Here is a 72089-nt window from a genome sequence, read left to right as displayed (position 1 = left end):
TTTCAACTACCTGAAAGGGGGTTCCAAAGAGGATGGATCTAGACTATTCTCAGTGGTACCAGTTGACAGAACAAGGAGTAATGGTCTCAAGTTGAAGTGGAGGAGGTTTAGGTTGGATATTAGGAAAAACTTTTTCACTAGGAGGGTGGTGAAGCACTGGAATGGGTTACCTAGGGAGGTGGTGGAATCTCCTTCCTTAGAGGTTTTTAAGGCCTGGCTTGACAAAGCCCTGGCTGGGATGATTTAGTTGGGGATTGGTCCTGCTTTGAGCAGGGGGTTGGACTAAATGACCTCCTGAGGTCCCTTCCAACCCTGATATTCTATTATTCTGATTCTATGATTCAGGGGACTGTCAGATTCAAAGAATCTTGAAGCTACTTATCTAGCTCAAGGACCCTGAGCTGGAACCCACTGGAGTGGGCAGGCCTAGATTCCTCTACTAACCCTCTGATGGGCTTGGGAGTGAAGAAAGGTTTTTCAGACTCCTGGGGACCAAAAATAGGCTGACAGCCCCACTAGGCTATATGTGCCTAGCGCCTGTGCCATGCTTGGTCAGAGGGGGTGCCATTGTACTGATGCTTCGCCTCACAGGCTATTATCCAAGATTCGTAGGTATGCAACCCCATGAGCTGGGTGTCCCTAAGCCTCTGATTGTGAGATGCTGGGATGGGACAATATGAGGTGGATCACTCAATAATTGCCCTGTTCTGTTCATTCCCTCTGAAGCATCTGGCATTGGCCACTGTCAGAAGACAGGATACTGGGCTAGATGGACCATTGGTCGGACCCTGTATAGCTGTTCTTATGAGGAATAGGGTTGTGCTAGGAGGATTTGGGGGGGGGGGGCAGCTAAAGGAAAGAGTGGAGTTGTTGGGAGACAGCTGGTCAGTAAACAATTTTTTTTTCATGTGAAAAATGTCAACCAAAAAGGTATATTTGTTGACATTTTTCTTCTAAAATTTTCAGGCATTTATTGACAACTCAATGGTTTTTGACAATAACATTTTTGTTTTGTTGAAAAAAACATTTTCTTCCAAAAGAAAAGATTTTGATGGAAAATTTTGGCCAGCAGTAGTTGGGGATCTCTTAGGGCCAGCAGCCATTTAAGGAAAGCAAGCTGGGGATGGTGCAGATGGAGCGGGCAAGCACAACGCTGCCCTGTCTTCTCCATCTGATCTGGTTGACCCAAATGGACACAAAGAAATGTTGATCACAAGTCAACATTTCAAATTGGGGTAACTTTATAATGACTCCACAACAATTAGAGCAATTTTCATCCAATTTTATAGAATAAAAGTTCTCCTTTACCTTTCATGTAAAGGCATCTATTTTCAGATCAAACCAAATCTGTTAGCTGAAGTTAGAAGTTGGGGAAATAAAAACAGGATATAATGGACTTCCAGGGGTTAACTCACTGGTGGGCAACCTGCGGTCCATGGGCTGCATGCGGCCCATCAAGATAAACTGATTGCGAGCCGCGAGACATTTTGCTGAGTTGACCGTCTGCAGGCATGGCCCCTCATAGCTCCCAGTGGCCATGGTCGCCATTTCCAGCCAATGGGAGCTGTAGGAAGCAGCGGCCAGCATGTCCCTGCGGCCACCGGGAATGGTGAACCATGGCCATTGGGAGCTGCAGGGGGCCGTGCCTGAAGATGGTCAATGTCAGCAAAATGTCTCAAGGCCCGCAATCAGATTACCCTGATGGGCTGCACGTGGCTCATGAGTCACAGATTGCCCACCACTGGGTTAACTGAAGTACCCTACAATATACAGTGTATGGACTATATGTGAAAGCCAGTTGGGAATGGCCCCCGTTCACTCAGCTGCACTCTTAGCTATGGAGAGATTGTCATATCAATGTCATACCTGATGTTTCCATACTGCTGTTTCACGTAAAATACAATTATCATAGGAGGTAGCATTTTTATTATCCTGCATAATGCGTTAAGACTGGATTGCTCTGATAAATATCTTGTTCTAACTTTAGAATGTACTTTGCCAAGAAATTCTGTTTGGGCTCTATGGAATTTTTCTAGTATTTTAATCATGTCATCCAGAAATACCTCTCCTATTTTTATGCTATTTTTTTTCTTTTCCTGCTCTTTTTGTGGGCTGTTGCCCTTAAAGGTTCTAGTTAAACAGAGAGGGATGATTGTACTGTAGTACTGTACTATATGTACTGCACTATATGTACTATATCATGACTGTACTGGTAGTACTGTAGTACTAGCAGAGTGAGTGAAAGGGTCAGCTCTGAAATATCCTATTTCCATTAGTCTTAGAGAGAGAAATATATGTTTGGAAAAATGTGTCTGCTTTTTCTAGTGGATATTCCATGTTAGAGGTCTTTTTACTTATACTGTATCAATAGAAAACTCATGCAAATTGGATTCCTCTGTGTTGAATGTCTGCCTGATTTTAATATTTGTTATTGGAGAAATATACTTTTTAAAACTCAGTTTAGAGAAAACCAAATTACTGGTTGTCAACATAAGCCTGAATCTGTGGGTTTTAATATACCTTTGTTTGGTGCCATTAACCCCCAAGGCTTTTCATTTTAAATTCTATTTATTTATTTACTATTAGTTTTAAGTTGTGAACACAAAAAGAACCTATCCCAGGCTCTAGCCCCTTTGACAAATAGATAATTAACAACAAAATCAAACATCGAACAAAACAAAAAAAATGTAGCAAACCAACAGCCTTTCTAATCCAAAGAAACCAGTTAATAAAGCCAATACTTCCCCATCTTAGCTCCTGCAAATGCTTAATTTCCCCAATAAAAATCCATTTTTCCACTATCTCTTACTATTAACCCTCCTTAAATTCCTTCCAAAATTTCTCTATTATCCTTTGAGTCTCATTTTCTTACCTTATAAGTCATTGTCTTCATCGTCTGCAGATTATTACTTCTGTAGGTTCTTATCTCATTATCTCAGATGTTTTGATACATGGAACACTTCTTATTAATTCTCACTTGCACTGATGTAGCTCTCTTCTACTTCGTACATTAAAAGCACCTCCATGGTATTAAAAAACTCATTGATGTAAACATTAGGTTAGTCAGTGGATACTAGTTGTTACCCATTTAAATGCCCAAATCATAGATTTGAAATGGTACAGTGGATATAAGAGCGGTTTGAGGTACTGGACTGAGACTTTGTGATTATTTCTTAGAAGATGAGGGTTTCTGAGAAATATTAGGTTACATTTCTGAGCATTACTGTGTTTACCTGGCCACCTTAGGAACCTACAAAGATCTAAAAGCTTTATACTTCAGAAAAAGTAGAATGTTTAAAGAAAAATTAACTCATCCTGATCCATATATATCATCAGGTGCCCATTTTGCAAACTGATCTACAAAGACTCGCCATCTGTTTTTCTGTAATGTCCAATTGAAGTAAATGGGACCTCATGGATCAGCTTTCAGGACTGGCACCACATACATATTTTAAAATGACTGACCTGATATTTGGAACTGGACAAAGCATGGAGGATGATTCTGCTGGGATTTCAGGCTGTTGTCTGTCTTTGTGCAAAAACACTGTTTTAGCATTAGCAACATCTCCAATCCAGGTGTGTCATTCAGTCTCCATAAATATCTTCCTAGCAGTTCGTAGGTTGACTTTTGTTGCAATACTTAATTACATTTTGATAACATAAACCTTAAATTCTTAAATCCTCACATGAAGATATTTTTCTATAGCGTTTCAGAATTACAGTAAAGATGACACTATAAAGCCTAAAACAAATATGCATGTGAATTTGTCACATTTTATAGTTGAATGTTTTTTTTTTAAAGTGACCACCATGAAATATGCTAACAGCTATGCAAGGTGCTAAAACAAAATATTTAAAAAAAATCAATATGTATTTGCTAAATTGAAAGTAGTCATTTATTTGGCATATTGCTTGCACCACTCCTCTTTTGAGACTTCATTAAAGTTCTTAATGTTAAAAAGATTTTTTTTTTGCTTAAGAAAAAAAAAAGCAGTACTTAAAGGCTATTGCTATTTATATACTTCCATTAAGAAGGAAATGAGTGGAAATGCTTTCAATTGAAATGCTAATAGGAAGAAAAAAATAACTTAATTTTCCATGAAGGAAAAGTCATTTCTGCTTATTTTAAGTATCTGTATGAAACAGTATTCTTCCCATCAAGAGATATTTTTTTAAAATAATAAATCCATATTTTCTTCTCTTACTAATCAATATGGCTTTCTTAGATAGTGTCAACTGTCATGAATACTTGTCATTTCTTTGCATCTCTTCAATAAAAGCATGTATGTATGGTACATAATTTATATTGACTGGAATTGAGGTTACTAATAATAGTGGAAAATTATTTTCTTCTGCACTGAAAAATTGACTGAACTGTCGGCTATAATGCCTAAAGAAATATAGGGATAATGCAATTATGGCCTGAGCTCATTGACGTCATTAGGGGTCTTTCATTGTTTTCAATGGACTTTGGATCAGGTGTTTATTGCACACTGGAATTCATTTTTTAGTAAAAAAAGACACAGTTGTCAGCTAGAAATTAAAAATTACAGACTACTGTATCCAGGCTGATTAAACACATTACATGAACAAAGACAGAGTATAAAGCCAGAAGGGACTACCGGATCATCTAGTCTGACCTCTTTTGTGTCGCAGAAGAGCAGCACCACTCAGCATCCAGTCACTAAACCCAACAACTAAAATTAATCCAAGGTATTACAGCCCTCAGGAGACTAAACGGTGTGTTCCACAGGTAGAGAATAAGAGGGACCAAGATACATGAGTGCCCAAGGTCCCTGTAATGTCAGGGAATTGATTACATGAAATATACCCAGATGATCCAGAGCTAGTGATGGACCAAGGCTCTGAATAGGACTCCAAAGTTTGTTTTTTTTATATGCAATGTTCACCACCACTTACAGATTTTTTCTCCTAGTTTTTCCCTTTCCTACTAAAAATATTTGGAAGCCTGACATTTTTGACAATTCAGACCATTTGCAGCCTTTAGCTGACGGAAAAAATGACTATACAAATGTGGCAACTGAGGGTATTCAGAGTTACAATAGCTCATTTTACTGAGAAACAGAACCGGCTCCAGGCACCAGCTTGTCAAGCAGGTGCTTGGGGCGGCCGATCCGGAGAGGGGCGGCACGTCCAGCTATTCGGCGGCAATTCGGCAGACGGTCCCTCACTCTGCCTCGGAGTGAAGGACCTCCCGCCGAATTGCCGCCGCAGATCGCGATCGCGGCTTTTTTTTTTTTTGGCTACTTGCTGGGGCGGCCAAAACCCTGGAGCCGGCCCTGCTGAGAAAAGTAAGTTGTGATTGCTTTTTACTTCTGTTGCCCCACTTGAGTCAACACATCACAGGGAGAGTGCGGTGGGTTGTGGTCATTATTATGTTTCAACAGAATTCAATTTATATAAAATATAAATTACATATATATATAAATCAATTGAAAGCTGTGGATCGTATAGAGCAGGGATCGGCAACCTTTGGCATGCGATCCATCAGGGAAATCCACTGGTGGGCCAGGATGGTTTGTTTACTGCAGCATTCACAGGTTCGGCCAATCTCAGCTTCCACTGGCCATGGATTGCCATTCCAGGCCAATGGAAAGTGGCGGCCAGCACATCCCTCAGCCTGCATCACTTCCCACAGCTCCCATTGGCCTGGAACGGTGAACCATGGCCAATGGGAGCTGCGATCGGCCAAACCTGCGGACGCTGCAGGTAAACAAACTGTCCTGACCCGCCAGTGGTTTTCCCTGATGGGCCATGTGCCAAAGGTTGCTGATCCCTGGTATAGAGATAACTGAGGGCTGAATTTGATCTACAGAACCTTGATTACTGGGGCTGATAGGTTAGAAGAAAGTAACTTGGCTTGTGATGTAGATCCAGAGTGATTTTGTAGGGCTGGCAGTTGGGGGAAAAACAAAAAGAATCTTCTTGTAAACTGAGAGCATTCGATAAGGAAACCATTGAGGGACAATAAACAGAACCGCACAATACAATTTTGCGGAATCACATTTCAAAATAGAACAGTGTTTTACATCAACCTGTCGCTTTTGCCAGATACAAAGGAAGACAACATATCTGTGATGAATGAAAAATATATTTTTATGGAATTTTGTCAAGATGCTCAATGGCATGTGTGACGTTATTGACATAAACTGTGACCATATAGATCATTGTTGCAACCAAGGTCCTACAGTTGCACCAAATTTTGTACTAAAGAGTTCAAGTAAGGCATCTATGAATAGGTTGTAATTTGCTGGTTATGATTATGCTGTCTGTATGAGTGTATCATTTTTGTATGTGAAGTTATGAATATGGGCTATGCACTTGTATCTCAATGTGTTTGATTCTAAATAGCATTAGTGAAGCATTTGGTCAGCTTCTTGAGAAAGAATTCTTCAGATTAAGTGCCCAATCAAGAAATACTTAACTGACAATGGACCTCGGGAGACTCCAGTAAACATATGAGGAGCCTTCCTGGGAACGTTCAAGGTAGTATGTGAGCAATGGATGCTCTACCTGTAAATAACTGAGTCATGCAGGGACATGTGACTTGCCCATGTGACTCCAAACTCCATCTTGTTGCTGTGATTTTCCACAGTAGGAAGAAAGTGGTCCGTCCACATGGCAGAGGATATAAAAGGCCCTGGAAACCCCTCCATTTTGTCTTCAATCCTGCTTCTGACCTCTGGAGGAACTATCCATGAAACTGAAGCTCTGAACAAAGGAATGAATAACCCATCCAAACTGGGATGTTTGTACTCCAGAGACTTGATTGGTTTAAATCAGCAGTAATCCCATCAAGCCTGAAACAAGCCTGAACTAAAAACTTTGCAATTGTTGCATGTATTTGATTCTATTTTACCAATTTTAACTCTCATCTATAATTCTTTATTTTTATGAATAAACCTTTAGATTTTAGATTTGAAAGGATTGGCAACGGCGTGATTTGTGGGTAAGATCTGACTGGTATATTAACCTGGGTCTGGGGGTTGGTCCTTTGGGATCGGAAGAACCTTTTTTCTTTTACTGGGTTATTGGTTTTCATAACCATTCATCCCCATAAGGAGTGGTGCTGGTGGTGATCCTGGGAAACTGGAGTGTCTGAGGGAATTGTTTACAAGACTTCTAGTTAGCCAGTAGAGTAAAACCAAAGTCCTCTCTGTTTGGCTGTTTTGGTGTGCCTTAGTAGTAAAGGACCCCCCAGCCTTGGGCTGTATCTGCCCTGCTATAAGCAATTTGTCCTGAATTGATACTCTCAGTGCCCAATCAGTAGTGTCCCACCAAAGGCCACTTTGTTACAGCATGACAGCAAGAGTTGATGCCGGAGGTTAGTTGAATATGGGGGCTGGCAAGAGTAAGTGGGGATGGGTAAGGAAGGTGGAAAGACTAGAGTTGGAAGTGAAAACTGTAGAAACAATGTCATTTTGGGAACTAAGGAAGAGTAGGAGAGCTTTTTGTATAAGTTTATTTATTTATTTTCAAATTGATCCAAGGTAACATTCTCTCAAAACAGCAGGGTTGTTCCCTCAAAACACCAAGGGATGGACTAGGAATAATTTCACCACCAAATTGTTGGTTTAAATCTGACAAATTGTTGGCTGGGACAAAAGTCATTAGCAGTAAAATAGGAAATAATTTAGAAATAAAAATAGTATTATGAATTTTCTATGGCTCAGTAGCCTATTTGAAATTATATGAGGGACTCCGTCCAGCAACTATGCACATCACAAATCCATCACAACAGCCGGCATGAACGTGTACCCTCATTTGGCAGCTGCTGCAGAAAGTACAAGGACTAGATATGCAGGCATGGAGAATGAACTGTTTTCTTTCTTAGTAGTGACTCCAGATAAAGGCTGTGAGGAAACTACAATTCCTTCTCTACCTACTGTGTGTACAAACAGAACACTTCATTGTCCAAGGCAGTCAGATTTGTATATTTCATGAAGAATTAAATTTGCCTTTAAAATTCTAGTTAATGACTAGGGAGTGAAATGGGTACACTGTAGTACTTTAGAATTGTGCTGTATATGATATGAACTGCAGGTTTAATACCATGGGAAGTTTTTCTAGGAGTTCATACTAAAAGTTACCTGGCCCAATGAATGTCCACATTTTTAATTAATTTGGCCAGTTTGGATGCTTGAATGAAATCTCTAAACTATTTTGAGGTACATCCTTTGCTACTGGGTGAAAGCTCAGATTATGACAGATTTAGGCCATGTCTGTTGCTGGGATTTTAGCTACCAGAGTACCTGCACTGATGCAAACCACTATTTTAGACATGATTTACACCAGCCCAGCTTATCTGGGTTTTAAATCATGGTAACTGCACCAGTACAAATCATGCTGCACCAGTGAAAAATGAGTCTGTGCTAATGGTGGAAGCCTGTATGTATTGAAGTCAATAGAAGTTTTGTCATTGACTTAAGTGAGCTAGGATTTCACCCTATCACAAGATTTTATATTGGACTGTAAAAGGGTGCTGGCCAGGAGGTCCTGAGACAGCCCTCTGTTAGCCCAACTCCAATGAAGAAGCATTAATTGGACTGTCTGAGTATGCCACGCCTAACTGATAGAGGGGAAGCAGTTAGGCGGGCTTTATTAGCCAGGGGGCTATATAGGGCTGTCAGGAAGGAAGTGAAGGGAGGAGAAAGGAAAGGGAGGAGCCAAAGGCTGTGTATCCTGGCTAGCTGGAGAAGCTAGCTCTCCCCCAAGTTGCTAGGTTGGAGTGGTCTGTAAATAGAAGGTGTTGGGAGCTGACACTGTAAATAAAAGGCACTGGTGATTGCACACAGAAGAGGTTTCTGGCTGATTTGTGGGATCCCAAAGAGGGAAGGAAAACAGGAGGCCCTTATTACACGTGGGGGCTTTTCCGGGATTCGAGAGCCAGCGAACATGGTTGGCGGCCCAGATATGGAGGAGACCGTGCAATGGCTGGTCAAACAGCAGGAGCAGATGCAGCAGGCCCTACAAAGTTTTCAGCAGTGCCACCGGGCTGAGAGACAGACCTTATTGACCTGGAAAGCAGAGCAACAGCAGAGTCCACGAGAGTTCATATGGGAGCAGACCGTTGTGCAACAGCAGCTCCTGCAAAGAGTGGTGAGTCCTGCGGGAGGGGATGGCACCCAGCCACCGGGCTGGGGACTCTGTAAAATGAGCCTGGTGGATGATCCGAATGCCTTTTTCGGGAACCTGGGCCCTCTGACTGGCTCCATACCTGACTGGAGAGGCTCAAACGGCCTATATGGCCTTGACCGACGAGCAAGCCCAAAACTATGAAGCCGTCAGGGCAGCCATTCTAGACCGGGTGGGCCTGTCGATGGAGCAGTACCGCCAAAAGTTCCGGGCGGCCCGATGGAAGGTGGCGGTGTGGCCCTGGGCATATCCCCAGAGACTAATTGACTGGGCCACACACTGGCTGAGGCCAGAGATAATTACAGTGGGTGAAATGATGGACACTTTGGTCCTAGAATAATTGCTGCAGAGCTTCCCAGAGAACATCCACCATCCTGACTGATGGTGCTGCCCAAGTATGTGAATGTTTCTACATTGGTGAGAACATAATTCCCTATTCGTACTGGTGATGGTGAGGCAATATTAAAGGTCATGATATCTGGCTTATTGCAGTTGATTTTCAGTCCAATTTGCTGGCTGAATCCATTGAGTAGAGTTGTTTTTTTCTTGTATATGGTGTTGGGTATGTGATAGGAGAATGACATCATCTGTGAAGTCCAGATCTTCAAAGGATGAGAATAGTGTCCTGTGGGGATGTATCATCCCTACATCAACCTAATGAAAAGTTCCATGAGGAGGTAAGGGTCACGATGGGACACTTGCCAGGTAAACAAATCATGGCCTTATGTAAGGCCCCCTGGTGGTCTAGGATTATATAAGATGATCATGGCCTTATGTAAGACCCCCTGGTGGTCTAGGATTATATAAGACAAACATGGCCTTATGTAAGGCCCCCTGGTGGTCTAGTATTATATAAGATGAGGTAAACAAATCATGGCCTTATGTAAGGAACGGTTGAACCAATCGGTGTGGGGCTATACATGTGATAAACACATGATTCTCCTTCTTGTCCAATCCGTAGATGTGTTGTTATAGCCTAATTGTGTTATGTAATGTTGAGAAAAATTATAAAAGAAAGCTTGTAATAAACAGAATTCAGATTCAGCTTGCAACCACATTGGTCGTGTGCTTTATCCGCTCCGCATGGGACCCCACAGTGTCCATTTAATGCCTCTTGGCATGTCTTCTGTTGTACGCCACATTACCCAGTCAATGGCAGTGCTTGTGTCTGGCTGTTCAAATGCAGCAGACAGCCAGTGCACTTCTCTCCTCCTCCATTCTGATGGCAGCTTTTCCCCCTTCATCCCATACACAACATGCAGCTATAATGATGGTATGTTTTTTCTCGCTGAGATCCCACCCAGTGAGCAAATGGTATCAGGTCCCTTCAAACTGCGAAAAGCACATTCAACGGTTATTCTGCACCTGCTGAGCTGATAGCTAAATCTTTCTTAGGTGGTGTTGAGATGTCCAGTATATGGATCCATTACTTGTAGACTCAACCACCAACCCCCCATTTTTCCTGCCAACCCCCATATGATATACACATAGAGAGCCAAGTGGTTCAGAGAGGGAGAATTCCATTTGCCTTGACCCTTACAGAGCACCTTTATGAGGGCTATGTGCATGGATGAAGTATTTTCCTCTAAGGGGATAGGGGTTTTCCCCCATGTATTTCCTCCCCCTTCCTCTGCCATAATACCCTCCTAGATGATTTACTTTTACAAGCTAAGAGCCATCAGCCAGACCGGTCTTTCCATCTTTTTTTTTTTTACTTTTTCAACTTTGATTCCACATCTGTAAATATTTACAAAGAAGACTGAAGAGGATGTGTCACAATTAAACTGTGCTTCCTTTTTTGAAGCTTAAAAGGAAGGCCATGGCAAGTAACACAGAATATGCCCTAGAAGTAGCATTTCTCCAAGAGCACTAAGCTTTTGTCATTTAGCCTGACTGAGCTAACGTGTAGAAAAATGAACAGCTGTCATTATATTTCCACTTTGTTGATGGAAAGGAGTGATGCAATTTCATGTGTGGTTAATAAATTGTATTTTTAGATTTATTAGCAAACATCATTCTAGTCTAGACCTTAAAATACAAACTGTGTCTTTAAAATGGTAAAAGTGTACAAACATTATCTCATTAAAGAATTATTAGTATTTATTATTCATATTTCAATTCTTGTAATATTTATTATAATATGCTCTGTAAATATAAATAACACTGTGACATCTTATATATCATCTTTACCAAAAGAACCAAATCCTACCAGCTATGCTGTTTGCTATTAATAATACTTAGATCATGTGTAGAGCTTTCCTTCCATATGGTGGATTTCAAATTGCTTTACAAAAGAAGATGGCTGTATTAATTTCTCCATTGTACAGATAAGGAAACTGAGGCACAGAGCACTGACTTGTGTTACCTAAGTTTATACAGCCGGTCAGTAGCAGAGTTGAGAATAGAACTCAGATTGTTTTTGTCTTCCTGAGGTAACTCTTTAGATGGTGTAAATTGTCCATTTATTTTAACAGAGCCATGACAGCTTCGATAGCTAAGGATCTACTCCCCTCCATCCCCTTGGTATCCTAGCCCCTAGGATCATGCTGGCTCTTTCATCTCATATGATTAAACCATATCACAATTTGTGGCTGCACCGAGTTTCAATGTTGGTACTTCTTTTAAGCATCTATGTCATGGATGTTAACAAGAAAGCAGGTTTTTAGAAAATACACCATTGGAATGAGTCTTGGCTATTTACACAGTATGGTCATGACTTATTCAGATGAACAGCTTTATTCCTAGACATAAGTGTAGTCCCTTAACCAAATACATGGTTCGATAGCTATAATTAATTATAATTCATTATCCTGAGAGGAGCATGTAAAGTATGACTTTAAAGATGCTGTGTTGCGCTAGAAAAGGCACAAGTTCCACATGAACTATGTGGTGGTAAGTATAAGGGACTGCTGCTGATCTCTGTTTGCTATACTGTGAGACAATGAAAAGTTTGATAATTACACTGCTCTACAGCCAAAATGCTTCTGAAATCAATGTAGTCAAACTTTACTAATTCTGGGTCACTGAGAACGAAAATGATGCTTAAAATTGTTGATTGGCTCTAGTTTTAAAGATATGCTATTGGGTCAGTATATACGACCCTTGATTTGGGAATGGTGGAGGATAAGGGAGTTATAAAGAGAAGGGATCTCAATTTAAACCAGAAATGACTAAAATACATCTTTGACTGGATCTATGAATAAATTTATGACTGGGTTTGGACAGTACTTGCTTTTTAGGCAAAACAATGAATGATGCAATCTTAAGCTGGTATTGCGTCATACATGATATGAATTGCATCATGTTATTCCTAGAAGTCATGGATGATGCAATCATAATGAAGCTTACATCACTCTGCTGAACAAATTGCCCTATATCAGCTCGAGAAATCATCCAGTGTCGTGCTCTCTTATTTGTCAGTGTTTGATTTTGCAAAGGGACACATTTCTGTTTAGCCAAAGTGAGCAGAGATGCCTCATACTTGTGTGAACAGTGCAGTTAACTTCTGCTATGTTTGTGGTGAAGTGACTTTTGCATCACAAAAGTGCAGTATAACCACTATGGTTAAGAAAGCATATCACCTTTATTTTGGCTGCAAAATTGGAGATCAGGACAAGAGGTGGGCCCCACCCATATGCTGCAACACTTGTGCAACAAATCTTGTCCAGTGGTTGAACAGGAAAAGGAAATCTATGCCTTTTGCAGTGCCAATGATTTGGAGAGAGCCAACAGATCATACCAGCAATTGTTACTTCTGCATGGTGCCTCCAGTTGGGAAAGATGTGTCAAAGAAGAAAAAGTGGACTGTGCATTATCCAAACATTCCATCAGCTATACGCCCAGTACCCCATGGAGAAGGACTCCTGGATCCTGATGCACCAGAATCATTCTCACTTGAGTCAGATGAGGAAGAGGAAAAGGATGAAACTTTTGGTCCTGAACCATCAATGTCACAGGACCCACATTTTCTCCCATCCTCCTCCTCTGAACCACACCTCATAACACAAGGTAAACTGAATGACCTTGTCAGGGATTTGGAACTACCCTAGAGTAGGGCAGAGCTGTTGGGCTCCAGACTACAGCAGTGGAATCTCCTGGCAGGTGATGTTAGGGTTTCCATGTTCCATGACCGTCAAAAAGATCTTGTCCCATTCTTCTTCATGGAAGGTGATCTTGTAGCCTGCAACAACATCGATGGTGTGATGGCAGCCCTCAACATCGTTCACAATCCAGATGAGTGGAGACTGTTCATTGATTCATCGAAGACGAGTCTTAAAGCTGTTTTACTGCATAATGGCAATGTTTTGCCATCAATTCCAGTTGGTCATGCAGTCCATAGGAAGGAAACCTATGACAACATGAAACAACTTTTGAGGTGCATAAACTATGACCAACATCAGTGGCAGCTTTGTGGCAATTTGAAGGTAGTTGCTCTCTTGCTTATTCTGCAAACTGGATACACAAAGTACTGCTGTTTTCTCTATGAATGGGATAGTCGTGCAAGAGATTCCCACTACATCAAGAAAGATTGGCCACTCCGACAGTCATTGGAGCCTGGGAGGAAAAGTGTTCAGCATCTACCACTTGTTGAATCAAGGAAGATTTTGTTACCACCTTTACACATCAAGCTGGGTCTGATGAAGAACTTTGTCAAAGCCATTGACAAAACACAAGCAGCTTTCAAGTACCTCCGTGGAAAATTTCCAAGGTTAAGTGAAGCTAAGATAAAGGAAGGTGTCTTTTTTGATCCTCAGATTCGTGAACTTCTTCAAGATGATGCATTTGACCATGCACTGCGTGGCAAGGAAAATATGGCACGGAAAGCCTTCAGTTAGTGGCAATAAATTTTCTCGGAAACAACAAGGCAGACAACTACAGGTTGTTGGTAGAAAACCTCCTCAAGGCATACAAAAGCCTTGGTTTGCAACATGTCACTAAAGATACATTTTTTGCACTCTCATCTGGATTTTTTTCCACCGAACTGCGGAGCAGTGAGCGACGAGCACAGCGAGTGACTTCACCAGGACATTGCAACAATGGAGAAACGCTATCAGGGCAAATGGAGCCCATCAATGCTTGCAGACTATTGCTGGACAGTGACAAGAGATGCTCCATTTAATGAATACAAGAGACAAGCCAAGAAGCGCCAAGTAGACACTGAATAGGACTAAACTATGTACATAATAGTTTTTTGCCTTTTGTTTCATAAAAAATTTATTGATATAACCCTTTTGCTGATTTTTAAAGTGTTACATAAACAGGACAGGTGAAATATTATCATGTAAAGCAACCATAAACACATGAAAAGACCTAGGTTTACAATTTATGATTAAAACTCTACTATCTACACAATATACATAGACATAAGATATAAAACCTTAAATATCTTACAAACAGTAGCCAATCAGTTGTTTTAATTGTCATATTTGAATTCAGCATATCAAAATACATAATAAATAGCACATTTTATCTCTGAATCAGACGACTTCTCAAAAATTGTAGACCAGTGTTATTTGAAGAGATTTGCATGTTCAATTGACAATATTAATTAGTCAGTTTTATGCTATTGTCCATTTTGTTATTGTTAGCATTAATAAAACAATCCATATACATACAAAAAAATCTCAGCTATAAAACCAGTGATCACCAATGATCTTTCAGGAGTAGGGACATCAATGCTATCATTCTGCCCAAATCTTTATATGGCTTGTGACATTGGCCCATATCCGCATAGGGGTTTAGATGCCAAAATTACAGATTTAGGCACCACTGCAATCCATTCAACCCCCACTCAGCTGCTGCCTAATCCTGTAGGCACTCAAATGCAGCTGAGTCAACACCTACCTTTCCACTGTAATGTTCGCTAACTGCCTAAATTACTGCCTCTGCGCATGCACATTGCTGTTTCAGGCAGGCACCTGGGCACCTGTCTATGACTAAGCCACAGAGTGAGCCTTTAACCAGTTAGAGATAGGTAGGAAAATGTCTATCTTATCTTCAGGGCCCAATCCAGTTGGCATCTCAGAGCGTGCCTAACTCTGCACATCACACCTGGGGCTAGGCAACCTCTCTTATAAGCTTTACCCAGGTTATGGTTATGGTATTCAACTGGGATAAGAGGATACCAGTTCATTTTCTCCCTCTGCCTCATAAGGAGAAGGGGTAAAAACAGAGGTCCTTCACCTCTCAGGTGAGTGCCCTAGCAACTATACCATGGGATATTCCGATGTGGATCTATCACAGTATCTCTTGTTGAAGCTGTTCCACTTTGTATTAAATAACTGAACATTAACTGAGCCAGACAAAGAGTATGAATGACTCTATAGTTTCCTGGTACTCACCTGAGAGGTGCGGAACCCCTCTTAAAATCCCTACTCATCATCAGGCAGAGGAAATAATTGAATGGGGGTCTCCCTCATCTCCCATGAGCACCCTAATCACTGGACTAAAGGTGATGCTATTTACTCCCTATTGGCTGTTTTGCATGGAGTTATGCATCCGCCTAAACTATTCTCACAAGAAACAGTTTAGGTGCCTGACTCCAGGAGAGGAGTTCCCGGCTGTGGCTCACTAGCACAGATAGGTGTGTTCCTGAAGCCCAGACTTAGGCATCTAACTCTGTGAAAGGGACAGGTCTTAGGACACATCACTATCCTCAGCATCTGCTATTGGCATATTTAGATTGCTCTCTGTCTAGTATGCTGGCTTTTGTGGATCCTGTTCTTAGATGTCTGTCTCTCCCCATGTGTTCTGTCAGGAGCCTAGGCACCTAACTCAGAATTTGGGAATCTTAGCAATTTTCTAGCCAGTGTCACAGCTCCTAAGATCCTTTGTGAATCTTAGGCCATTTTGCTTACTTATGTCCTCCCTATAGTTTCACTTCAATAAGTTCTTCATTTCCTGCCTTACATTATTGTATTGTGATGCTCACACTACTGAAAGCCTGCAACATACCCCTCTAGAACAGGCTACATAGCAGCAATGAGTGAAATGATTCCTACATATTCTGTGGAATACTTTGGGCCTCTCTATAAAACAGTGTAAAATAAATGTAAGATTATTGGGCCCATTCTTTCTCCCATGATAGTTTTGCTCTTGACTTCAATGGGAACAAAATCAGCCTGCTTTTCCCAACTCAGAAATGGAGGAAGCTAGGGTTCAGTGGAACTCACCAAAGTTTGCAAGGTAAAATTAAGGCAAAGATAAGGGCAAAAATGTATAGGTTGTTTTTGTATTTTATTTGAGCCCTTTGTTCAAAGTCATTGCTGTTGTACATTTATAAATGTGGTTTTTGCTTGGTTCCAAATTATTGGAACAAGGGAGTTTATTAAGCTGAACTGGGTAATGCAACCAAACTTGTGGCTCTAACTGTGAATCTAATGTTGTGCAGATTCTCAGGGAACTCTTTTGTGAGAAGTGGGATGGGTCTGAGCTATGTCTCTTCTTGCCTTTGCAAAAACAATCCTATAGGATTTTCTGATGGATTAAAAGAATTTCTGGATGACTGTAAAGTAATCCTATAAACCTAAATCACATGCAACATTGTCCTACAGGATTTGTGAGGGACTAAAATGTTATACTGTAAAATCTGTAATGCTTCCTCTAAAAGCTATAAAGTGATACAAAGCTGACCCTGTAGATATTGATATAAATATCTGTCACAAGACTCTTGGAAGACTGTATAAATAATTGGCCTAGTGGTTGTAATTCTCCAGCATCTTATGCTAACTCAAGAGCTATTTACCTTGGTTTAAAGGGCACTGTCAATCTATTTAAACCTCAAATTGAACTTTCAGAAAGAAAGGAAATTCTTCTGGATAATCTCTGGAGGATACTTTTTAATGTTTAACTAACATTTTAAACAGTAAAACCATTGCTTTGGTCTGCAGTCCAAACATAACTCTCTCTATGATATATAAATACAATGAAATACAAAACATCCAGATTAACAGAATTGTACAGTAATGGACTCGGCCATTGATCCTAGAATTACAGCTCTACTGGAGATAGGAAGGGAAGGAGAAGGCGCACCATTTGAGAGGCAATGTCTGGAGACATCATATCTGTGGGAGCTAAAAGATGACATAATGGGGAAAACATGAATTTATTTATTGTCTTATATTGCAATAATTTCTAGGGGCTTTAAGACATGAGTAGGACATGAGACTTCATCAGTAGCCCATTGAAATTAATAGGAATATTTCCACTGAGTTTTATTAGTTTTGAATCAGTCCCATAGTGCCTGCCTTGGAGACTTGAATAAAATAAGACATTGAAAGATGCAGGAAAGAGATTCAGCATACAAGCAAAGGGCCAGACTATAACACAGGGATCGGCAACCTTTGGCATGCGGCCCATCAGGGAAATCCGCTGGCGGGACGTGACATTTTTTTTACCTGCAGTGTCCACAGGTTTGGCTGATCACAGCTCCCACTGGCTGCAGTTCACTGTTCCGGGCCAATAGGGGCTGTGGGAAGCAGGGGCCAGTGCATCCCTTGGCCCATGCCGCTTCCCATAGCCCCCATTGGCCTGGAACAGTGAACTGCGGCCAGTGGGAGCTGCAATCAGCTGAACCTGTGGACACTGCAGGTAAACAAACTGGCCTGGCTCGCCAGCGGATTTCCCTGACGGGCTGCATGGCAAAGGTTGCCGATTCCTGCTCTAACACCTGTACTCACACTGAGCAACACCTTGCTCCACAAGTTGTAATCAGGGGAAGTCTGTCCATTTACTTCAAAAGGTGCTGGGTCAACCCCCAAATGTGGAGAGTATGTTTGTGGATTAACTCAGGAAGAATTTTCCCATTTATGCAGTGGTCCAGACTACATATTTGGAAAAGACATTGTGATGGGTTGGTATATGCCTATATCTGCAGGCTCCAATCTGTTTTATGAATACCATTTTGACTGTAAACTGTGCTAAAGCTTTCACTCTTGAACTGAAGCTTCCTCTCTGTGCTGAGACATTGTTGGAATAAAGCCCTGCAGCTGAACCTACTCAGTCTCCTGACAGCCTAATGAGCACAGCTGGGCTGCATCAGCTAGACCGCCTGACAGAATGCCCCACTTTATCAGCTGAGGAAACTAGCAGGCTTGCTCTTAAATTCAGTAGCAGCAGTAGTTCACTGGCTGTTTAGTGCATTTGCTTGTGGCTGAGAATACTACCTGTGTGTTCTTGGCTGTGCTCCTGGTTTGCTCTCAGTCTTACATCACTCTAGATAACCCAGCTCGGATGCCTGCCTCTGTTTCTACCCACTAGGCATGACTACCCATGTCCCAGTCCCTGCCAGACACACAGGAGTTATTAGGAGAAATCTTAACACCTAGAAGAATAGCAAACTATGGGAAAGTCATCAAGAGTCCTTAGCTTAGATGTCCTGCATTCAGATAGCTCTACTGTAGGAAAAATAGACTGATATTGGAGACTGGAGCAGGAGTTAAGCAACTGATCACATGCCAAAGGTTTTGAAACAGCTTGGGGAAGGTAATCACCTTACAGAGGGGTCCAGAACTCTATTTAAGGGCTGGCCCTTCAAAGCCTGGTCTCTTTCTGACCAGCCATCCATCAGTTAACAACGGGAATACTGAGCAGGGGGAGTGCTGTTCAGGTAGATTTCCTAAAATGGCACTAACCAAAACCTAAGAGTCTCTCAGAGAGGTGACATTCCTGGAGAGAGGGGTTTTGTGTGCAGGTGTTAGTTTTGCTTAGATCTTGTAACTCCTGTGCTTTTTCTGTGAGTAAAGTGTGTATGATTTTAATAGTTCCTTTGAAACATCAGTGTGTTCCTTGTTTTACCTGTGATGTAGTCCCCAAAGATTTAAACTGTAAACCAGAGTACCATGAGGGTGGGGCTTTGGGGAGAGTGTATTGAAGCTACTGGGGAGACATGGGCAGTGGGCTTCAGGAATCAATCATGTGGACCCTGGTGTCCGACATCCCAAGAATGGGTACTAGACATGGGATCTGCACCCTATGAGCATGCCAGAGAAGCTGGACATAGAAACAGTGGATGGATGCTGTTCAGACCCAGTAGACCAGTGTTTCTCAAACTGGGGTCACCGCTTGTGTAGGGAAAGCCCCTGGCAGGCCGGGATGGTTTGTTTACCTGCCCCGTCTGCAGGTCCGGCCGATCGCGGCTCCCACTGGCAATGGTTCACCGCTGCAGGCCAATGGGGGCTGCTGGAAGCTGCGCGGGCCAAGGGACATACTGGCCGCCACTTCCAGCAGCCCACATTGGCCCAGAGCAGCGAACCGCGGCCAGTGCGAGCTGCAATCGGCCGGACCTGGGGATAGGGCAGGTAAACAAACCGGCCCAGCCCGCCAGGGGTTTTCCCTACACAAGCGTCGACCCCAGTTTGAGAAACACTGCAGTAGACTTAGAAGCATCTGGGATCCAAGAAGTTGGGTCCAATACAGAAGCTTAAAGTCCAATCACAAGAGGGAGCTCAGCCAAGGCTGTAACAGGTGTGTCTATATTTCCCCCTGCATAACAATCTAATTGCAAGCCAGTGTGCTAGGGGCTATACCATAGTCACATCTGCTTGTGAAATCTGGGTTTATAGAAGCATAGAAATGCAGAGCTGGAAGGAACCTCAAGAGGTCATCCAGTCCAGCCCCTATGCTGAGGCAGGTCCGCATATACCTAGACCCCATGCCTGAAAGGTTTCTCTAACCTATTCTTAAAAACCTCCAATGACAGGGATTCCACAACCTCCCGTGGTAACCTATTCCAGTACTTAATTATCCTTATTGTTAGAAAGTATTATCTCATATCTAACCTGAATCTCCCCTGCTGCAAACTAAGCTGATTACATCTTGCCCTACCGTTGGCAGACATAAGAACAATTGATGACAGTCTTCTTTGTAACAACCTTTTATATATTTGAAGACTTATCAGATCTCCCCTCAGTCTTCCTTAGATTAACACGTCCAGCTTTTTCAACCTTTACTCATGGGGCACGTTTTCTAAACCTCTTAATATTTTTGTTGCTTACCTCTGGACTGTCTCCAATTTGTTCACATCCTCTTAAAGTGTTATGCCCCAAACAGGACACAGTACTCCAGCTGAGGCCTTGTCAGTGCCAAGTAGACTGGGATAATTACCTTCAATGTCTTACTTACAACACTTTCATTAATAGAATTACATGTGCCTTTCTTGCTGCAGCATCCCACTGTTGAATCATATTCACTTTGTGATCCACTATATCCCCGACATCCTTTACAGCAGTATTGCTGCCTAGTCGGTTATTTCCCATTTTGTAGTTGTATATTTGATTTGTTTTCCTTCCTATGCATAGTACTTCTTACTTGTTTTTATTGAATTCCATCTTACTGGTTTCAGACCAATTCTCCTATTAATCAAGATCATTCTGAATTCTAATTCTGTCATCCAAAGTGCCTAGTACTCCTCTCAGCTTGGTATCAACTGCAGAATTTATAGCATGCTCTCCATTCCAACATCCAAATAATTAATGAAAATATTGACTAGAACTGGACCCAAGATAGACCCCTGTGGGATCCCACTTGACATGTCCTCCTAGTTTGACAGCAAACCATTAATGACTCCTCTTTGAGTATAGCCTTTCAGCCACCTGATAGTCATTTCACCTAAACCATATTTCCTTAGGTTTGTTATGAAAATGTCATGGGAGACAGTGTCAAAAACCTTACTAAATTCCAGATGTGTCACATCTACTGTTTTTCCCCCTTATCCTCTAGGCCAGTGTTTCTCAAACTGGTGTCGCCACTTGTGTAGGGAAAGCCCCTGGCGGGCCAGGCCGGTTTGTTTACCTGCTCCATCTGCAGGTCCGGCTGATTGTGACTCCCACTGGCCGCGGTTCGCCACTACAGGCCAATGGAGGCTGCTGGAAATGGTGGCCAGTAAATCCCTCGGCCTGTGCTGCTTCTAGCAGCTCCCATTGGCCTGGAGCAGCGAACCACAGCCAGTCGGAGTCGTGATCCGCCGGACCTGCGGACGGGGCAGGTAAACAAACCATCCCGGCCCGCCAGGGGCTTTCCCTACACAAGCGGCGATCCCAGTTTGAGAAACACTGCTCTAGGCTGACAGATGGGGGTTAGAGCACACTCTGCTTCCTGGCTTGCCTACAGGCCTCAACCTGGGCTCTCTGTGATGACTGCACCAGCCTTGACTTGGCGTGTCCAGACTGAGCAGTTGTGGGCAGGGTTTACCCATTTGTCAATGGGAATGCTGAATTGCTTGAGACCTTGCTTGAACTTGTCATTGTATTGGAGCTTTGGCCTTCTTCCGTGCTGTGGGTAGTTCTTGAGTTGGCTATAGAGTATATCTTTTGGCAGACGATATTGAGGCATACGCTCTACGTATCCCAGCCAGTGAAGCCTGTGAACGCCCAGTGTAGTCTGCATATACTGTAGGCTAGTTCTCTCATGGATCTCATTGTTAGCGGTCTGTTGGTCCCAAGTAACTCCAAGAATTTTTCTGAGACAGTGAGGGTGAAAATGTGCAACCTCTGCTCCTGCTTGGAATACATGACCCAGCTTTCACAACCGTAAAAGAGGACACTGAGGACACAAGCCTGATAAATGGACACTTTTGTGTTCAGGGTTAGCAGCTTGTTGTTCCAGACATGTAAGGTAAGTTTGGGAAAGGTGGCAGTTCCCTATCCAGGCTAAGTGAATTGGTTAAAGTTGTGCCAAAATAGCAGAAGTGATCTAGGTTGTCCAGAGCTTCATTATTGATGTAGATTTTAGGTGGGATGTTGGTGCTCTGTGACATGGCAACTGTTTTTTTGATACTGATTACCATGCTGAAATTGATACATGTATCAGAGAACTTATTCATCATGATCTGCAATTCATCAGGTGCGTTAGAGACTTGGTTGTTGAAGTAAAGTTAGGAGAGCTTGCTTTTCCTTTTCTATGACTGGGAGTAGCAGATGTTCAGATGCAGTGAACCAGTCAGGTTGTTTTTTCTTTGTTTTGTTTTCTTTGTTGACATCCTTTGCAGTGGACAGTGTCTTCTTAAAAATTTCCCACAATGTGTCACAATCAAGGGAATCAAGTTGATCATTTTCAGAGACACACACAAGTGCACATTGAAACTTTGCACAAGTGTCAGATTCCTTCCTGTTGATGATGTTGAGGTGAAGTTTGCATTTTGCCTTCACATATTGGATCTTTTTAAGATGTAATTGCAGCTTGGCCCTGACAAGGGCATGGTCAGTGTTGCAATCAGCACTATGCATCAATCAAGCATGCAGTACATCATGAATGTTTCTGTGATGGATCAAGATGAGGTCAAGCTGATGCCAGTGTCCTACGTGGGCATGCCTCCATGTGACCTTGCTGCCGCTGCTGCCGCTGCCGCCAGAAAAATAGGTATTCATGACTATCAACTCACACAAGGAGCAAACCTCAAGGACATGCTGGCCATTTTCATTGAGGCTACCTGTGTTGTGTTGGTCAATGATGTGTCCCCAATGGTCTGAGTCCTTATCCACATGGGCATTGAAATCACCAAAAACGGCAAGTTTGTTCCTTATGGGGACATTTTTGATGATTTGTTCCAGTTGAGAATAGAACTCACTTTTTTGCTGTTTGGAGTAATCAAGTGTTGCTCTGTAGATGGACACAAGAGTCAGGGTCCCTGAGTTCATATTAACATTCAGCTGCGTGATCCTCTTAGTGATAAATACTAAGGGGCACCTGCACTGAAGTCAAACTTATTGACAGCAAATCCTAAACCGTATATCCTTGCTTCATTTTCAGGTTTCCCAGCCCAGCAGAAGTGGTAGATTACTTCATCTAGTGATCCAGTTTCCAAAAGTCTCATCTCACTGACGGCTGCAATATTGACACCCAGTTGATGTAATTCTCTATCAATTCTGGCTGTTTTCCAAAATTCATGGTCTTTCAGTTCAAGTCTGGTTAACATAGTGTGAACATGCCAATAAACAATGATTAGTTGAGAGCCAGGAAAGAAGAAAGGGAGCTTTTTTAGCCCATCTTGTCTAGGGCCTTCCCTGAATTGGGGCAAGCAGGCAACCCTTGGACCTCTGAGCCACTGCTGATGCCCGGGTCCTTCCCCACCAACCATCAAGCACAGACCTTTGATATGTAAACCTAGGCAAAACAAAGAAGGAAGGGGTTGCCATAGGCCTCCACCTTCTCTCTTGTCAGGGACTATAGAACCCCAATGGCAAGATGAAGGTCAAGATGATTCAGATAACCCTGCTACAGCTTCTAGCCACAACACCACTCCAAATTAAAAGAAGCACCTCCTTTATCACATCCACCAAGAGGATTCTGGCTCATCCGCTTATCTGGGGACATTTCCTTCACCGAGGGGGTCCAACTACCCCACCCTTGGCCACCATTGGAGCTTCCTGGGATGAAACAGGTTTATTGACCAGCACCTGTCACTTGCCGTTGCATTGCTGGCTGCACCATCTACGCATCTGGTGGCGAATCCTGGAGGGACCAGCAAGTCAGTGGCTCTCAGTTATTGCCCATTAATCAGTCTTAGTTTGTTTTTCTTTAGAAAACCTAAAATGGCAGACTCAGAAAGGTGGTGTAAGCTAGATACCTACCTTTTAAAGACCACACAGAACTTATGTAAGATTGGATGGTAATTGCTGTGAAGGCAGTGGCAGGGGATTCATGTTGTCCCTTAAAATGATGGGGGTAGCTTTAATTAGTCTTTCTTTATTATTTTAAATGTTGAATATTGACAATGTTCTTCGTCTTGTACATAAAGGAAGACATAGTCCATGGCCCTGAGGATTTTCATCTGTGTTCTTAGTACAAAGGGGAGCATCAGCAACAATAGAATTAAACAAGTCATACCAAGTAAAAACATGGTTTACAATAGTTTAAACACCCTGCATTAAATGAAGGGTTACTTTTCAAGACTGTCAAAACATACTGTTTTTGTTTTTAAGTAGTGCCACTCTCCTTCCTCCATTGCATAACTGAGTCACCTGGTTATTTAACAAAGAATAAAGTGAATAGCCATGAAAACACTGGTATCTTCTTGATCCAGTTCTTTAACATTTTCTTGAAATAAAATATAGAAAAGGAATTTTAACTCAGAGCCTCTTCTAATTTTAATCAAGAGCCTTTAAGCAAAGCTTCCTTCCTCTTTATAACTGAGAGTAAAGCATTCTACAGAGCAGAGCAAATCCTAAACCGTATATCCTTGCTTCATTTTCAGGTTTCCCAGCCCAGCAGAAGTGGTAGATTACTTCATCTAGTGATCCAGTTTCCAAAAGCTTAAGTGGAGCTTATGTACTACCCTGAAATGGAATATATTTCACTCATAGAAAGAGAATATTGTATAGACTTTAACTCTAACTTTTCACACATGGAAAATGTAGTTCACATGTGTGTAGTGTCCCATTCTTTCTTTTGTGATTGAATCTCACTATCTTTGTACTAGCTAGTAGCAATTGTTACATTATAACCACAGATTAATTAAATTAAATCAATTAGTAACAGAGTTTAAACACTGTAGTTACAAATACTTAAGTCATAACAGATCACAAATTGACCTTGGGCTCTTATTAGCACATTAATCTCCATTATTCACCTGTTTTTGTAGTATATTTTGATAATATATTTAGGGATAATTATGATACTCATAGTGTCACAACGACACCTAAAGAGAATGAAGGGTGCATTCAAAAGATGCAGTGGTAAAACTCCCTGTGAGAACCTGCAGAGGACCTGAAACAACAGATGTACTGGAAAATAATCTGGGTTTTAACAAGGCCCATACTATTCATCAGAGAGAGGTTTCATAGCAAAATCTTGAATGGATGTGAAGGGAGCAGAAGACAAGTCTACTAGATTTGAAACTTGATATAGCCAAAGAGGAGGAAAAAGCAGTCCTAGAGGAAGATAAGAGGACATGTAAATCTCTGGACTGAGCCTATCAAGCTGTCCAGGCTGCCAGGACCACAGCTGATTTCCAGCCTGGTTGCTAGGCAACCCAGCAAAATCAGCTGGGTTAATAAGCCTCCTGATTGGGCAAGTATGACAGTAGCCTGCTACCTGAGCCTTGCAGTGGCAGCCACACAACAGCTGTTCTATGTGGATTGCACTCACAGCTGCACTTGCCCTGCTCCAGCTTCCAGCCACTTGCTCCAGCCATTGTTCCTACCCTCCTCCAGTCTGCTTCCATTCCTCATTCTAGTCCCATTCCAGCCTTGACTCCTGTCTGCTCCAATCCAGTTTTTGCCTCCATGCCCTGCTCCTGATTCTGACTTCTTCTGTTCTGACCTTTGGCTTGGCTCCTCAACCCTGACTTTAGCTTCACCCTTGGCCTGGTGCCTGACTCCTGTACCTACATCTGCCATTACTCCAAACTGCCACTGCAATCACCAGACAGAATCCTGCTCCACCCATTAGGTTAGCCACCCATGCCCCAGCAGCGTACACAGACCCCTTTTAGCTCTGCATAGAGGTTATGGATGATTTGCTTGTCTAATCTGTGGCTCTGGAGCACCTGTTCTTCTGATATGCCCAGATAGCTCAGTGGCCTATAAATTTTATTTAGAGGGTGCAAGTGTCTCCTATACCTTCCTCTCATCTGCCTCAACTCACAAACAGGCTCATCATTTGTGCCTATACTTCTGATTGCTGTCTTCCCTTCCCTTTTCCCTTCTCCCACCTCCACCGCCTAAATCTCTATTTTTACTCTTGTTGTGCACTCCCCTCCAAACTCAAGTGTGTATATGAGTTTGAATGGGTGTCTATGTATATCTTGTTTCAGCCACCACCTCTTTTGAGTGGCAGAAGATGAAAATGGAATTAGAACCTCAACCTGGGTACTATATGGCAGTGGTTATCAACCAGGGATATGCATAGGTCTTCCAGGGGATACATCAGCTCATGTAGATCAAGTATCAGAGGAGTAGCTGTGTTAGTCTGTATCCACAAAAACACTTCTTCAGATGCATGGAGTGAAAATTACAGATTCAGGCATATATATACACTGGCACATGAAGAGAAGGGAGTTACCTTACAAGTGGAGAACCAGTAAAAAGAATAAATTGACACAATGGTAACACACAAAAGACAGTAGGAGAACACTTCAATTACCCTGGGCATTCTATAATAGATTTAAAAGTAATAAAAAAAAATAAAAAATAAAAAACATTCAAAAACAGACTTAACACCATTAATTTGGGTTTGAATAGGGACTGGAAGTTGCTGGCTCACTACAAAAGTCTGTCTGCCACCCTGGTGAACTACTATTAATTAACAAACAAAGATAAGTGTCTTTTATTTATCTAGAGGTCTTTTTATTCCTTTTTGCCAAAAGTGCTCTACATAATCATTCTAGATTTTTGTAAGTTACCATTAAAGATGTTACACTTTGTCCTTGCCACTGAAAATATTAATGGATAATTGTCATTGTAAACCCTGTAGAAGAGACTGGATCACTGTGTTCAAACCAAGATAGTCTCTGAAAAGTGCTAGTCATATATGATGAAACACTCATTTGCTAGAGCACATCTGGGGATTTAAGTACCCTTGCACCCAGGAACAGACAGTTCTATAGAATATGTCAATCATTGACTTATATTCTTCTTCACAGCATGATTTTTACACTTTATGTGCAGCTGCAAAAAAAGTGAAAAGAGATTCGCAGTTTGTGCTGCTGCACAAAGTTTGTACTGCTACAAAGAAGAAACTCACAGTTTGTGCTGTATGAAAGATGAGAGATAAACTTCCATCTGTGCTGTTATACTTTAAGAAGAAAAATTCTGACACAAATAATGGCATGGTGTGCTGTACTTAAAGTAGATTTTTGTTTGTACTCCTGATTATAAAGCAGTACTTTCAAGGTCAATTAGCACCTATGTTTTCACGACAATATGCAGTATTTATCTTGCTAAGGGTTTAACATCTCATTTACTTCATATAGCATTGAAGCATTTGAAGAACCAGGGCCCACTTCTCTAACTTCAAATTCCATTCATTCTCTAACTGTGCACATCATAAGACACAGCCCCTTACAGAGCATGCAAGTTCTGAAATTCAAGACACAATAACAATTTAGGGGGCAATTCTGCCACCTCTACTCTCAGTGAATAGTACCCTCTTTTATGAATGGACCCATTGATTACTTATGGAGTAAGGGACAGATTTTTAAATGCAAATAGGCACCTTATATCTTTAAAAGTCTGGCTCTAATATGCTACTCAGAATGAGAAAGGGTGTTAAACTGGGCCCCTTAGTAACTGCATGTGAGCTCAATTGCAATGGTAGTGGTCCTGAGTGCCTGCCCCATTTCTTTGGTTAACTTTGCTAATAGCAAGTTGATGGTCTGTGATTGGGAGAACTCGTGTCTATTGCACAATGGTGTCCTGGTCTATGACTAGGGCTCCTAGATGCTATGGTAACAAAAATAATGCATAATAAACAATATCCATTCTTTGGTAGTTTACAGAAAGTTGCAGCAAATAGAGAATAACTAAATCACCTGGGCACATTGCAGATATTTGTGATAAGGATATAAGAGTTCATACTGTAAAATACAAAATCATAAAGTCTGATCCCTTAGGAAATGAATGTTGAACCAGTTAAAAGAGAGCTGTGTTACCGTGGTAGCTATGCTATTTCCACCATAGATATGCAAATGTAGCAATTCTCAGTGCTTTGAGTGAAGATAGTTATAATAAAATACGGGATAATGAGACAATCTACTTACACCTGTTATAGTTTTAGTGCCTTAATACTGAGACTTTTATGTTTTCTTTGTATATTACATATATTGTGAACACCCTCACTTTGTCTGTTTTAAGATGTATTACATTTCAGTAGATTCTTAATGAAAGGGAGGATTTTTTTCTGAAACTAATACAACTAGACAATTGTCTGCATTTAAAATTTAAATAGTTTTCAAGGTAAGAGTGATTTTCTTCTGTTAAACTGTAAAAGATTACAAAAATGCAGGATTGGTAATAACAACAATTTTGCTACAAAAGACGTCAACTTATAATAGATCAGCATTCAGTACTTTTGTCACATGATTGGAAAGAAACTTAGGAATTTAGCTATGTTAAACTGATTTAGCAAGGCTCATAATTGTTCATAGCTCATCTTAAATAGTCTTGCACCATAATGCAACAATGTTAGAATTTTAATGGGAACATATTAGACAATTATTAACGAAAGTTGGAAAAAACATTTCAGGTTGATGTGCAATCATACAATTTTTCTGGTTGATAGCAAATCAATTCCTCCCACTCAGAAATTCTTAGGAATCTGTGAACTAGTCGGAGGAAACAATAAGCACACTTCCACTTTTGTATTTTTTCATGACCAATTCTCCCCCGACTATTTTTCCTTCCTGTCAACTTCTGCCCTACTGGTTTCCAGTTGTACTGGGAACCAGAACTGGAGAAAAGAGCTATCTTTGAAGCATTTCAAGTTCTACCAAAAGCATTTTCTTACAAGGTTACCAACTAAATCTTGTAGATTCCAAAGCTCTGAATAATGTGAATAAGCACTGGACAAACAGCTGAACTATTTTTTGATGATCGCCCATCTTTACTATAGTCAGAAGAACCCTGAGAACATGCCATTTCAGTGGTTGAGATCATGTTGGAAAGTCTCTGAATGTCAGTTGAAGGGGGCAGGATGAAAGTGGCAGAAGTGGGCCATCAACTCTGCAATTCATTACCTTTGTTTCTGCTTCTGTGACAGAACCAGAGTCTGTTAATTTTCAGGGCATGGGTTAAGGCCTATATCTGTACTTAGTTTTTTGCCAGAAGGGGTTTGCTAGATGAAACTATTTTGTTCCAGTTGAGTGAATATTGCTGATTAGTAGAGGCATGTCTGTAGGTTGCTACTATTACCATTCTTATTACTGTTTTAATATGTATATTTATGGTAGACGCCTGAGGTTCTGATTAGGAGTCCAGTGTGGTAGGTGGTCCACAAACACACATGAAGAGATGGTACCTTCTCTGATTCACATTTGTTCTGGCCCACTAGTCAATCTTTCAGAACTCTGGATCTTTAAAGTGTAGAAGACAGTTTTTCAAGTTTTCCTTTAAAAACAAAACAAAACAAAAAACAGTATATTATCACACTAAAAATAGGAAAAGCCTCTTGTTCCTCATAAAAAATTTGCCACTTGTAGCTGTTTTTTAAAAAGATAATCATCAAAGGTTTGAGGAGAAATGATTCCTTTCCTTTACCAGAGTTTGGGGGGCTTACTGTTTGATACTCCTTTTTCATATATATGTAGAGAAGGGAGGACAAAAAGTAACTGGCATTGGATTGCCCTGGCAGGAAGTGACTTCAGAAAGAGGTTTTTGAGTAGAGAGCTTTCTTCCTTGCTTGGGCCTGGTCTACACTAGCCTGTAATTTCGGAATTAGCCGAGTTATTTCGGGGGGAAAAAAAAGATTCCATCCACATGATCAAACATTTTTTTTCGATTTAAAGGGCTCTTTAATTCAATTTCTGTACTCCACCTTGGCAAGTGGAGTAGCACTTAAATCGATATCGCAATCCCGGGTTAAAGTTATTGTGGATGCAATTCAACGTTATTGGCATCTGGGAGCTATCCCAGGATGCTCCCTTGTGACCGCTCTGGTCAACACTCTCAACTCCAATGCACTAGCCAGGTGGGCAGGAAAAGCCCTGGGAACTTTTGAATTTCATTTCCTGTTTGGTCACCAGCAACACAGGTGACCATCAGCACAGTCCACCATCACAGGAAATCACGCAGTCCCGGATTCGCAGACGAGCTCCAGCATGGTCCGAATGGAAGGTACTGCTGGGGAGACGAATCTGTTATGGCAGAACTACTTTCCAAAAAAAGGAACGCAAATACCTACGCTAATATCTCCAGGGCCATGATGGAAAGAGGCTACAGAGGGACACAGAGCAGTGTTGTACAAAAATCAAGGAGCTCAGGCAAGCATACCAAAAAGCTGGGGAGGCAAACGGGCGCTCTGGGTCACAGCCCCATACATTCCGCTTTTACCATGAGCTCCATGCAATTATGGGGGGTGATGCCACCACTACCCCACCACTGTCCGTGGACACCTGCAAGGGAGGAGTTGCACGGAGCGAGGAGGAAGAGACATTGGAGGACAAAGAGGAGGAGGAGGACAGTGCACAGGTGGCAAGTGTGGAATCTGTTTTCTCCCCTAGCCAGGAACTAATCTTAATGCTGGATCCAATAGCCTCCCCTCACTCCCAAGGTGGGCTCCTGTTCCATGACCCCGGAGAAGGTACTTCTGGTGAGTGAGAGCCTGATCAGAGCCACACGGTGGGGAGTGGTAGGGGGTAACCCAGCCATGCTGGGTTATTTGCGTTTACAGTAAATGGCTCATCCCTGCTCTGAGCCTGATCGGAGCCACGCAGTGGAGGGCGAGGGGGGAGGGAGTTGTTGTGTGCAGTGATCATCCTAGAGAGCCTGCAGGCCCTCCTTTTATATGGCAAACCCACCAGGCATTACTTGCTGTGGGAAAGGGGGCTCAGCAGTTTGAAAACATTGAAATGAATGTAGAAGAAGCAGAACACCACGTGCCCCTAGGGGCTGCCTGCAAGATGAATTCTGTTGTCCGGCCATGTGTGATGGCTTACTCATACCAAAGTGCCCCCTTTGTTCTCTGCAATGTATTTTTAAAAATACTACCCTCCCTTTTTCTCCTCCCGCAGGTGCAAATGTTTCAACGCGGCACCTATCTACTCTGTCCCAGAGGCTGGTCCAGATTAGAAGGCGGAAAAAACGAAGATGGGACAACATGTTCGCTGAGCTCATGCAGTCCTCCCGCACTGATAGGGCCCAGCAGAATGCATGGAGGCAAACAATTGCGGAGTCCCGTAAAGCATTACAGGAACACAAAGAGAGGAGGGAGGCACGCGATGAGAGCAGGCAGGACGCTATGGTCAAGCTCATGGGGGAGCAAAGTGACATGCTCCGCTGTATGGTGGATCTAATGCAGGAAAGACATCAAGACCACAGACTTCCGCTGCAGCCCCTGTATAATCAAACTCCCTCCTCCCTAAGTTCCATAGCCTCCTCACCCAGACGCCCAAGAACACGAGCGGGGGAGGCTACGGGGACCCACACACTCAACCCCAGAGGATCGCCCAAGCACCAGAAAGCTGGCATATGCAAACTTTTGATTTGATTTCTGGACTTGTCCTTCCCTCCTCCTCCACTCCCCTAACCTTCTGCCCCCAAGTCTACCTTCTAATTTCTTTCAATGTGTTGTGCATCAAATAATAAAGAACAGTTTTTAAACAATTTTGACTTTATTTCCTTTCATATATATAGGGTGTGGGTAACTTCAAGAGAAACAAACACAGCTGTCACACCGTACCCTGGCCAGTCATGAAACCAGCTTTCAAAGCTTCTCTGATGCGCAGCGTGACCTTCTGCGCTCTTCCAATCACCCTGTTGTCTGGCTGTGTGAAATTGGCAGCCAGGCGAGTTGCCTCAACCTCCCACCCCGCCATAAAAGTCTCCCCCTTTCTCTCACAGATATTGTGGAGCACACAACAAGCAGCAATTACAATTGGAATATTGGTTGTGCTGAGATCTGAGTTAGTAAACTGCGCCAGCACTCTTTCAAACGTCCAAAATCACACTTCACCAACATTCTGCACTTGCTCAGCCTACAATTGAACTGCTCCTTACGACTGTCCAGGGTGCCTGTGTACGGCTTCAAGAGCCATGGCATTAAGGGGTAGGCTGGGTCGCTGAGGATAACTATAGGCATTTCAACATCCCCAACAGTAATTTTCTGGTCTGGGAAGTAAGTCCCTTCCTGCAACTGTTCAAACAGACCAGAATTCCTGAAGATGTGAGCATCATGCACCTTTCCCGGCCATCCACATTGATGTTGGTGAAACGTCCCTTGTGCTCCACCAGTGCTTGCAGCACCATGGAAAAGTACCCCTTGCATTTTATGTACTGGCCGCCACGTTGTGCTGGGGCCAAGATGGGTATATGCGTTCCGTCTATCGCCCTGCCGCAGTTAGGGAACCCGAGCGCATTGAAGCTATCCACAATGGTCTGCACATTTCCCAAAGTCACTACCCCTGATAGCAGCTGGTCAATGATTGTGTTGGCTACTTGCAGTACAGCAGCCCCTACAGTAGATTTGCCCACTCCAATCTGATTCCTGACTGACCCGGTAGCTGTCGGGCATTGCAAGCTTCCATGGTGCTATGGCCACTTGCTTCTCAATGGTGAGGGCTGCTCTCATTTTGGTGTCTTTGCACTTCAGGGCAGGGGACAGCAAGTCACAAAGTTCCATGAAGTGGCCCTACACATACAAAAGTTTCGCCGCCACTGGGAATCATTCCAGACCTGCAACACTATGTGATCCCACCAGTCTGTGCTTGTTTCCTGGGCTCAAAATTGAAGTTCCATGGCATGAACCTAGCCCAATACCACCATGATCTCCCAATCGCCACATGCCGTGCATCTAGGAACATCTGTGTCCATGTCCTCATCAGTATAGTAATTGCACTGTCATCGCTTCCACACCCGGTTTTGCAGGTACTGAACATACTGCTGGATAATGTGCGAGGTATTTACAATGCTCAAAACTGAGTGGACTCCATGTTTGCCACACAATGGATCCTGCATGGATAATCCTTGAAAAAGGGCGCAAAATGAACTGTTCGGTTCAAGATGGCTGATAAAAGGCGGTAAATGATTGTCTTCTGTAGCTTCCATGGGAGCCCAGGACAACTTCTGCCGCTTTCTCCAGATTGTCTGTGAGGCTCTGTTCACGGTGGGTGAGAAACAGCAGGGAATTGTTGCCTTGTGTAACTTCAACGGAAGCCCCAGACAGACAACATGGAAAAAGCGTCAAGAGCAGAGTTTGCAGCGGAAGCATGAGTAGAGTTTGTGGCGGAAGCTGTGTGGCTCTGATCACGATGGGCGAGAAACAGCAGGGAATTGTTGCCTTCTGTAGCTTCCATGGGAGCCCAAGACAGACAACATGGAAAAAGTGGCGTAAGCTGTGCGGCTCTGTTCACGATGGCCAAGAAACGGCGGGGAATTGTTGCCTTCTGTAGCTTCCACGGGAGCCCAGCACAGACAAGCTGGAGAAAGTGGCGGAAGCTGTGTGGCTCTGTTCATGATGTCTGAGGACATTAGAAGTGGATTCAACATACCAGGAGACAGGCGGTGCACCGTGCTGCACCATCTGCTGGCAGCATGGCGTCTGCCATAGCTTTCACGGAGGGAGGCGCGAGTGATGGCACACACCCAGAAAAACCCGCGAGAATGTTTTTGCCCCATCATGCACTGGAAGTTTAACCCACAATTCCAATGGGCGGCAGAGACTGAGGGAACTGTGGGATAGCTACCACAGTGCACCGTCCGACATTCAATGCTAGCCGCGGTACTGTGGACGCACTCCGCCGAATTCACACGCTTTAGTGGGGACACATAACATCGAATGTATGAACTCGATTCTGGAAATTTGAATAAAATAACTTCGAATTAATTTCATACTGTAGATGTACCCTTTAGTCTCAGGGGTAAGGGTGATAAGCAGATTGGTAAAAAGGAAGAAATAAGTTATTTCAAGCACTCAGTTGTCCAGCAGACTATTTTGGTTTTGAGGAGAGATTAAAGAGGCTAGAACTTTTCAGCTTGGAAAAGAGGAGACTAAGGAGGGATATGATAGAAGTATATAAAATCATGAGTGGTGTGGAGAAAGTGAATAAGGAAAAGTTATTTACTTGTACCCATAATATAAGAACTAGGGGGCATCAAATGAAATGAATGGGCAGCAGATTTAAAACAAATAAAAGGAAATTCTTCTTCACACAGCACACAGTCAACCTGTGGAACTCCTTACCTGAGGAGGTTGTGAAGGCTAGGACTATAACAGGGTTTAAAAGAGAACTAGATAAATTCTTGGAGGTTAAGTCAATGAATGGCTATTAGCCAGGATGGGTAAGGAATGGTGTCCCTAGACTCTGTTTGTCAGAGGGTGGAGATGGATGTCAGGAGAGAAATCACTTGATCATTACCTGTTAGGTTCACTCCCTCTGGGACACCTGGCAGTGGTCACTGTTGGTAGACAGGATACTGGGCTGGATGGACCTTTGGTCTGACCCACTATGGCCATTCTTATGTTCTTATGTATTGGGGAAGTTTATTGGTTTGTATACACGCTTTTTCATTAGTTTTATATGCACTCAATATAAATCATGAGATCCTGCTTTTTCCCCAGGCTTGTGTCTCCAGGGCTTGTGTCTCCAGTACCATTTTCTGCTAATACTTATTGTCTTTCCTGGGTACTGCAGACTTAGTGCTGCATATGCTTTTTTGAGAAAGGGCAAGTTGGAGGGAGGGGTAGAGGCATAGTGGGCCAGTAAGCAGAAATAAGTTCTCTTTACATGATGACTCTCTGAAGAAAGGGCAAGTAGAAGAAGCTTTAAACGCCTTTAGAGACCAACTCTGCAATGAACCTGTAGGAATGGAAGGGAAAAGATATTAAGAGAGACGTATATAAAACTTTCCAGTTTAGGGAGATAAGAGGACACTGCTCTGACTAGGGGAACTTGTTATAAACTGGGGGAAAGACAAGGAACTCAGTGACAGGTAGAAAAAAGGACTATGACGTGGGATGGGGTAACTTCATTTTAAATGTTGTAAATTATTTTTCTGGGCCATCAATAGCACAGTTGCTTCAATTTTGTCATACACAAATAAGACTACATGATGTTTTTATTTTTTTCCTCTTACTCTTAAATAAACAGGATGCTGGTTAGTCTTCCATTATAATTTAGCTGTTAGTATTGGTGAACATGTGCTGATTGTCTTCCCCGGGAGACAATGGAGATTCTATTTTCATAGGAGGAAAAGCCAAGTGTAGCATCCAGCAGCAGTGCCAAGGTCACATATGAACTTTGGAGAAGCTGTCAGCCCTGACCTAAGAGATGCTAACATGGCACAGGCTTTCTCCTTGCATTGAGGATTCTGCCTAAACATAGGGACTATGGCACTCCAGTACTCTCAACACTCTGGGGATAGAAGAATGTCTATCCACTCTATAAGCCAAATGCTGACACATAAGTAGCAAACATTTTGTTAGTATTATAAAAGAAAGAAAATATTCTCATTTATTTAATGTAGAGAGCAAGCAAATTCTTACATGATGACATCATATATGTATGACTGGGGCTAGAGGGAGTCTTGAACTATTATAACATTTTGAAAATATGTTTTCCATGTTTTAAAGGTATCTGATTCACATCATCTCCTCCTCCTCCTCCCCCTAATTTGTAAAGAGAATCTTTAGAAAAGATAATACAGCCTTAAAGGTGCAGCTGACATTTAAAAATGCAAAAGATAAATACTGAATTGCTGATTCAACAGATACAGGCAAATCTCAAGAGAGGGACCAGTCTTCCTGTATCCTTCACGGGAGGAATGCTTTATTAAAAATGAACATACCTTCATTCTTTATCAAATTCTGTTTCCTTATAGATTGAAATCAATATTATTTACTAAACGAAGAATAATTTATTGGCAGTCAGACTATGGATATATATTTACAGATAATTTAATAAGGTATATTTAAAAATTAGTTTAACTGAATATCCATAGAAAAGCTAATTATTTATTGTTGGTTGATAGCAGTTCATCTTCAGTGCCATTTTTCTCTTCCATTCTAATACGTTGCAGAAAAATAAATGTTGCGTATCTTCCTGTTTCGCTGTGCATTGTCTAACATGTGCAATGAATGAGGCAAGGGATCTGCCAAAACAAAAGGCTGTGATCATGAACTTGAAGTGTGTATCATCATGCATATATATAAAGAGCACAAAGCATAGGTTGTACAAGCATCCTTTACTTTTGGCACTTCTTGACTTTTGGGTGCTTAACTATGTAATCGTATTGTTTTCCTAATGTATTTTTATAGAACAGAAATATTTACACAACAATTTGTAATGGATTCAAACAAGCTAATGATAAGTACAAAACAAGGACATTATGAAATGTGGATTTTTTACTTACAGTAATAACCACCATTTAGAAACTGTTACAGTATGGTATATAGCAGGGGTAGGCAACCTATGGCACACGTGCGAAAGGCGGCACGCGAGCTGATTTTCAATGGCACTCACACTGCCAGGGTCCTGGCCACCAGTCCGGGGGGCTCTGCATTTTAATTTAATTTTAAATGAAGTTTCTTAAACATTTTAAAAAACTTATTTACTTTACATACAACAATAGTTTAGTTATACAGTATATTATAGACTTATAGAAAGAAACCTTCTAAAAATGTTAAAATGTATTACTGGCACGCGAAACCAAATTAGAGTGAATAAATAAAGACTCAGCACACCACTTCTGAAAGGTTACCGACTCCTGGTATATAGAGTCAAGAGCTATATATTTACTCAATGAATAGTTAATGGATAACTGACCAGAGAATCTGTAATGGGAAGGAGACAATTTGTTATACACATTGTTCATGTACTCAAAAAAATGAATTCCCGTCTTCATGCAAGGGATAATCCACAAATATACAATGGTAGTACTGAGAAGAACACTTGTGTTAGTCACCAACAAGACATAGAGAGAAGGTAGGATTAGCCAAGGGCATTGAGGGGACTGCATGCTGTTTTCTGGTTAGCTGGAGAGCTCCACTCTGTGAGTGCTAGGAAATTCAGCTGACAGATGGGATGTCATCTTTAAAACTAAAAACTTAAGATTTTCATCATCTCACTTTTGTGTCGAATCCTGATTTTCTTAGTAAAGTTCAGAGCTAGCTGGACTTGACAAAGGTCCAAGTCCCATGTTCTTCTTTCTTTTTTATTCTCAGGCTCGCCTCCCTCTCCTCCACCTCACTATTAATATTAAAAAAAGGTTTAGATAAACCGACATCACATTTATTACAGTAAATTCCTCACATCCCTGCAAACACACAGTAAAAGAAGAAACATTGGGGTAAAAAAACAATAACAAAAACTTCCGTCCTTTTTGTTGTTTCTATTCCCTGTAAGAGAGAAGAATGATCATGGAACTAACTTCTTTCAGAACTGTCCATACTGGGTCAGACCAATGGTCCATCTACTAGTATCCTGTGGCCAGTGCCTGGTGCTTCAGAGGGAATGAACAGAACAGGGTAGTCATCAAGTGATCCATCCCATTTTGTCCACTTTCAGCTTCTAGCAGTCAGGAGCAAAGAACACTATGGGCATGGGGCTGCATCCCTAACCATCTTGGCTAATAGCCATTAATGGACCTATCCTCTATTAGAACATATCTAATTCTTCTTTGAACCCAGTTATAGTTTGGCCTCCACAACATCCTCTGGTACTGAGTTACACAGATTGACTGTGTATTGTGAGATGAAGTACTTCCTTTGGTTTGTTTTAAACCTGCTGCCTATTAATTTCATTGGGTGATTCCTGGTTCTTGTATAACATGAAAGAGTAGATAACATTTTTTTATTCACTTTCAAATTTATAGACCACTAACATTTCCCCCCTTAGTCGACTCTTTTCCAAGCTGAAAACTCCCAATCTTTTAAATCTCTCTTTACATGGAAGATGCTCCATACCCTTAATCATTTTGCTTCCCTTCTCTGTAACTTTTTCAATTCTAATATATATTTTTTGAGACAGGGCAACCAGAATTGCATCCAGTATTCAAGCTATGGCCATACCATGGGTTTATATAGTGGCATTATGGTATTTACTGTCATCTTATCTATCCTTTCCTAACGGTTCCTAACATTCTGTTAGCTTTGACTGCCACTGCACATTAAGCAGATGTTTTCAGAGAACTATCAACAATGACGTCAAGATGTCTTTCTTGAGTGGTACAAGCCATCATTTTGTATGTATAGTTGGGATTAAGTTCTTCAATAGTGCTTTACTTTGCATTTATAAACATTGAATTGCATCTGCCATTTTGTTGCCTTCTTGCCCAGTCACCCAGTTTTGTGAGATCCCTTTGTAACTCTTCATAATCAGCTTTGGACTTGGCTATTTTGAGTAATTTTGTAGTCTTCAAACTTTGCCACCTCACTGTTTACTCCATTTTACATTTATGAATATGTTGAATAGCATTGGTCCCAATATAGACCCCTGGGGGACACCATTATTTATGTTTCTCCATTCTGAAAACTGACCATTTATTTCCACCCTTTGTTTCCTGAGTTTTTACCAGTTACTGAAACATGAGAGGACCTTTCCTCTTATTCCAGGACAGCTTACTTTTCTCAAGAGCCTTTCATGAGAGACCTTGTCAAAGGCGTTCTGAAACTCCAAGTACATTATATCCACTAGATTGGCTTTGTCCATATGCTTGTTGACCCCTTCAGAGAACTTTAACAGATTGGTGTGGCATGATCTCCCTTTACAAAAGCCACGTTGACTCTTCCCCCAACAAATCATGTTCATCTATGTGTCTGATAATTCTGTCCTTTACTATAGTTTCAACCAAATTGCCTGACACAAAATTTAGGCTTACCGGACTGTAATTGCCAGGATTGCCTCTGGAGCCTTTTTAAAATATTTGTGTCACATTAGTTATTCTCCAGTCTTCTGGCACAGCGGCTGATTGAAATGATAGGTTCTACACCACAGTTAGTAGTTCTGCAATTTCATATTTGAGTTCCTTCTGAACTCTTGAGTAAATATCATCTGGTCCTGGTGACTTATTACTGTTTAATTTATCAACTCCGCTGACACTTCAATATGGGACAGGTCCTCAGATTTGTACCCTAAAAAGAAAGTCTCAGATGTGGGAATCTTTCTCACATACTCTGCAGTGAAGACTCATGCAAATAATTCATTTATGTTTCTTGAGTGCTCCTTTAACATCTCGATTGTCCAGTGGCCACACTAATTGTTTAAGATTTTTTAGGCTATTAGTTTTTGAATCTTTTGCTAGTTGTTCTTAAAATTCTTTTAAGGCCTGCCTTGCACTTGACTTGCTAGAGTTTATGCTCCTTTTTATTATCCTCAGTAGGATTTAGCTTCCAATCTTTAAAAGATGCCTATTTGCCTCTAATTGCTCCTTTTATTTTTTTGTTTAGCCATGGTAGCACATTTTTGGTATTCTGACTATTTTTTTAAAATTTAGGATATACATTTTATTTGAGTCTCTATTATGGTGTTTTTTTTAAAGTTTGAACCTTGCAGCAATTTCACTTTTGAGAGTATACCTTTTAATTTCCATTTAACTAGCTTCCTCATTTTTGTGTAGTTCCCCTTTCTGAAGTTAAATGGTACTGTGGTGGGCTTCTCCCTCCCCCCCAGATAATAAATTTAATTATATCACTGTCGCTGTTATTGAGCGGTTCAGGTATATCCCACTCTTGGATCAGATTTTGAGCTCCACTTAAGACTAAATCAAGAATTGCCTCACCCTTGTGGGTTCCAGGAGTAGCTGCTCCAAGAAGCAGTCATTTATGGTGTCTAGAAATTTTATCTCTGAATCTTATCCCGAGGTGACATGCAACCAGTCAATATGGTGATAGCGGAAAACCCCCATTATTATTGTGTTTTCTATTCTTATAGTCTCTCTAATCTCCCGAACCATTTCATCATCCCGGTCAGGTGGTCGACAGTATATTCCTACTGCTATCTTCTTATTATGCAAGAATAAATGGTACAGTTTGAAAAATTAAAGATTTTGACTATATTTGACTCTTTGCTTTCTTTCACATATAGTGCCTCTCCCATACCAGCATGACCTACTTTGTCATTCCTATATATTTTTGTACCCTGGTAATGTTATGCCCCGTTGATTATCATTGTTCCTTCAAGCTTCTTTGATGCCTATTACATCAATATCCTCATTGAATATCAGCCACTCAACTTCCCGGATCTTAGTAATTAGCCTTCTAGCATTTGTATCAAGCACTTATAAAATTTGTCACTATTTAGCTGTATGCCATTATCTGATGTAATTGAATGGGACTTTTTTTTTCCATTTGACTTTGTTTCTCTTCAGTTCCTACCTATATTTTATCAACTTTTACCCTCTCCTCTTTACTAGATATAGAAAATACATGGTAATAAATCCACCCCTAAGGGAGGTCTCTGTTCAACCTGTATGTTCCGCCTCACCCTATCAGCCCTTAGTTTAAAAACTCATCTCAACCTGTGGAACTTGTTGCCATGGGATGTTGTGAAGGCCAAAAGTGCAACTGGGTTTAAAAAAGAATTAGAGAAATTCATGGAGGATAGGCCCAACAATGTCTATTAGCCAAGATGCTCAGGGACACAACCTAAACCTCTGAATATGGTTCCATTTTGATCTAGGTGGAGCCCATCCTTACTCTAGAGGCTCCTCCTTTCCCAAAAGGTTCCCCAGATCCTAATAAACCTTAACTCCTCCCTGCACCATCATCTCATCCACGCACTGTGACCCTGCAGTTCTCCATGTCTAAGTGATCCTATGTGTGGAACTGGAAGTGTTACAGAAAATGCTACCATGAAGCATTTCTTTGGCTTAGTTTTCCATCAATAATTTGTTTACATGTGGAGATACACCCTTCTCATATAGGAGCAAACAAAAAGTACTTGCTTAACTTTAGGCATATGAATAGTCTCATTGACATTGACGGAACTACTCATGTAGCTGAAAAAAGGGGTGTTATTTCAGAAAAATTCTGGGGTGGGCATCTGAGGAAGGTTGTGTCAGCTTAGAGAATATTATATGTTGTTATATCCTTAAAGTCTTGGGGAGGCAGAAAGTGGAAGTCGTAATGGAGCATCTAGACCTATGAAAAGCCAGGGGGGTGGAGGCGGAAGAGGCAACTGCCCCATAGCAAATGACAATCCTGCTTTAAGTGAAGCACATGCTCAAATACTCTCCTGGATCAGAGCCAAGTCAGTCCATTGTGATACAAAGTGGTGTGAGTGAGAAAGAAATAAGGATCTCTCCACCTTATTTCAAAGGCACCTAAGTGTTATAAGAATCCTCTAATAAGGGCATACTAACTCTCTAAATTCAAATTCCCAGCCATTTGTTGAAGCCAAATGAATAATACCAGATTAACAATTAAAAATGAAGGTTTCCTTGTGCCCCAGACTGACAGTCCTAATTAACTGTATTTTCCTGTGTGTGAATTTCTTTTTTCTTTTTTCAAAGTTTTTCCCAATTATTTCATTACCAAGGAAATACTAACTTGCACAGATCAGCAACAAGCACAATAGAGCTTCACTCTTGATTATCTTCATGATAAAAGGCCTGATTCAGCAATAGACTTAAGTATGTGCCTAACTTTAAGCAATCCTGTTAAAGTTAATGTGTATACTTGGGTACTTAAAGTTATGCATGTGCTAAGTACCTTGCTGAATTGGTGCCATTTTTTTTTTCATGTGTGAGAGAGATTCTTCAAGCTTTTTCAGTAAGTGGGGCCATGTAGGTTGTATGATAACAGATAACACTCTAAGAAACTCAGGACTACTTCTGATTCAGTACCAAATGAAAGGGTCCTTTGAATTTCAACCCAAAGCTTTGCAGGAAAGAACATAGAGTATCCAGTGTCATGTTCTATATCAGTTTTTTCCCACCTCTATGAAATTTCATCTGACTTGGTCGCCCTCCGGTGGGTAATCAACAGGAATAATTTAGCTGAATTATACTTGGTCAATGTGTATTAAGGCCAGAATCACTAGGGTTCTATCCTGTTAGGTGCTGAAAGTAATAAGATTGCTTTGATAACAGTTGAAGAAGAGGGTGATCAGCACTGAGAATAAGGGCCTCATTACTTTACAGTACCCGGCACATCAAAGTCAATGGGAGTCAAGGACATACAACACCTTGCAAGGTCAAGTCCTATGCTTGTAGCAATCTGGGGATATTAAGCAACAAGCCACATAGTGTGGAACACTCTGATGAAAATCTGTTCTCCGTTTCAATAACTTATTGATATTCAATAACTCACCTCCCATTAATTTCAGTGGTAGTTGAGAAGATTCAGCAAACTCCAAGGCTAGGTCTTAGTTGTTTGGAATTCAGTGGGAAGTATTTTACTACCTTTTCAATATCATCTAAAGCTTAATTCCCCTCTAGGAGTCCAAGAAGATGCATATTAAGTATAAGAAAACTTGTCATGATAAATTAGAGAACCTTGACAAAGTCCATTACCGTGACCCTTTTTGTAAAGCAGGATTCCAATTTACTAAATGTTATTCTCTCTCTTCTCTGTTACTCTAGAATGACCAGATATTTTACTTCAATTCTACTTTAAGGAAGTCCAGCTGGATTGTAATTTTATTCCTTTGACTTTTTAAAATATTTTCTTCTTTAATCGCTTTAAAGAGATAGAGTTGTTGTGACTATTTTCTCCACAATTTTTTGTTTCTTCAATCTCAGAATTTTCCTCCATGCTTGGCTGGAGCGTAAATGATAGTAACTCTACCTGACTCTGCTTTTTGTTCACTGTTGACCAGGCAGTTTGCCAGTTTCCATTCTCCTGTAGGAAGCCCTGTTTCTCTGTTCTTTACTGCAGAAATTTATTTGGTACTGATGGAAATTTGCTGCCTTCATAATAGTGAAATTTCATTTGTTGCCAAATTCACAAATTCTTGAAAAAATGGGTTGGACAAATCTGAAGATTATTAGTAGTACGGGTAGCTATTTCTATGGTGGCATGTGCTGGTGTCACCTTAAAAATGAATTTTAAGAAAAAGACAAGTCAGTATCTCAAGGAGTTTCTATGTAACCCAAGGGCCTCATCCTGTTCTTATTGGAGACGATAGCAACCCCCCTTCCCCATCATGACTTCAGTGGAATCAGAATTCAGGCCCACATGAGGAGAGCATACGATTGTAAACACAGAAATAAAGGCAATCAAGACAAGGGTTACTGTAAAGCTCTCCAGATGTTTCTTCATTTAAACATCTAGTTGGTTTCTTCATAAAATGAACAATACTTCGTATTTGTTGTTGTTAATGTTATTTACTTTTAATGACCAAGGGAGCAAAGTCGGACATGGCCAGGGAAATGGAATTGAGCATGTGAGGCTAATTGAAAGGAGGGGATCTTGAGAGGTTTGAGGGAGGAAAGGGAGGCTGACTGACATATAGGATCTGCTTTTGTGGTGTGGGGATTGACATGGGAAAAGGCACCAAGGCCCAGGCTTTCAAAGTATTTAGGTGCCTAACTTCCACTGAATTCAATGGGATTTAGGGACCTGAATACTTTTGAGGATCTGGATCCAAGTCACTTGCGGGGGAATAGACTAAGAAAGAATTAAGACATGTCAAGATGGGAGTGTAAGGCACAGGAGGAGATGGGAGATGAGAGGCAAGGGGTTCAGTCCCTGGATGCGATGGAGCAAAGTTCAATGCAGGTGGGAAGGATGCAAAGGTGTATCTAATCCACCTTCCACAAGCTTAGTGTTGACTGGGAGGGCAAATTGGTGCCAAGCACAGGTAAGAGATGTCTAAGTGCTGCTGTACCCTGCACTGGCTTGAAATGGCATGTGATGAACCATTCCCATCCCTATACATGCAACCTCTCTTGTATTTGCAGTACACCACAAAAAGATTCCTCAGCCATTTTGGGGCAGCTTTAATGTTAATGTGTACTGTTCCCCAGTGGCACAAAGTAGTCCTAACACAGGACAAAATTTGGCCCAAGATGTAGCAATACAAAGATTGTATTCAAGGCAAGATGAATCTATGAATCTGAGGCAGAAGAATATTTTAGGCCAATGCAGGATTTCAGAGATAGGTGGAGACAACACAGTTGGTGAGGAAGAAGATCTTAGCTGCATGTTAGATGGGCGTGAGAGACTGTAAGGCCAAACAGCAGGAAGTTGCTTTAGTTTGGGTTAGAGATAATTGGGAATGAACAATGGTTTCTAGCAATTTTAAAGAGCATTCAAGTAGTGTAAACTTATAGTTTCCTTCAGCTTTATTCCTAGGTTAAAATGTCTTAATGCAGCTCCAGTTGATCTTATGGAAGATACTCAAAGATGAGGATGTAGTTTTTTAAAGAAAGTGATTCCACTGCAGTTATACTGAGAACAGTTTTACTTATGTAACATGATGAACATCCATTTGAAATAGTAAGTGACATTTCTTGCAAGGTAGATCTGGAGATACATTACAAAAAATCTACACCTTTTAAAAATGCTTTGTACTCATAGAGCAACTAATGGATGGAGGTTTTCAGCAGCATTATAATAGAAATTAAAATAAAAATTATAAGCTACTGTATATATTGTCCTGGGAGAACAATACAAAATACAAAAATATGAGATGGAAAAGACCTAGTCATCCAGTTCATCTCTAATTTCAATGATTGCAGAATATTAGCTGGCTTTGTTCTTTCAGAATACACAAGGACTGACTGAATGGAAATATTTTGTTTCAACATAGATAAGATGAACAATTGTAAATGAAAACGTCCTTCCTTATAAGCTCTAGTCATTCCACATTCCATTTTGCAAGAAAAAAAAATTGAATGCTGATGTAAAAGCCATTTTGCATTCTTTTTCTCCAGGAAGCATTAATGAGTGTTAATCTACAGTAACCTACATTGAAAACTTAAAGGATTTTTTTTAACCATTTTTCATGCTAATGCAGTTTGTTTACTCCTGGTTTAATGCTGAGGAATTAGCTGTAAAACATTTCTGAATGTGACACATTTATGGAAATCATTCTTATACATATGTAATGGAGGGTTCTGTGGTTCATCTTTGCTTATAATGTGTGAACCTGGTTGACATTTGTCATCTGCCTGATATGGGAACTAATATGGATTAAATCTGCCATGTAAAGTCATAAAAATTAGAAGCTTATAGAGATAAGGGACAATGTTAATTCACTGAATGCAAAACATAATTGTTTTACTTTGGTTGTTATCAAATATTTGGTTTAATGAAACTTGTACCTACTGGGGCCCTGGAAAAAATAAAAGGTCAGTGTAACTAACAAACCATCATTACCTTCCTGGCAAAGTAAGCGAACTTGTAGTAAAACAATTTAACACTATTTACATTAGAGGTGTCAAAGATGGCATCCCCTGCAAGAAATTGCTTTGATCCCAAAGTGCTGGGTACTTATTGTCTTTTCCTAATGAAAATATCGATGTTCATCTCATATTGTACTTGGCTTCCTTTCCTGTGAACAAAGTATTCATTGATATTCATTATCCAGCATATACTAATAAGTTTGCTTGTCCATGAATATTCATAAACATAGCTTATGTGAAACCATAAATATGCATTATTCAACCATGCAAGTATCAATGTTGAGATGTTGCAGATACTAAAGTATCAAGGAACACAAAACAAGCTCATATTCTTAAACATTATTCAAACTTAGTGAAATGTTTTTAAAAGTTGGATACCAGCTATCTGAAATGTTAGCAAAGGCCTGACCTAGAAAGAAAATGTAGTTGTCTTTAAGTTTTGCTTATGTGTCAGTTGTGTTGCCTAGTAATGGAACCCTTGAAGTCCATGGAAGTTTATCGTTTGACTTCAGTGGGAACAGGATCATATTTCCAGTCCATAGTCAGGTAAAACGCCCATTGACTTAAAGATTTAGGATGAAATCTTGGTATCAATAAGATTAATGTCAAAACTTCCACTAATTTCAACAGATCCAGGGTTATATCTTTAGATCTCAGAGCCAGATTCTGATCTTTATTTATGCATGTTTCATTTGGGAGGAGCCACAAATGGAATGCAGTCTTATGCTGGTTTAACTGAGATCAGAAACTATTCAACAAGGCCATGACTCAAGGAAATATCCCGATTCAAGAAAGTATTTAAGCATCTACTTAAATCCTGCTGAAGGCAAGAACAAGCTTAAGTGCTGTCCTGAATAGAGACAAAATTTAAGCACATGCTTAAGTGCTGTTTTGAACTGGGGCCTACTGTTTGATTCTTGTATTATACTGTGTTAAACTGCACGCCAACCTGACCCTCTGGCATGACACCAAAAACTTCTAAAAGGGAACAATACTGAAGTGTCTGTTGTCTTTGAAGAAAGATAACACTGCCAGTTCAAAATAAACAATTTGATATTTATTCAATTTTACTATATAATAATACTACATAATAGCATTTGTGATCTGTATGTTTCTGGAATGAATTATAAAGTGCCACATTCTACTAATGGCTTTATCCAGTCATTTCTCTTTCTGCTTGTTCTTTGCGGCAGCATGGGTAGTTCTGAAATAATCACAATATGTTATTTGTTTTAGTAGTGATTAGAGTGATTTAGTAATGAAAGCATCAGATAAATATTTAGAAATTTCACCCAATATTACAGGTATGCTAAACTTGTTTATAGACAGCAACTTGCATAAAGATTTATTTTTAAAACAAACTTATTTGAAAGGATTTCCAACAGAGTGCTTGTGGTAAAATAATAATATTTCAATAATCTAGCTTTTGATCTACAATTTTACATTATCTGTGGTTAATTTAAGTCTAATTCAAGTAATTTATTCTCATTATCTCTGTTACTTTCATGCTACTATTAGCATTTTCATTGTAACATAGTGTTTAACATTATTAGGATTTGAATTTCTATCATGATTTTTCCTATAATATAACTTCTATCCTAAATGGGAATCATTTTGCAGTAGCAACTAGAATAAAAACCCTTAAGTTCTGTTTCATTAAATACCCATTCGTGCTCATGCATAATTAAAATTACTCACTTACTTTTTGCATTTCATATCTGATACATGCATACTCATCCCTTCAGTGCTCAAGTTATCTGAATGGTTCCCTTCGTTAAAACCCTATTTGAATATAAGCATATTAAAAAAACCCACCACACCCTCTTAGGAAAAGGTGTGTGAGGGGATTTAAAAGGTGCTGGAAAAATGGCACAGAGCAGGCGTTAGCTCACTCTTCCCATGTTCACTGAAAAATAATCATGCTTGTTACCATCCCTGATAAAAACCACTCTTTCCATTTCCTGAGGCTACATTTATACCATAAATTACCCCAAACTACCTCAGCTATTTATGTTAATATGCATTGCATTTATTGTGAAATCCAAGGGCCCAACCTTCAAGGTATTAAGTGCCGCCAAAGAAGTGTTGTGTGCCATCAACTCCCAATGACTGCTGTGAGAGTTGCTGCTAAATGGGTATGTCTTTGATATATTGTGGGGATGGGGGCTTTTGAGGAGGGTAGGGGGAAATCTGTATTGCTGTTAATTTTTTTTTAAATAATTTGATCCTTCCTTTCAGATAACTTAGATCTTCAGAACACCCAGTAAAGGTTATGGACCAGATCAGATCTTCAGCTGGGGTTCAAACTGAAATAGCTTCTTTTGTATTCAAGTCAATTGAGCAACATTAGCTTACACCAGTGGTTCCCAAACTTGTTGCGCCGCTTGTGCAGGGAAAGCCCCTGGCGGGCCGGGCCGGTTTGTGTACCTGCCGCGTCCGCAGCTTTGGCCGATCGCGGCTCCCAGTGGTCGCTGCGGCAGGTACACAAACCGGCCCAGCCCACCGGGGGCTTTCCCTGCACAAGCGGCGGATCAAGTTTGGGGAACACTGTTCCAGAGTTTTGGTTATGCAACCTTTTCATCTTCCCCACCCTGATCCTGGAAGTTGCTGGTGGCCAGTTCTGCCCCAGTGCCCAATAAAGTTGCCTCAGTGATGCTCTGTCACTGACTTGTAATACCCCCTGGCGAGATTATGCTAATGGGATGGTTAGAGTACAGTATGACATGCTCTGGCCAGCCCTCTTTCCATCCTTGAAGTATTCCTGCCACACCCCAGGATGTCAGAAGGGAGGAAGATTAGAGTTTGCTATGTCAATTCTATGCTAACACAGGATGTGATGCTGGCAGACCAGTGTCAGCTCATGCCCAGGCCCCTAGGCCTCAACTGAACAGAGACCAATGCATAGCTGGTATCCAGTCTGGCTTACCTGTGTGTTAGTATTGTAAAAAGAGGTATTAGATTTATATAAATGTGTGTAGTGATTAAACTTTATTAAATGCTTATAAATTACTGTATGTATTGATCTCACTTATAATATCTGTTTTCCGTGTTATAAGGTGGTAATTAAATGTTTGCTCTGTAATTGTAAAAGTCTTTGCTCTGAAACTGTAAACCACCAGTCAGAAGAGAAACATTACCAAATGTGAAATACCAGTATGCCACAGGATCTGTTATCTCCTACCCAACTAAAAAAGTCCCATAGACACCAGACAAATCAGTGTGGGACATCAGAGAACAAAAGACTTTGTTGATTTCTCCCCTATGCACCCACAAAGAGGAAACATGCATGGGGACTTATCCTATCAGGTTGAACTGTGAGAGAAGAGAATAAAAATCCCTGAGAAGGAGAAATTGTATCTTTATGCTGCTAGGACTCCAGGGGCAAGGAGCATAAACAAAAGATCCCCAGCGTTTGGCCTGGGTTAGTCCTCAAAGACATATAGATCTTGCCTATTCTAGAAGCTTCTACCACCTTTTGGAACCTAAGACTGCAGCTCATTTGTGTGTGTATGTTTATCTGCTGTGACAGACCCAGACCAGTGGGGTACAGGAGTCTGGTAGAGGGCAAATATACTGGTCACTGGATGAGTAGTTTTCTGTTCCCTGAGTGACCAGAGCAGGGGCTGCACAAGAGTAATCAGGAACCTGCTAGAACCAGTTAAGGCAGGCAGGTTAATTAGGACACCTGAAGCCAATTAAGAAGAAGCTGCTAGAATCAATTAAGGCAGGCTAATCAGGGCACCTGGGTTTGGAGCAAGAGGTGTGTGTGTGTGTGTGTGTGTGTGTGTGTGTGTGTGTGTGTGTGTGCGCGCGTGCGTGCGCTGCTGGAGGACTGAGGAGCACAAGCGTTATCAGACACCAGGAGGAAGGTCCTGTGGTGAGAATAAGGAAGGTGTTTGGAGGAGGCCATGGGGAAGTAGCCCAGGGAGTTGTAAGTGTCATGCAGCTGTTACAGGAGGCACTATAGACAGCTGCAGTCCACAGGGACCTAGGCTGGAACCTGGAATAGAGGGTGGGCCTGGGTTCCCCCCAAACCTCCCAATTGACCTGGATTGTGGGCCCTTCCAGAAGGGAAGGTCTCTGGGCTGTTCCCCAACCCACATGGTGAGGCAAAAAAATCCACCAATAAGCGCAGGACCCACCAAGATAGAGGAGGAACTTTGTTACACTGATTTATCCTTGTAAATATCTCTCATTTCTTTTTCCTAGTTAATAATTTTTTAGTTAGTTTATTATAAGATTGGCTACAAGCATTGTCTGTGTCAAGTGCCTGGTCCTTTGGGACTGGGAGTAACCTGAAGTGGGTTCTAGCCCACAAAAGCTTATGCCCAAATAAATTTGTTAGTCTCTAAGGTGCCACAAGGACTCCTATTTTTTTTTTTTGTTTTGCTTAATATTGTTATTTTTGATGTAAGGGACCAGCTATCACAAAGGCAAGCTGGCAAGATAGTCTGAAGTACCCCAGGGGGTTGTCTGTGAATCCATGGTGGCTCTATAGTTCACGAGGAGTTCATACTTAGTAGGTGAAATCTAAGTATAGAATTCACAGCCAATTTGGGGTTTGTGCCCTGCTTAACAGTCTTCCCTGAGGTTGATACTCATGCCTTTTAGCCACTCCAGACAGCTTGTCAGGAGGAATCGTAGATGCTTCTTTACAGCAGCTTTGAGTTATTGGAGGGATTTAGCATAAATGTAGATCTAGTACTCAAGCATAAGGAATCTAGTCTCCCTTGATACGAAATCAGTGGCAGCATAATTAAACCCTTTAGGAAGTACAAAAAGAGGCATGCAAGGTCAAGCCTTACAACACAAGATCAGTTGAACAGTGAAGCTTGGCTAAGAAACTCAAGGTACAGAGGAATCTCAGAACCATCTGTAATTCTCCCATCCCATGCTGTTAGTTTCAGAATATACCTTCTGAAATTATATATATTTTTTTCTGGGCCAGAAATTCAGTTGGGGGAGATCAGTGTAGCTTCATTGACTTCCATAATGCTATGCTGATTTATTCCAACTGAGGAATTGCCCCAGAATGAATTTGATAACTGAGTCAGAGTTAATATTTAAATTATACAGTGCAGTCAAAAACTATAAGAAATTAAACTTTTGAAAACTGTTTAATAAAGGGATGAAATTCTGTTTTGGTCCAGGGTATAATTTGGGCACTTTCCAAGAATTTAATATTAACACACATAGTGTCACATTTTTAATAGGATCCAATGAAGTCAAATTTTTCATTGTACTATTTAATTAATGAGTCGATACCTGTAAATAAATTGTGGGTTAGACATGCTTTTTCATTGTTTTTTTCCCTTGAAACAATTAAGAATGAATCAGTGGAAGTAAAACTTAAGTGCAGCCTACCTGGATAAGAGACTCGCTTCTTTACAATGTGTTACAAACATTCTGTATCTGGAATTTCAAGACAGTTATAATTGCATATAGCAAAGGAATTCATATAGTCTTTAGCTTGAAAGTAAACCACTAATTATAGTATTTCAGACCATTTCATGCTTAAGGGATGAAAAAGCTGAAGAAATAATAATTTGTGTCCCATAAAAATCTCACCTGTAGTTTTCATTTTCTGAAGGAGCGAAATAATTTCATCTCTCCTTTTCACTTTTAAACCAGTCCTTTTCAGTTCCTGTATCTTTTCATTTAAACATTTTATTTCACCTGTGTTGTTTCTCTTTGCATTACTGAGTGAGGGGATTCTGCAAATATTCACATTCAAATTACAGTATAAGTTGGATCTTGATTGTTTTCCTTTGCTTTCTGTTGTACAATTCCTAACCATTCCCATTTGACTTCAGTTTTCATTTCAGATACATTATCAGGCCTGCTGACAGGAATTCCGGGCCCCAGAGCCAGGGACATCCGGATGCTACGGGGGGAGGGAGGGGAGAGAAAGGGGGAAGGGGAAGTGACGAATCCGTCACTTCCATGACCGGCCCTGTGCTGGCTTGTGGGGCCCCCAAAGCACGGGGCCCGGCCCCAGAGCGATCATGCACGCCTAGGAGCCCTGCAGCCCACCCAGGCGATTTAAAAGGGCCAGGGGCTTTTGTCGGTCAGGATTGTGAAAAAACACTCCCCTGACTGACATAGGTTTCACCGACAAAAGTGCTGATGTGGACAATGCTATGTTGGCAGGAGATGCTCTTTACCAATATTGCTACTGCCACTTGTTCAGGGTGGTTTAATTATGCCAACAGGCGAGCTGTCTCCCGTCAGCAATGAGCGGCTACACAGGAAACCTTACAGTGGTGCAGACATAGCCTAAAGTTGAAATAAAATGACATTTATAGAGTAAATATGTAAATTGTGACATAGTTGTATACATCTGAGGCAAATTGTGAACTTCAGTTTGATATCATAGCCTCCATTTTGGATTAGGATATCCATTTTGTGTTATGTGCTAAACTCATGTTTAACTTTGCCCAAGACAAGCTGATTGAACTGCATTCCAAATAGCCTGGGAGGGGCTTAACATTTCTTAGAACAGGGGTTCTCAAACTGGGGGTCAGGAACCCTCAGGGTTGCCAGATTATTACATTGGGGGTCACAAGCTGTCAGCCTCCACCCCAAATCCCGCTTTTCCTCCAGCATTTATAATGGTGTTAAATATATTAAAAAGTGTTTTTAATTTATAAGTGGGGGGGGGTCACACTCAGAGACTTGCTATGTGAAAGGGGTCACCAGTAAAAAAGTTTGAGAGCCACTGTCTTAGAAGGATGATCTCTGAGAAGATATCAGTCAAAGAGCCATTGACTTTGATTATCTCTCAACTACTAGCCAATCCCCATGGAACAATGGACTATCCTACACAGGAGTCCCGTGGGGGAAGGGACAAGCATACGTGTGGAGCACATCCAAAAAGGGACAGACTATATTTAAGGGAAGGAGGAATGCTTCTCTGTGAGGGGAGCTGTCCATCACCACCAGCTAGAAGAACTGGTTAGAGAAAGAGAGATAGGGTGGGACTCTGCCTATCCTGAAATGCTGAAGACCTTGGACTCTCAGAAAGGATGATGTCAGGCTAGGGAAGGGTACTTCTCAGGACTCTTGTTATTCAGCAAAATCTGTAACTTGTAACTCTTGTGTTTAAAAGTAAAGTTTCTGTGATTCGGAAAATCCTTGGCTAAGCCTATGTTCCTTGCTTCCCTGCCATGCTGTCCCCAAAAAAGGTTAAATTAGAACTCAGAGAGCCCAGAGCTAGTTGGAACTCTGAAAGAATATTCAATTGGTGGCAGGGGTGGGGTAGGAGTTTGTTTGAGGAAGGCTGAAGCATGGGTTCTTGGGTGTCCCAAGCAAGCAGTCTGATGAGATGTCTGAGTCTGGAAATGTGCCCTTGAGCTAGGAACAAGAACAAGACTTGGCTCTGACCCAGTTGATTTGGAAGCATGTGAGTGAACCCAGCTACTAGGTCCCACAACAGACTGTTGTTCATCTATTCGGGACTGACCAGGTTATGATATAAGTATGAAACAGACATACAGTCATCAATCAAGAGTATGCTACATAAATGTGAATAATATATCTACCATGGCACTGAAGATTTTTCCCCCCTCCTCTCTGGTCTTTCTTCTCTATAAGCTAATGACAAAAACAAAAGCAAAAACAAAATGCAAGTTGGGAACACTCTGTAATTTCCATGAAAAAGTTACCTTTGTGTGCAGCATCCTGACAGTACTGAAGTTTGTAAGGTCAGATCAATATGTTGTTTTCTTTTTTTAAACTGCAGCCTGCTGTTTGAGGTTCCTGTGGTAACAGATATAGAGCATTAACCTTGGATACAAAATATCCTCAGAAAAATAATTCTTTACACAGCTATAAGGATAGGGCTGTTTTTAAATGAACATGCACGCTCAAAGGCCTAACCTACATATATAGAGGGTCAATAAATCAATCTGTCTTGTTCTGGGCTCTGACTATTAAATTAATATCTTTGCTGATTATCTTCTGCCAGGAATTTTTTGATTTTTCTTTGGCCAACCATTATTTAGAGAGGTCGCTGCAGCAGATAATTTCTCTTAATTGACCAGCAAAAAAATCCATTGGAGTAATTTGACAATTAGATTTCTGTTCTCTTGTCACCTGGACTTATCTCCTTTTCACTCCAGGTAAGCACCACTTGCTTGTTTGTGAGCATCCATTTGTAATGCTTACAAAATGAGCTCCTGTCAGCCCGTATCAAAAGATATTACTTTTTTTCCCCCCAAATGTAGCCCTGTGCACAAAGCACAAGCCATTTGATAAATGACATTTGTCACTGCAAAAGCTTGAGCATTCTTTTAATAAAGCATACAGGTGAACAATCTTAATGATAGTAAGCTATTTTTTCCCAGATAAATGTTGCAGAGAAAAGACAGCACATTTAAAAGGACACACATGCCATCATGGCCCAACAAAAATACCTTTGATTTAAACACACAGAGAGAAATTCTATGCTTTTAGAGAAGAAGATCCATAAGTTTCAGTTTATGCATGGATCTCAGCATGAGGCAGGGAAGAACTTATAGATCCTGTCCTTTCTTTCTTGAAGAACTGGGCTAAGTCTGGTATTTAGACACATCATCCCAAGGGGGATCTGTAGGAAGGATTCTGCTTTAAGAATGGTGTTGACTTTTCTGTCATTCGGATTTGATGTCTATTTAAAAGCATATATGCTCCAGCTCAGTGATAAGATATGGATGAGCTTGATGGCAGAATTTCTAGGTGAAATTCTCTGGACTATATTGTGGAAGAGGTCAGACTATGTGATCAAAATGTTCCCTTCTGACCTTAAAATCTATGAATCTATAAATGCAGAGGATCCTATAATACGACCCAATGGAATTTGGGTTCTCTGGGTTGGAAGGTGCATGGTGACAATAGGTCTGGGGGGAACCATCTGCTGTATGTGAATGCTGCCCCTTATTTTAGTAGCTAGCTATTACAGTTGATGTTACTCTAACCCCCAATAACTCTTGGCCCACTTCTGAACCTCATAAGAGAGAGGAGGTCTTTGTTCAAACATAGGGTGGGAATGCAAATTAAAGCCAATACCATCAAGAAGTGGTGGGAGCACCACTAAGCAAAGTAACTCCATGAAGAGAGGACATGAAAGCCAGAAGATTTGCCTACAGATTGGAAATAATGTTGGGTTTATAGGCCTTACCCCAGGCTTCTTCCATGGGGTCTCCCCAAAAAAGAACATGCAGCAAAACTCAGTAGGGCAGATTCACTGTTGCGGGCACAGAGGTGAGACAGCTTGAACCTCCTCTTGGTAGGAGCATCCAGGGACCAGTGCAGTCCCCAACACAGACTAGAGAGCTCTCAAGTTGCATGTTTTCTCCAATGGCTGTGGTAGGTGTGGCAAGGGTACAGAATCGGAGGATGCCTGCCCTTGTGACACCCCACCTTAGCTGCAAAGGGACACTCAGGCAATGACGAATTGGGGCCAGTGAGTTTAATTTAACAGAGGCTTCTGAGGATCCCCACTTTCACCCTTCCCTGCTAAGATTTTTCTGCAGAAAGGCCTAATACCTCTATCTGTTTCCACACATGCTCTGTCATTATGTGCATTGTTCCTCCCCTAAAGTCAGAATGGATTTACAGTTCAATTCCAAACCACAAAACATATATAAGTATACCTTCCCCTTATCTGTGCTCTTGTGACATACCCTGTTGTTTGCCCCAGATGAAGCTGATGGCTAAACACAAACAACCTCAGAGTATTAATTAATAGTACAAAAGCATGTCACTTAAAGGGCACACATCATGTACATCTCATCCAGCTTTCTTTGTAACAGAAAGTGTTGTCAGGTCAAGTAGAGAAAATATAATATGGTGTCACCTGTTCATAGATTCAAACCACAACAATGTGAAGTTCAATTAATTATGTGCCAATTCCTAAAATGATGTAGCTCATCTGTGAGAGACAAGGTGGGTAAGGTACTATTGTTTATTGGACCAACTTCTGTTGGTGAGAGAGACAAGCTTTTGAGCTTACACAGAAAACTTGTCTCTCTCACCAACAGAAGTTGGTCCAGTAAACTATATTACCTCACCCACCTTCTCTCTCTAGTATCCTGGGACAGACATAGCTACAACACGACATAGTCCATCTGTAACAATTAAAAAGAGAGAGACTAATATCTCCCAATAATTGGAAAGCCTTAATTTGGTTTCATTTATTTTTACTTTTCCTCCTCTGCATTGGGAAGAAAGAGTAGCTAGGGTCCCAGATCCACAAAAAAAGACAGGAATTTTGATGCTTAGGGTATGTCTATATACAAGCACTACAGCAGCACAGCAGTGACACTGCAGCTATGCAGCTGTAATATAGACAGTTGCTACAATGACAGAAGGGGGTTTTCTGGACAGCAGTGAGTGGTGGTACAGATTAGCTTCCCCAATTAAATATACACATGGGATTCAGGTGGGTTTGTACTTGCAGCGTCTAGCTACCTCCTCTGCTGCTACCCATACTAGTGCAGATGCATTGCTATTTTTAGCCGGCTAGCTCAGATGACAGCTTAGATGAGTATGTTTATGGGAGTTTGGAATCACACCCCTACCTTGTAGTGTAGGTATAGGCTAAGGCAGCTGAGCACCTATCTTTCACCTGGTTTATAGATCACTCTGGAGCTTAGGTACATGCTAAGTGCCCAGGACCCTAAAGTGAGGCAGCAGTGTGCATATTCAGAGTCAGAAATGTAGGCACCTAGGGAACATTTACTGCACAAACTTAGGCACCAAACAAGTTCAGACTACTCGAAGGTTAGGCAGCAGCCTAGCAGGAGTTTTGTGGGTTGGCCTAAAATTGGGGCGTAGGTGCCTAAGTAACTCTGTAGCTATCACTCATTCTTTCTCCAGCTGGAGAGAGAGAGTTTATTAGCCACTTCCCAATAACGGGCTGCATTCTAGTTTTTTAATCAAAATTTTGTGTGGTACATACAGAAATCGAAGTATATTACGTCAACACTGTCACCTTCTGATACTCTAAATTATCAATTTAGATTCCCAAAGTGGCAGTTAGAAGCCTAAATCCCTTTGTGGATCTAGCTCTTTATTCATTTGTGGGTAAATATAATTTTTAAGACTGTGGCTTTTACATGTACTTTATTGAATTTCTGTCTTGGATACAAAACGGTCATCAATAGACCCAAAGGTCAACAAAAATATTTTTAAACCTTTTAATATTAATGAGGAACAAGCTGGAAAAACCATTCTTTTACCCCTGTACAAAATGCTGTTTTCCATGGTTTTAGTAGCTTTAACCATGCTGCTGCAGTGGTTCAGTGTAGGATTCAGTTTTGACTCTTAAGTTCTTCAGCTTTATTAGGGTGTAAATTATGCCTTCTCCTTTTTACCCCTAGCTCCCTGGGCAGCAGAACCAGCACAATTCTGTAGCACAGAAGGTAAGGTGAGGAGGTCTTCAACCCCTGTTGTGATAAATGAAGGGGGGGAGGGGTGGAGCTCCCTTTTATGGACACCCTGTCAGCCAGTAGCTATAAAATCCCTCTTAGTAGCTGTTCTCTAATTGCTCTACCTGTAAAGGATTAAAAAGTCTCACTGCTATTCATAGGTAAAAGGAAGTGATTGGGCACCTGGCCAAAAGAGCCAATGGGAAGGCTAGAACTTTTTTAAATTGAGAAAAGACTCCCCTTTTGTCTGTCTATTGTTGTTCTCCCTGGGAAAGGCAGACAGCAGCTATGCTGTAAGACGCCTGGGACAAGTATGAAAAAATCATCAGTATCATATCTAGAAACGACTCATTTAAAACCCCAGATATGTAAGTAGATCTGGAAATGTCTATGAAGACGGAATTAGGTTTATCCCTTTTATTTCGTTATGGCTTGTGGATTCCTCTGTGCTAATCCCAGGTGCTTTTGTTTTGCTTGCAACCTTTAAGATGGACCTCAAGAAAGCTATTATTGGTAATAATCCTTGTAGTCGCTCTTTTACAATCTAGCAATAGCCTATTTGGCGGGAGGGATAGCTCAGTGGTTTGCGCATTGGCCTGCTAAACCCAGGGTTATGAGTTCAATCCTTGAGGGGGCCACTAGGGATCTGGGGCAAAATCAGTACTTGGTCCTGCTAGTGAAGGCAGGGGGCTGGACTTGATGACCTTTCAAGGTCCCTTCCAGTTCTAGGAGTTGGGATATCTCCATCAATTTAAGTTCCCAGATGTATTTTCTTTTTTCTTTTTTAAATAAAATTGACCTTTTAAAAGAACAGAATTGGATTTTTGTGTCTTAAGAGGTTTGTGCACATGTTGTTTAATTAGCTGGTGGCAACAGCTGATTTCCTTTTTTTTTTTTTTTTTTTTCTTCTTTCTCAGCTCTTCCTCTGGGGTGGAGGGGTGGTAGGGGAGCGGTGAAAAGGCTTGAAAGTACCCCACAGGAAGGAATTCCCAAGTGTGCCTTCCTGGTCTCTCAAAGTCTTTCAGGTAAGAAACCCCAAATGTTCTCTATAGCCAAAACGATGTCAAGCTGAATATTTTTTGCAGATTTAAAACAATGTGGTTAACTTCTTTCATTTAAAAGAAAACAAAGCACCTTAGCAGTTCCATGATCTAGCTGAGACTAAAAGCAGGAGCACTATGATAAAGGATGTTTCTGTTATACTTTCAGCTCAACTAGAAGAAGGAAGGAAGATTTCTAATCCAAGTATGTAGAACCACAGATGTCGAATAAGTTTCATATAATCATCTGGGTTCTCTTTTGTAACAATTTATGACCTGTTGTGATTCATTCATCAGAATTACAAGGCCCACACAGCAGAATATAAGACACCTGTACTGTTCACATTTATAATCTGAGGCATATGCTCAGTGACATCCAAATTATGTTTCAGACATTTATTGTCTTCAGTAATCTTACCATAGTATTTTGTTCTCCCACAGCTTCCAGCAAGGAGACCTTTCTTTCCAAGTACATATCACAGGAGTTAAACTTTGAATGATTTGATTCACTCTATTGTGTTTTCTTGAACCTTCAGTAAATCTCTACGCATTGGAGATGGATTCACACACAATCTGGATCCACATCTAGATTCTGAATACTCCAAAGTTCACGGATGTTTGGATTTGAGGTTTTGATTCAGACATGTCTCTACCCTACACATTGTCCCCTCCTTTATTCTGCTTGCAGATTATTGTCATGCTCTCTGAAGTGGTTTGTGACCATGAGTGCCAGCCTCAGGGCACACTGTTAAAAAGCAGTGCAGACACCCCAAACTGGTTGTATGTTCCATAATTACATTTCACCAACCCAGTAACAAGTGTGAACTCCTGAAGCTCTATAACAGTCTTACTATGGAGCCACAGACGCCATTCTAGTCTATCTTGCCACCCAGGCAAGCTGGACTTGGTTGCTATACACCAGGGACAGGCAACTTTTGGCACTAAGCCCATCAGAGAAATCCTCTGGTGGGCCAGAATGGTTTGTTTACCTGCAGCATCCACAGGTTCGGCCGATTACAGCTCCCACTGGCCGCAGTTCGCTGTTCCAGGCCAATGGGGGCTCCCAGAAGCAGCATAGGCTGAGGGATGTGTTGGCTGCTGCGTGCCAAAGGTTGCCGATCACTGCTATACACTAAATATCACAAAAGACTCAGGTTTCTTCCAGTCCCAAGAGACCAGTCGCTTACCCCAAGTCAGTTTTTACCTCAGACCTCACACCAAAAACAATGCTTGTAGCCAATCCTATGGTAAACTAACTAAAAATGTATTAACTATAAAAAAAGAAATGAGAGTTATTTATAGGCTAAAGCAGGAAAACATATATATATATAAATTAGTTATAGGCTGTGGTTCCAAAAGGTGACAGAGTTGTAGCAATCTGTCAGTACTGAATGTCTTTTAGGGCTAATCTAGGTTGACCCTGGAGATCTCTGCTTCTTTTCATAGCTTTGGCCCTGTGACAGTCCAAACAGCCAAAGAAAGAGAGACGAAAAAATTTCTTGTGCCTGTCTTTATATCCTTTTTCCAGAATTTAAGCTGATGGAATGAGCCCTTTTGACTGTATTCTGTTCGTGGGTGTGCAGGGCAATTAGCAAAGTCTTTGTATTATGATGTCTCACAATGGGCACTTTATTCATGAAAGTCCTTTTTGATTATTAGAGGATGATCCCTCCTGCCTGGGTTCACAAGTTCAGAGCAAACATTTTAACAGTCATAAAGCGAAAAAACAAATATTACCTTTTAGCATGTGATAAAGATATTATAAGTGAGATTAATGCATGTGGCAACTTATAAGCATTTCATGAAGGCTAAACACATTGTTATAAATTCAATACCCATCTTAACCATACTAGCACACAGGGGAGCTGGACTAGTTTCCAGCAATGAATTTGTCAGTGCTCGACTGAGGTCTGAAGCCTTGGCAAGAACTGGTACCTGGTTTGCCAGCATCACAGTTATCAACAACAGATCAATAACTAAAAGACAAAGAAAAAAAACACCTCCCCTCCACGCACTCCCAATAACTCTAAAGCACAGGGAACAAACAGAGAAGATCCAACAGCCTAGTGCAGCCTAGACAGAATTCTACAAGCTCCTCCATTCCACTAGAATACTATTGATGTAATTACTGTTATTTTTCTGATTATCATCACCATTCATATAGCAAAGAGCTTAATTACAGTAAATATGGCTTTTGAGGTAAACCCAGAAATTACTTAAAAGACATCATTAGGATGTGTTGTTATAGTGTATATCAACAGTACAATGCTTTGTAAATTAATGACTCATGTCTTATAAAATCTGTGATTAAATGCAAAGCCAAAATTGAGCACATGCAGTAAACAATTTTGAAATTCTAGTGACTCACTCAGAACATAATATTTATTTGTTCAAGGCAAAAGTGAGAGCTGAATTGTACAGCTAAAGCATCTAAAAATATCTAATGGAGGAATCTAATGGGGACAGAAGGAAACACAAGACAGTGGTGATGTGCTACCAAAAGGGTTTTCATTCTAAAGTTTTCTGTATCAGTCAGCAATACATGTCCTTTATGTTGGTGGGTTGGGTACCTGGTTGGAGAATTGGTCCTGAGGTGGGCAGGGCTCTACTGACTGCTATCAACTTCCCCAAGTAAGCATGAAGGATTTGGGAGGGCACAGGGCTCCAGGTTCTTTCCAAGTACCAGCCTTTCAAGCTGAACAAAATCAAGGGAGGCAGGGGTAAAAGTGAGCCACAACAGCTGTAGGATTTCCACTCAGTGCAGCAACATCTTGTCTCCATTTCATCTCCTCCTCCTCGTGCAGCATTAGAACTACCAGTCCTCTGGGAGGACTCCATTGCCTCCAAGGTGGCAATGGTGAAAGATACAGTTGGAGAGTTTCCCTTGCAGCAGCGACTGTAGCCAAGTCATTGGTAAGTGCAGAGAGGGTACAACAGCTCTCTGAGTGAGCAGCACCTGGCTCAGTTCCAGCCTCACAGAGGTCTGAACATTTGAATAATAGAATGTGGCCTGGTGGGAACAATATTTAGCTGCTGCACATCAGTGTAACCAATTTGTGTGTGCCATGGGCAGAGGTCAGACCAGTATGTGTAGGGCTGGCTTGAAGATTTCAAGGGTTTGTTCACAATGAGATTCTTAACATGCAGTATATATTTCCCTGACTCACTTTACATGAAAAGAGTGCGTTTGTGTGATGTTTAGGGTCCCACCTTAGCCTCCTGCTGTAGACGTGGAGGCTAGCTGCTTGCTCCTTTCCACCCTCGAGACTGTCTAAAACTCTGAAGTCTGTCGTCACAAGAAAATGTACTAGAGATTTCCTTTAAAAAAAAAATGAAGAATGAGATTCTCCTTCAAGAGGCTCAAGGACTGTGTGTATTATCAAAGGACTCACATGAACCTGCCTGCAGGGGATAGTTTTCTTGTAGATAGTTTTCAAAATTAAGATTCCTAATTATATTAATTGCAGTTGCTTTAAATATATTAGTCATTCTGTCTAGATTCACCTACTGCACCCATTGCAATGGTATTTGGGCACTTCCACGAACATGCAGCCACAAAAAATTAAGAGAATCAAAATTATTCCAAAATGCAAGGATTGGAGGTATAATAGGGGGTGGCCCAGGTTTGAGTAAAATAGGACACATGGATCTGTCACCAACTGGATCCAACTGCCATTAAGCATGCTATAAAAAAGGCTTGCAGGATCTACAGGGGCTACTGTATCCCTGATAATGCAATAAATGGGACTGAGATGAGGAGCTCCAGTCCAATGCTCATGTACTCACACTGTGTGCTTGGTAACAGGATTTTGGCCTTTAAATGCTAATCCTCCTCCACCAAGATATACACAATACATAGAAATACTTTAACAAGCACTGCAGCTAATAATGAATTCATTTAATCACCGTGGGCCAGATTGGCTGCAAGACCCTTACACTCACTGATGTGTGGTTACTCACATAACTAGTTCCATTGAATTCAGTGGGACTATTTAGGTGAATAACTGCACATCAATATGAATTAGGGGCTCATAATCTGGCTTTATGGTTGCAAAACCAAATAACCACTCTGCTAAATGAGGTTGCCAAGAATAAAAGAATCAAGATAAATGACCCGATTCCTGCATTAGCGTAACAGCTGAACAATTTAAGGAAGTATGGATAAAAATAGGATGAACTGATAAAAACCCATTGATATAATATTTATAACTAACATTGTGTATACTTTCTGTAGCTCATAATACATACCACTTTAACTCTGCTATATTCTCTTATCTTTAATAACTGATACCCTCCCATTTATAACTGGTCTAAGAAAATGCCTTGTAATGTCATCAATTCCATTTATCTTCAATGAAAAGTTAGTAATTAAAAATACTGAAGTCTTTCAGGTAATATGGATGGATACTTATATGTTCCATTTGTTAGCATCTTTGCCCTCAATCCCAGTGTGTCTGATGTCCAGTCTCCATCTCATATCATCCTGTCTATGCCCTGTCCTTGACAGAGAGAAGCCACATTGCCCTGGACCCCCCACTCCCCCATGCCCAGAAAGATGCCCTATTGACCCCCTCTGAACCTTCCTGTTGCTGCCACCAATCCCTGTCACCCAAACCAGAACCCGGCCTGTCAGGCTGCCCTGATGTTCTGTCACCACCCACTACCATAGTCCTGGCAGAGATGGGTTCCCCTCAGTCTCAGTGTGATTCCCCAAGCTGACCTCATATTAAGGCAGAGTGCCTGGGTCATGTACAGACAGCCACTGCCAGGCATGGGCCCTCCAGCTGGTCACCAAGAAAATCTGGACAAAGGAGACATTGAGAAGTGGTAGGTTGTCCCCTACCTTTTCTTTCACAATGAAAGCTCCTTTCCCACAGTGCCACCCCTTGAAAGCCAATCCCATTCTCCCTATACAGCACATTTTATAACAAAAACTAATTTAACCACATTTCCTTCTGTTCTCCAAAATGTGTCTGCAATCTCATCTCTGGCCTCCATCTTTTTTTTTTTTTCTATAAATCCCCCCTCCCCCACTTTCACATTGCAGTTAAACTTTGTTGCACACACATTCTGGAACCTGTCATCCTTTCTCACTAATAACTATTAAAGCCAATGGGTACCTACTGTGGCCTAGAACATCTCCTGCAGAAGACACTTTGGCCTCTCTCAAGGAGGGATGGTTACCTCTGTGTACATGCCCTTGAGTTATGCTGGTGTCAGACTTTGTGGGGAGCCATTGGCCATGGCTCTTCTCGCTTCTCTGACCCCTCAGATACTAGATGGTAGTCATTGTTGTCATCGTCCTCCTCTTCCCCCTTGTCGGTCTGTAGTTAAAGGTATTCAGTTTCAGTTAAAGGTATTCCACTCTCCGTCACAATGTTATGCAATATGCAGCAGGCCAGGAATATCTTAGGGTTAGTGTTGGAGCTGTATTGTAGTGTACAACTGAAGGCATGGAGACACCTTCATCATAGCTTTAGGATGCCGAAGGCTCTCTCAATCACTGACCAGGTGGCTTTATGGACACAGAATACTGCTCCTCTGTTGCACTAGTCGTGTTGATGATGTGGGTGAGGAGCCATGGACATAGGGGTATTTTCTGCAACATGTGCAGGGCACCAGCATATGACTGGTAAGATATCTGTCCTCATGGTAGGATTGCCTGTGGTGGGTGGGTACTGGGCGGTGGTGACCAGAGCTATGTATGACTTCGTCACTGGCAAGTAGGGGGTATGTTGTGTCTGAGCATGAGTGAGGGAGAGGAAGTTGTCTGATGTTTACCTAGCAGCCACCCATGGGGGAACTGTCCGTGAGCTAGCAGTTCATTGACTCCAGACTGTGACCACATATATACATGACATGATCCTGGGTCCTTATATTGGGGTGGAGGGGAGTAGCAAAACACTATCCTACAACAATGCAGGGTGTGTGGCTGGCTGACACACCTGGAGGTTAGAAATCAGGAGGAGCATAGTGACTCATGTCTCTCTCTTTGAATATAAAAGGCAGCTCCTAGTTCTTAATTTTCTTGTATATGTTTTGTTTATGAGGTCTTATAGTCTTTGAGAACTAATTTCTGTAACATTAAAATGGTTTCTTGATTCATATGTGCTGTATATGGTTTTTTTTTTTTAGATTGCACCATTTTAGATCTCATTGTGCTGCATGCTATTCCCTTTGAGTCAACCTCGTGCACTCGGTTTTGTTGACATTTGCTTCTCATATACAAATAATGTTATATGTCCATACTCCTACCATAAAACAATGTAACATTAAAAAAACCCCTAAATCTAAAGTTCTACTTTATTTAGGTTAAACTTTGCTGTGTTTTCCACAGTTCATGAAGCAAAAATTAGAAATTAATATTTATGGGTTTTTTTTCCTACATAAGGCTCGTACTTCAGTGAATTCATATCTATTTTTGTTATTCTTTTTGCAATTTATGAAAGTCAAAAGTGATCCCAAAGAGATTATGCATAATTGTATCTAAAATAGTATTAAAGCTTTACTCAAGTTTGTCTATGTGTTTTGTTTATTTATTTATTTTTTTAAAGCTAGAAAAGGGGTCACTGTTGCCTGACATTCATCCCTTCTGCAAAGGTAGGAAGTGTTGCATACTAGGATCCAGCCAATTGTTCATATTTTGTTGACTGGATTACCCAATTTTTGCTCCACTCAGGCACTTCTTAAAATATTTTGCCCTTAATCCTGGGCTCCTCTCCAGCCCCTTTGTATCTTTCCCACAATGAACAGTGATCCTACACCTAGTGGATCCAGCCCCAGGGGATTTCCCTGTGTAGCAGGAATCTTGGATAGTGCAAAACTGCTGTAGCAGCTCCTTACATTCTACTTGCCCACTGTGGCCAGCACATGGAGCACAGCTGAAGAAAAGGTCAGTAGCCAAGACTTTCCCACACTCCATGTGAGAAAAATACTTGTGGTATCAATGTTTACAGTACTGGGCCATAGAGATGAAGAAGAACTAAAATGTTTAATCTGAATGACTTAAACTATTTGGGAGTTTAGGCGATGTTCACCCTTGCAATGAAGGAGACCACACATGGAAGTAAAGTTATGTACCTTTCTAAGTGTCTGCAATTCTTTATTTTATTATTTTTTATATTTATTTAATTCCTGGAGTGCCAGGCTGAACTTCTAGGTGGTCCTATCCAAGGGACTACAACTGTAATGGCTGCCAGATCTCTCTGATACTATTTCGCAGTATGCATTGAGTCAGAGTGAGGAACAAATAGACTAGAAAACTCTCGCGGGGCCTGGGCCCCCGGAACGTCTTCCGCTCCGAGTCTTCAGCAGCAATTCGGCGGCGGGGAGTCCCTCCGCTCTGGGACCCGCCGCCGAAGTGCCCCGAAGACCCGCGGTGGGGGGTTCTTCTGCCCTGGGACCCACTGCCGAAGTGCCAGGTCTTCGGCGGTGGGGGACCTCCACCACCGAAGACCCCAGGTCCCCTGAATCCTCTGGGCAGCCCTGGCTGGGCCACTGATGAACCAGAGCTGTTCACCACCTCAACAGGAGGGGGCAGGCTGACTTAGGCTATTTCTACATTTATGGTGGCATGGAGAGTGCAGGCACTACACATGTAGCTACATGCCCCCATGAAAGGCAAGCTGCATCCACATTTGTCACTCGGGTGTATAGCTGCATGTGGCAGTGAAAAGTTCTGGCAGCGGGGGAAAGCTCTGGCAGCAGGGAGGCATTCAACTGTATAGGGTACATAACCTGGGGGTTCAGGTATGTAGGGCACTCTACCCTGCTCTACTTACCTAAGCTGTGCCTCACCATCTACAATGTTATTTATACACATGCTAGTTGGGTGTGCAGTGTCTGTACTCTACATGTGGCTGTAAGTGCAGACGTACCCATAGGCTACATCTACACTTGCTTGCTTGCCTGGGTACTTGTCTGTGTACTGCTAGCATATGTACCCTGGCCTTCCGCTGAGTGTCTATATATGCTGTGCTGGCCACCTTGCTGTGTGTTGCTGGTACTGTACATTACCTTCACATATTTGGGAACAGCAGTTCCTACTGACCTCACCCTTCTGCCAAACTGTGTTGAATACAGGGAGGAAGTCCATGATGATGTGGGTCTGCTCTTCCTAGTGGGTCAGTTCATACCGTCCAGTACCACATACTGGACTGAATGGGTTCAGAAAAAATTGAGACACTGAAGACGACTGACCGAGAGGGTGAATGAAAATCCATTGGGAGCCTATGGGACAGATATTTTGAATACCAGGATCACAATGGTATGCCCAGGAGAACCACATGGTGTGGTGGAACCACATCAGCTTGGAAACCTGGGATGATGACCCAATGAGGAAGCAGACTTTCATCAAGTTGTGCAAGTGGCTTGCACCATCCCTCCAGCACCAGTCATTTTTGGAAACCCATATAGCAGTACAGAAGTGGGTAGATATTTCCCTTTAGAAACTGGCAACACCTGACAGTTACCACTCAGTTGAAAATCAGTTTGCGGATGGAAAGTCAAGTGTTGGAGTGGTGACCATACAGGTTTGCCATGCTATCAACACTGTCATCTACCCCCAGGTGGTTGCCATAACTGAAGTCCCTTAAATTATAGCAGAAGTTCAGAGGATGGGGTTTCTGAACTGTGTAGAAGCCATCAACAGAACTCACATCCCAAAAGGATCCACTGAATACATAAACCAAAAACATTACTCTTGACCTGTTCTCCCGAGTGGACCACTCAGTTCATGAACACCAACTTGGACCATGGGAAAGGTCAATGATGCTAGGGTGATCAGCAGGTCAGGATTGTACTGGGGAAAGGGGAAAAAGAAGGGATTTTATTCCCCAGAAATGAAATGGTTTTGTACACTGTTTCTGTTCCCACAGTTATTTTGGGGGATCCTGCATATCCACTTCTACTATGGTTCATGAAGCTGTACCCTGATATTGCCAACCTGAACAAAAAGGAATTCAACTTTAGACTGAATAGACACAGAATGGTAGTGGAGTGCATCTTTGGGTGTCAGAAAGCTTGTCAGAGATGCCAGCAGACATATCTGGATGTCAATGTAGCCAATGCAGTTCATGTTACCATGGTGTGCTGTGCTTTGCACAACACATATGAAAGTAAAGAGGAATACTTCCACAGTGAGTGGGCATAGGAGAGATCTGGATTTCAAAGCCTGTACAGGAAACCAGACCCCAACCATGTGCACACTGCTCCTGGTTCCTGGATGTGAAGGGAAATTCATGATATAATGGGATGCTATTGCGATGCTATTGTGCTCCTGGAAAAGTTCAATTGAGCATTGACAAATATTTGTGTTGCAATATACTTCAGTGGTTTTCAATCCCCTCCAGCAGATGTTAATGTAGACACTGAAAACAAACAGTTGGGTGAGGGCCCTCAAGGATAACACCTTTGATCCTGGTTTTGTGCTGCATGGAGGGTATACACATTTTAATGCCATCATTGAGCAATGTTTTTGTTATGAGTTAACAGCTCTGTTTCAGGGTTCTTTTTTAAAGGGAGCACTTAAGCATCATTCAATTAATTTAAAAACAGTCCTGTAAGATTTTGGTAGGAGCTTCACAAATTCCTTCTTCACAACATTTCCCGTCATTGTTGCTCGCAGCACTTATCAGATGCTATGCATGAGTACTCCCATGGTTGCAAGTGGTGACTGTTCGGTGTAAGAGGGATAGGAGGGATTGTTAAAGCACCATTCAGTGTCCCTGGGAAGTGGGGAAATATTATTCTTTGTGGCCATGTCTCCTTGCCTTTCCTCTCTCTCTTGGTTTGACAAAGCAGGGAACGGCTATGGAATATTGTGTGTGGGAGAAACAGGGCTGTCTCCTGTGTGGAGTTTGGGGAAAACACAGGCTTAGCTACAGGGATTGGAGCAGGCTAACTGTTCCCCTCCGGTACGCTCTGGGGCGGGGGTTCCCCTGCAAGTGATTTCAGATGCTATTGAGAATGTTGTGCTGGGCATCCAGAAAGAACGTGGGTGGGATTCACCACCTCAGCAGCTGGTCAGATGGTGAATGAGGGTTGAGGACAAGGTGCTGCCTGTTTCTGAAGAGAAGCAGAAGCCTTGGTGGCAGGTGGGACCCGGAAGCATTCAGCCACCAATTGTACCAATGGCTGCAATGGTGTGTAGTCTCTGGGGATACTCCCACTTCCTGAACCAGTCCATCAGTGCCACTCAGTCCTGCCTAAGAGCATGATCCTCCCTTGCCCTAAGGTACTCAAACTCTTTCTGATTCCTTTTGTGAATGCCAATGAGAAAGTCCATCCTGAGTCCTTCTCTGTCTGCCTCTGCTATCTCTGCAGTGCAGCTTCTGCCCTACCAGTGGAATGATTTCTCTGGCAGCATTGGACTGTCCTGGCAAGTCAAGGACAAGGCTAGTATTTATATTTCATTTCTTCTTTGAAGGAACCTAAGAAATCCCACCACATAATGTAACTGTGCTGCTGAAGAATATTGATACTTTTTAGAATCCCAGGAATGCTACTGTTACAGACTCCTTCCTTCAGACTCCTTTCGCAGCCCACAGGAATGAGCTCAGGGTTAAAATGGTAAGATACCTGCAGTGCTGTTCTTAAAATGTTGCATGGTTTACATGCATCAAGGGGCTGGTTTGGGTGGGGATTCAATCCTTTCAGGAATCGTGTTACTAGTTACCTATTTCTTCTTTAAGGGCTGGCCATCATTAGGAGAACATAGTAGTGTTCAAGGTGCCAGAATGGAAAAATGAAGTGACTTTCCTGTCCTGTGGTGGACACCCAACCAGAGAGACATTTCTGCTCATGGTCAGCCCTCTACATCTTTCTGTGTGGAGGTGTTTGGTAAGCTATGAATGTGGACCCACCACATTTGCCTTGCTATTAAACCTGAAAAACCAGCTTGAATTTCGATTACACCAAAAATTTGCTGAAATTATGCTTACAGGACTGGGGCTAATTCCAAAAGGAAATTGACTGTATTCTATGCTCGCACACGGTGTTCTCATGGAAGAGGAACAGAGAACCACAGAAAATGTCCACCCAGCACCTATTCTGCCCCACCTCATCCTTGTCAGAAAATCCAGCCTCTGTGTTCAGAACACAGCATTGCAAGTGACAGGGAAACAGAGAGTCACATCACAAGTGTATTGTCTTTCCTGAACTTTTGGATTAACACCACAAGCCAGTTGCCTCTCCACTGCCAGGGAATATAGCATTGTGTTTATGCAAGCACCAGAGTAGATTCTTTACCTGCCCCAACTTCTCCCTGCTTCTGCACAGTGGTTGAGTGCAGGGAGATGCCAGGGACTAGGAACAGTACTAAACTTTTGAAATAATCAAAGGGAGAATGGACTGCTATGATGTTCTTCAGAAATCAAATGGTTCCCCTTCCCTTCCCAGACCTAGGTGAACCTGCACACAATCAACCAAGTCCCCCCACCTCCCTCTCTTTACAAGTGTGCATGTCCCAGAATGAAAGTGCTGGCTGAGAAATGCACAGAAACAGGGGCACGGTGACTGCTTGTTAGTAATTTGTTACAGCTTCTGTTAAATGCTTTCCGGTGGTTCATGAGGTTTTGATAAAATTTTAGGGTGACCAGACAGCAAATGTGAAAAATCGGGACGGGGGTGGGGGGTAATAGGAGCCTATACAAGAAAAAGACTCAAAAATCAGGACTGTCCCTATAAAATCGGGACATCTGGTCACCCTATAAAATTTTCAACTGTGTCCTGCTTGGGGACCAAGTCAGGATGGAGCAGGGGTGGCAGATGGCCAGGGGGAGGCTGGGACTTCAGGCATGTATACCAGAGCAAGTGGAGATGCTTTTGCGGGGTGTGGAGGAGTATTGTAATTTATCAGCCTTGGATTCTGGTTCCTGCAGCAGCTTGGTATCCTCCTCAGGATCCTCAGTGTGTGTGGGAAGGACAGGGGCGGGGGGAGCGGGACTTCCTCAACCAGGTCTACTGTGTAAAGGTGCAAATCACATGCTCCTTTTCCTTCAGGTCTCCGAGGCCTTCCTCTGGGACTTCCTCTGAGATCCCTACTGCCTCCTCACCCTGCCCCGCATTGGCATCCCATCATAGGGTGAGGCCAGGGGGGTTGAGGAGGGGTGTTGTGAGTCACTTCAGGTTACACACTTGCAGCCATGGAAAGCACATCGTAGCATAAACATGTGCTAAGTTCCTTCCTGGAGCAATTATTAGAGGCTGGTACAGGAGGCTGGTACAGAAGGAAAAGGAGCATGTGATTTGCACCTTTACACAGTAGACCTGGTTGAGGAAGTCCCGCTCCCCCCCTCCCCTGTCCTTCCCACACACACTGAGGATCCTGAGGAGGATACCAAGCTGCTGCAGGAACCAGAATCCAAGGCTGATAAATTACAATACTCCTCCACACCCCGCAAAAGCATCTCCACTTGCTCTGGTATATGCGCTCCTGGTGCTGGGATAGCATTGGGTGAATACTCACCTCCTCCAGCCTCTGTGAAAGGTAGCGGAACAAATGTATGTTCCTACCAATCTGCGCAAAGTCATGGAGGATGGTGCACTCTGATCACATGTTGATCAGCACTCGGGTATGCTACAGAGACCAGACAGCAGCTCTTGGAGTTTGATTCATGATCACCTGTGCTGATCAAGAGAGTTCACGGGAGAACTGATCTGAGATGCACAGTGCCGGTCATTACTACTTCTGGCAATGAGTGGTCAGGGACCTTTATACCTTTAGGTAAGGGTCAGGCAGCAAAGAGATCAATGCATTGTGGAAATGGCCCTGTAGGAATATTCATACCTGTGACCTGGTACACACTCTATGTCCCCATTCACACTGCACTGAGCAGGTATGAGGCCATGTCACAGCAGAGGTGTTTACATACGCACACTCCTCATGTGGGCTAGCTTTCATGATGTGTGCTCTCCTTCAGGAATGTGCTTCAGGGCTTCAGATGTGGACAAGAGGCGGGCTATGGTACAAGAACAGACATGTGTAGACATAGCCATAGAGACAAAGAGACTAGTTTTCATTTCAGTTTTGAATCTGGGAGCTGTGAGAGAAGAAGAGCAGCTCAGGGAGTCTCTGATTAATTCCCCTCCCCACAAAGGGAGTCCTTGAATTGCTGTGGGATCTAATACATGGGTCAGGCAGTTCCAGCCCTGAAGGGACCAGTGTATAGTGTCAGAGTTCTGACCTGCTACCAGCTACTGAGATCTATCTGAGTCCATGGGACTCCAGACAAGGGAGCCAGATGAAGCCTCCACAGGACTCCAGACCAGGGAGCCAGCAAGCCTAATAGAGGGAGACATTGCCCCATCCAGGGGCAAAAACATAGTAAAGGGATCCTTTCTCTTTAAGCCAGCCAATGTTCACAGCCCTGCAGCACTCATCTCAGGACTCATCCCCAATGTATCATCTGCCTGTGTTGGTGCCAGAGAGGGTGCTGGGTGTTGGGAATAGTTGTACGTGCTGGGAGGTGGGGAATTGGTTTATGTATTAATGTTGAGTACTTAATAGTTAACCTTAACCTTTTCCTTCCCCAGATGCTATTTTCCTGTTCCAGTAAAGTCTCCCTTTGTTATACTTTTGGGTGTGTCATTTCGTTACTGGAGTTTTAGCTCAGGCAGTAGAAGGCATTAAGATCCCAAGGTCCAAACTTTGATTTCTGCTGCTGGCAACCCATCCAGCGGCATGAGCATTACACATGAATTGCAGTGTCTGACCTTTTCAGAAATATGATGCCAAAAAGAGCTGGTTCTGCCATGCAGTACATTCCCATTAAAATATATATCTAAGGAATCTGCCTAATAATAAAATTGAGCTTTGGTTGTTGTTGTTTTTATTTAGTAACTGAAAAGACTATCACAATTGTGTCAGTGTTGGTGGACATTCATTAAAGTTTCCCATGTTGTGAACAGACATGTGCAGTCTTTGAATTATAGGACCAAATTACATAAGGATTATTTACTCATGACTTGTTAAACAGTGAAGAATATGCATAATACCATTTCTGTAGACTTTACTAGTATGATTTTCATTGTTTGAAACTTTTGCTTTTCAGTTTTTGAAAATAGAAGTGATAGCCACAATCTAACATTGACATAACTGTAAAACTACATTTTTGGCTGTGGAAACAAATAGTTTTATATTTATGACATTGTGTACGACACATTTTTGCTCTTTGAAAAACAATAAGATTTATTAGATCATTTTTCCTTTGCTGACAATGCTTTATATATGGTTAAAATACAGATAATAGAAGCTGTGCATACCAATGTAAGGCAAAATCCAATAAATAAAACAAAAGCTCCACCAAGAGTATGATTGCAGCAGTAAAGAGATTCAAACAGAGTCGATAACAATAGCAGATTGATTAAGTTTCATTAAAGGTATGTCACACTATAATAAGTCATAGAACCACTGACAAGAGTTCAGGTAAAGAGAAGATAGCTATAAATTGCAACAAACACAGTAGTTCAATATGAAAGCACCTTTTGAAGCAAATGAGGTGGCAAATAACATGCAGAATAATGAATATGGAACAGCACTAAACAAAAACAATTCA

Source organism: Trachemys scripta, chromosome 1, assembly GCF_013100865.1.
Source record: "Trachemys scripta elegans isolate TJP31775 chromosome 1, CAS_Tse_1.0, whole genome shotgun sequence".
Classification (NCBI taxonomy): domain Eukaryota; kingdom Metazoa; phylum Chordata; order Testudines; family Emydidae; genus Trachemys; species Trachemys scripta.
This window is presented reverse-complemented; position numbering follows the sequence as displayed.